We start from the raw sequence: 72,089 nt of genomic DNA, 5'->3' as shown, positions 1-72,089 counted from the left end.
GGTCCCCCACTGACCGCAATACTGAGAGTGGCGTCACGACAAGAAGAAGATCTCCTACCTGTGACAGATCCAGCCGAGTGGAGTCCCTGAAGGTAATGCACCGACACTACACCTGTGGGGCTTCACAGAAAGAAAAAGAATGACTCCAATCAGAGAAGATGTCACATATAAGGAACCTGGGGTAAATGTTTATTTGTGAGTCTTCCTGCGCCTCATCAGTACTGTGGTTCCTGTATGGTCTGTAGTCTGATGATGACTACGAAGAACTCCCAAAATCTTCTCAGCATTATTAAAGAGGTTGACTACAACTTTTACATTGATGGTCTATCCTTAAGCCTGAGTCGTGACATTTATCCTAGAGAAGGTCCGGCGTGAGGCAAACCACACAACACACAGGGGTTTTACCAAGACAAACAAGGGTTACGCCGGGGACACATTAACAACGGTGGTCCCTGATGCTAGTGAGAGGGAACATCGATACCTCCAGCACTTACCTACCACTGTACCATGCTCTCCTAGCCAGTCCCTATACAGGTTCCTCACCTGTCGTCTAGCAGGAACCTGAAGCCCTGAAAGACCCTGCAGTAAGCCCTGGCTAGTGAATGGGAAGGTAATGATCACTAGTCTCACCGCTGCAATAATACACACACCAAGGGACGGTAAGACAGAAGGGGAAAAATAACAAGAGAGTAACGCCAACAACTCGGCTGCAGTCAGGCACCAGTAGTGCAGCCTACACCGCAACCAACAGCAAGGACTCCAGCAGCTCCTTCCACCTCCAGGCCCAGAATCCAAATAAATGAAAGAACAACCGGCACCCTCTGCTAAAACATAGGATATATAAAGGGACTGGGAGTGGTTTTACCTGGAAACACCTGACCAGGATTCAGAAGCTGCTGGCAAGGAAAACTGATATTAACCCTTGCCACATCCAAAGAAAGAAAAACGTAATATATAGAGTCTCAGATAACAAAGAGAGCCTATAGCCCTGATCCTTTCACTAGTCTCAAAATACAATGAGATGGCCATGACAATAGGTCATCAATGTCTGACCCGGCACCCCTGCCAATCAGCTGTTATCGGTGCTTGCAGCAGGCAGCCAGAAGGCTTAGTTCTAGAGTTGCCCAGTCTTTAGAGAGTGCTCTCAGCCGAGTGCTGCACATCTGCCTCCATCCTAATGATTTGAATGGGAAGCGGATGTGAGGACCCTACTGATATCAGAATACTGGGCATCTCCGGACTGAGTATTTCTGACTGGCGCCTCCGGCACCGAGAACAGCTGATCGGTGGGGGTGCCGGGCATCTGACCCCGGCCTACCAGACATTGATGTCATATCCTAATATTGTATATAGGGACGATGTAATATATGGGGGCACAAGATACGGCTGATTGTCCTCAATGAGAGCAACAAAATGATAATCTTGTAGTTCTGATACCTTTTAATGGCAACAAACATAAAATAAATAATGTTACAAAGCAACTTCCAGACTCCTCAGGTCTCTTCATCGGGAATGGTATAAGAAAGTATCTGAAGAAAGACATATATATATATACTAGAAGGTGGGCGGATTCTACGCATCGGGTATTCTAGAATGTACGTATTGTGTAGTTCATGTATGATTTTTGTTATATATATATATATATAGATGTTGTTGTGTGTAGTTACCAAGTGTTTGTGTAGGGCGCTGTACATGTTCTGGGTGTTGTCTGGGTGTGGCGGGGGGTGAGAGCGGTGTTGTGTGTGTGTTGCGTGTGTTGCGTTGTTTGGGGAGCGCTGTGTGTCTGTAGCATTGTGTGTGTGTGTGTGTTGCGCGGTTTGTGTGGGTGTGGTGTGTTTTTGGGGGAGGTATGTTTTGTGCAATGTGTGTTGTGCGGTATGTGCGTATATTTATGTATGCCGCGGTGTTTGTGTGTTGGGTGTTGTGTGTGTGCGGCGTTGTCTGTGTGTGTGGGTGTCTGTGTAGGGCGGTGTTTGTGGTTCCCAGTGTGTGTGTGGTGTGTTGTGTGTGTGTGTTGGGGGGAGGTGTGCACCTCCCATCGTGCTCAATCCCCCATGCTGCACACCACCCATCGTGCTCCATCCCCCATGCTGCGCACCCCCCATCGTGCCCCATCCCCCATGCTGCGCACCCCCCCATCGTGCTCCATCCCCCATGCTGCGCACCCCCCATCGTGCTCCATCCCCCATGCTGCGCACTCCCCATCGTGCTCCATCCCCCATGCTGCGCACCCCCCATCGTGCTCCATCCCCCATGCTGCGCACCCCCCATCGTGCTCCATCCCCCATGCTGCGCACCCCCCATCGTGCTCCATCCCCCATGCTGCACACTCCCCATCGTGCTCCATCCCCCATGCTGCGTACTCCTATCGTGCTCCATCCCCATGCTGCGCACTCCCCATCGTGCTCCATCCCCCATGCTGTGCACTCCCTATTGTGCTCCATCCTCCATGCTGCGCACTCCCCATCGTGCTCCATCCCCCATGCTGCGCACCCCCCATCATGCTCCATCCCCCATGCTGCGCACCCCCCATCGTGCTCCATCCCCCATGCTGCACACTCCCCATCGTGCTCCATCCCCCATGCTGCGCACTCCCCATCGTGCTACATCCCCCATGCTGCGCACCCCCCATCGTGCTCCATCCCCCATGCTGCGCACTCCCCATCGTGCTACATCCCCTATGCTGCGCACCCCATCGTGCTCCATCCCCCATGCTATAATAGTTCTCCTATTATACTCAGAGAGGAGTATAATAGGAGGACTATAATAGGAGGAGTAGTCCTGGGGGGAGAGGAGTATAATGCTGGCTCCCTGCACATGTGTACCGGGAGCCGGTGTACGCTGGTAACTATGATACACATCGGGTAACTAAGGGACCTTAGTTACCCGATGTGTATAATGGTTACCAGCGTACACCGGCTCCGTCACGATCCCAGCAGCGCAAGGTTATGTCTAGCGATGCGTGCGGAGGGCCGGGGCGAGCGGCCAATCCATGCGGAGGGCGGGGCCAGGCCGAGGCGAGCGACCAATCCGTGGGGGGGCGGAGCCGAGGCGAGCGGCCAATCCGTGCGGGGGGGCGGGGCCATGGCGAGCCCAGCAGCCAATCAGCTTTGTGTCACCGTAAGGACACAATTTTGGAGCAAGACAGACAGACAGACAGACAGAATAAGGCAATTATATATATAGATGGAGCAAGACAGACAGACAGACACACAGACAGAGTAAGGCAATTATATATATATAGATATACACAGAGCCGAGGTGGTATAATAAATGGACATTTAAAGAAACAAACACTGCGCTTAGAGAGAGAATCCTTCCTTAGCTTAAGGGTCCCGTCACACACAACGAGATCGCTAACGAGATTGTTGCTGCGTCAACGTTTCTGTGACGTAGTAAAGATCTCGCCAGCGATCTCGTTATGTGTGACACCTACCAGCGATCAGGCCCCTGCTGTGAGATCGCTAGTCGTTGCCGAAAAGTCCGGAACATTTTCTTCAAAGGTGATGTCCTGCTGGGCAGGACGCATCGCTGTGTTTGACACCTAACAATGACCTCCTATACAGGTCGCTCATCGTTACTGCATCGTTGGTAAGATCTGACTGTGCGACATCTCACCAGCGACCTCCCGGCGACTTACCAGCGATCCTTATCAGCTCGCATCGTTTTCGGGATCGCTGGTAAGTCGTTAAATGTGACAGGGGGGGGCTTTAGATTAGTGGTGTGACAGTTTTATTGTCTTAATATCCATCTGAGATCAGTGGCCTGGTGTCCTCGCCGTCTCTGGAGCAGACTCCTCAGATTCTGTACCCATGTATGATCAGAGGCCTGGTGCCCTCACCGTCTCTGGAGCAGACTGCTCAGATTCTGTATCCATGTAAGATCAGAGGCCTGGTGCCCTCACTGTGTCTGGAGCAGACTCCTCAGATTCTGTACCCATGTAAGATCAGAGGTCTGGTGCCCTCACCGTCTCTGGAGCAGACTCCTCAGATTCTGTATCCATGTAAGATCAGAGGTCTGGTGCCCTCTCCGTCTCTGGAGCAGACTACTCAGATTCTGTACCCATGTAAGATCAGAGGTCTGGTGCCCTCACCGTCTCTGGAGCAGACTACTCAGATTCTGTATCTATGTAAGATCAGAGGCCTGGTGCCCTCACCGTCTCTGGAGCAGACTGCTCAGATTCTGTATTCATGTAAGATCAAAGGCCTGGTACCCTCACTGTCTCTGGAGCAGACTACTCAGATTCTGTATCTATGTAAGATCAGAGGCCTGGTGCCCTCACTGTGTCTGGAGCAGACTCCTCAGATTCTGTACCCATGTAAGATCAGAGGTCTGGTGCCCTCACCGTCTCTGGAGCAGACTCCTCAGATTCTGTATCTATGTAACATCAGAGGCCTGGTGCCCTCACCGTCTCTGGAGCAGACTCCTCAGATTCTGTATCCATGTAAGATCAGAGGTCTGGTGCCCTCACCGTGTCTGGAGCAGACTCCTTAGATTCTGTTTCCATGTAAGATCAGAGGTCTGGTGCCCTCACCGTCTCAGGAGCAGACTCCTCAGATTCTGTACCCATGTAAGATCAGAGGCCTGGTGCCCTCACCGTCTTTGGAGCAGACTCCTCAGATTCTGTATGCATGTAAGATCAGAGGCCTGGTGCCCTCACCATCTCTGGAGCAGACTCCTCAGATTCTGTATCTATGTAACATCAAAGGCCTGGTGCCCTCACCGTCTCTGGAACAGACTCCTCAGATTCTGTACCCATGTAAGATCAGAGGCCTGGTGCCCTCACCTTCTCTGGAGCAGACTGCTCAGATTCTGTATCCATGTAAGATCAGAGGCCTGGTGCCCTCACCATCTCTGGAGCAGACTCCTCAGATTCTGTATCTATGTAAGATCAGAGGCCTGGTGCCCTCACCGTCTCTGGAGCAGACTCCTCAGATTCTGTATCCATGTAAGATCAGAGGCCTGGTGCCCTCACCGTCTCTGGAGCAGACTCCTCAGATTCTGTATCCATGTAAGATCAGAGGTCTGGTGCCCTCACCGTGTCTGGAGCAGACTCCTTAGATTCTGTATCCATGTAAGATCAGAGGTCTGGTGCCCTCACCGTCTCTGGAGCAGACTCCTCAGATTCTGTACCCATGTAAGATCAGAGGCCTGGTGCCCTCACCGTCTTTGGAGCAGACTCCTCAGATTCTGTATGCATGTAAGATCAGAGGCCTGGTGCCCTCACCATCTCTGGAGCAGACTCCTCAGATTCTGTATCTATGTAACATCAGAGGTCTGGTGCCCTCACCGTCTCTGGAACAGACTCCTCAGATTCTGTACCCATGTAAGATCAGAGGCCTGGTGCCCTCACCTTCTCTGGAGCAGACTGCTCAGATTCTGTATCCATGTAAGATCAGAGGCCTGGTGCCCTCACCATCTCTGGAGCAGACTCCTCAGATTCTGTATCTATGTAAGATCAGAGGCCTGGTGCCCTCACCGTCTCTGGAGCAGACTCCTCAGATTCTGTATCCATGTAAGATCAGAGGCCTGGTGCCCTCACCGTCTCTGGAGCAGACTCCTCAGATTCTGTATCTATGTGAGATCAGAGGCCTGGTGCCCTCACTGTCTCTGGAGCAGACTCCTCAGATTCTGTATCTATGTAAGATCAGAGGCCTGGTGCCCTCACCGTCTCTGGAGCAGACTCCTCAGATTCTGTACCCATGTAAGATCAGAGGCCTGGTGCCCTCACCGTCTCTGGAGCAGACTCCTCAAATTCTGTATGCATGTAAGATCAGAGGCCTGGTGCCCTCACCGTCTCTGGAGCAGACTCCTCAGATTCTGTATATATGTAAGATTAGAGACCTGGTGCCCTCACTATCTCTGGAGCAGACTCTTCAGATTCTGTATCCATGTGAGATCAGAGGCCTGGTGCCCTCACCTTCTCTGGAGCAGACTCCTCAGATTCTGTATCCATGTAAGATCAGAGGCCTGGTGCCCTCACCGTCTCGGGAGCAGACTCTTCAGATTCTCTATCCATGTAAGATCAGAGGCCTGGTGCCCTCACCGTGTCTGGAGCAGACTCCTCAGAATCTGTATCCATGTAAGATCAGAGGCCTGGTGCCCTCACCGTCTCTGGAGCAGACTTCTCAGATTCTGTACCCATGTAAGATCAGAGGTCTGGTGCCCTCACCGTCTCTGGAGCAGACTCCTCAGATTCTGTACCCATGTAAGATCAGAGGTCTGGTGCCCTCACTGTCTCTGGAGCAGACTCCTCAGATTCTGTACCCATGTAAGATCAGAGGCCTGGTGCCCTCACTGTCTCTGGAGCAGACTCCTCAGATTCTGTACCCATGTAATATCAGAGGCCTGGTGCCCTCACCGTCTCTGGAGCAGACTTCTCAGATTCTGTACCCATGTAAGATCAGAGGTCTGGTGCCCTCACCGTCTCTGGAGCAGACTCCTCAGATTCTGTACCCATGTAAGATCAGAGGTCTGGTGCCCTCACCGTCTCTGGAGCAGACTCCTCAGATTCTGTATGCATGTAAGATCAGAGGCCTGGTGCCCTCACAGTCTCTGGAGCAGACTCCTCAGATTCTGTATATATGTAAGATTAGAGACCTGGTGCCCTCACTATCTCTGGAGCAGACTCCTCAGATTCTGTATCCATGTGAGATCAGAGGCCTGGTGCCCTCACCTTCTCTGGAGCAGACTCCTCAGATTCTGTATCTATGTAAGATCAGAGGCCTGGTGCCCTCACTGTCTCTGGAGCAGACTCCTCAGATTCTGTATCCATGTAAGATCAGAGGCCTGGTGCCCTCACCGTCTCTGGAGCAGACTCCTCAGATTCTGTATCTATGTAAGATCAGAGGCCTGGTGCCCTCACCGTCTCTGGAGCAGACTTCTCAGATTCTGTACCCATGTAAGATCAGAGGTCTGGTGCCCTCACCATCTCTGGAGCAGACTCCTCAGATTCTGTACCCATGTAATATCAGAGGCCTGGTGCCCTCACCGTCTCTGGAGCAGACTACTCAGATTCTGTATCCATGTAAGATCAGAGGTCTGGTGCCCTCACTATCAGACTCCTCAGATTCTGTTTCCATGTAAGATCAGAGGCCTGATGCCCTCACCATCTCTGGAGCAGACTCCTCAGATTCTGTATCCATGTAAGATCAGAGGCCTGGTGCCCTCACCATCTCTGGAGCAGACTCCTCAGATTCTGTATCCATGTAAGATCAGAGGTCTGGTGCCCTCACCATCTCTGGAGCAGACTCCTCAGATTCTCTATCCATGTAAGATCAGAGATCTGGTGCCCTCACCGTCTCTGGAGCAGACTCCTCAAATTCTGTACCCATGTAAGATCAGAGGTCTGGTGCCCTCACTGTCTCCGGAGCAGACTCCTCAGATTCTGTATCTATGTAAGATCAGAGGCCTGGTGCCTTCACCGTCTCTGGAGCAGACTCTTCAGATTCTCTATCCATGTAAGATCAGAGGCCTGGTGCCCTCACCGTGTCTGGAGCAGACTCCTCAGATTCTGTATCCATGTAAGATCAGAGGCCTGGTGCCCTCACCGTCTCTGGAGCAGACTTCTCAGATTCTGTACCCATGTAAGATCAGAGGTCTGGTGCCCTCACCGTCTCTGGAGCAGACTCCTCAGATTCTGTACCCATGTAAGATCAGAGGTCTGGTGCCCTCACCATCTCTGGAGCAGACTCCTCAGATTCTGTACCCATGTAATATCAGAGGCCTGGTGCCCTCACCGTCTCTGGAGCAGACTCCTCAGATTCTGTACCCATGTAAGATCAGAGGTCTGGTGCCCTCACCATCTCTGGAGCAGACTCCTCAGATTCTGTACCCATGTAATATCAGAGGCCTGGTGCCCTCACCGTCTCTGGAGCAGACTCCTCAGATTCTGTACCCATGTAAGATCAGAGGCCTGGTGCCCTCACCATCTCTGGAGCAGACTCCTCAGGTTCTGTATCCATGTAAGATCAGAGGCCTGATGCCCTCACCATCTCTGGAGCAGACTCCTCAGATTCTGTTTCCATGTAAGATCAGAGGCCTGATGCCCTCACCGTCTCTGGAGCAGACTCCTCAGATTCTGTATCCATGTAAGATCAGAGGCCTGATGCCCTCACCGTCTCTGGAGCAGACTCCTCAGATTCTGTTTCCATGTAAGATCAGAGGCCTGATGCCCTCACCGTCTCTGGAGCAGACTCCTCAGATTCTGTTTCCATGTAAGATCAGAGGCCTGGGGCCCTCACTATCTCTGGAGCAGACTCCTCAGATTTTGTATCCATGTAAGATCAGAGGCCTGGTGCCCTCACCATCTCTGGAGCAGACTCCTCAGATTCTGTATCCATGTAAGATCAGAGGCCTGATGCCCTCACCGTCTCTGGAGCAGACTCCTCAGATTCTGTATCTATGTAAGATCAGAGGCCTGGTGCCCTCACCGTCTCTGGAGCAGACTTCTCAGATTCTGTATCCATGTAAGATCAGACGCCTGGTGCCCTCACCGTCTCTGGAGCAGACTTCTCAGATTCTGTACCCATGTAAGATCAGAGGCCTGGTGCCCTCACTGTGTCTGGAGCAGACTCCTCAGATTCTGTACCCATGTAAGATCAGAGGCCTGGTGCCCTCACCGTCTCTGGAGCAGACTCCTCAGATTCTGTAGTCAATCATAAATCTTCCTGACAGATTTAGGCGGGCTTTGCACACTACGACATCGCAGGTGCGATGTCGGTGGGGTCAAATTGAAAATGACGTATTTCCGGCATCGCATGCGACATCGTAGTGTGTTAAAGTTCGATGATACGATTAACGAGCGCAAAAGCGTCGTAATCGTATCATCGGTGCAGCGTCGGCGTAATCCATAATTACGCTGACGCGACGGTCCGATGTTGTTCCTCGCTACTGCGGCAGCACACATCGCTGTGTGTGAAGTCGCAGGAGCGAGGAACATCTCCTACCGGCGTCACCGCGGCTTCCGTAGGATATGTGGAAGGAAGGAGGTGGGCGGGATGTTTACATCCCGCTCATCTCCGCCCCTCCGCTCCTATTGGCCGCCTGCCGTGTGACGTCGCTGTGACGCCGCACGACCCACCCCCTTAATACGGAGGCGGGTCGCCGGCCAGAGCGACGCTCGCAGGACAGGTGAGTACATGTGAAGCTGCCATAGCGATAATGTTCGCTATGGCAGCTATCACAAGATATCGCAGCTGCGACGGGGGCGGGGACTATCGCATTCAGCATCGGCTTGCGATGTCGCAGCGTGCAAAGTACCCTTTAGTCCTGTGGACAGAAACATTGTATTAAATTTATAGTTCTAGACCCTTCGATAATTTTGTGAAGTTGCATTTTAATATGAGAACTTTCATGTGGTTTATGTTGTGTTCTGGAGCACAGAAATATTTAGCCAAAGGTAAGGGTATTTTATTCGTCTGTAATTGTGTCGATGAGACCTCATCCTTGCTCTAAAGGGTGCTTTGCACGCTGCGACATCGCTAACGAAATATCGTCAGGGTCACAGTGTTTGTGACGACCATCCGGTGTCGTTAGCGACATCGCAGCGTGTGACAGGCTGGAGCGACCTAAAACGAACGCAAAAAAGACAAGAATCGTTTGTTTTGGAGAGGTCGTTTAATTACAAAAAATCGTTGTCAGGTAAGTAGCGATGTTGTTCCTCGTTCCTGCGGCAGCAGACATCGCTATGTGTGACACCGCAGGAGCGACGAACATCTCCTTACCGGCGTCCAATGGCAATGCGGAAGGAAGGAGATGGGTGGGATATTCCACCTGCTCATCTCCGCCCCTCCGCTTCTATTGGCCGGCCGCTTAGTGACGCCGCAGTGACATCGCTATGACGCCGGACGCACCTCCCCCTTGAGGGAGGGATTGTTCGGCGGTCACAGCGACGTCGCTAAGAAGGTATATGCGTGTGACGCTGCCGTAGCGATAATGTTCGCTACGGCAGCAATCAGCACATATCGCACGTATGACGGGGGCGGGTGCTATCGCGCACGACATCGCTAGCTATAGCTAGCGATGTCGTAGAGTGTCAAGTACCCCTTGGTCTCTGTTCTATTTCTCCTACATCAAGACCCCCCTTAAGACATATAATGCACACGATTAAGTACTTATAACCAAAACAAATTAAGACTAGGAGTGTCACTTCCGGTTTGGCCGCGCGGCTGTGGAAGTGACGCATCTTCCACACAGTTGCCACTTCCGGTGTTACGCCGCGATACAGGAAGCTAATTTGATATGGGAGCCGGCATTCATTTTTAAAAAGACACCATAGGGAAGGCTGTACTGCTTTACTGCCCGGTGCATCACGGTCACTATACCCGGAGCACGAGCGGGGAAAATTTGCCAGACGACTTGCCCACTATTCAAGGCCATTGATGTCGGTCTGCTATCATTAACAAAGCCAAATCTACTAAGGTATGAAAATGGACAATTTTGTTTATATTACTTATGATAGGGAATGTATGTTCATGTTGTGGACGTCACTTTATGTCCTAATTTGGGAAATTGATCTCCTTTTCTGTTTAGATAAAAAAAACTGATGAAACTGATGTGCTCGGATATGATGAAATCCTTGGTTCTTCCCCTGATGAACCCCTAAGACTAAAATATAGGGGGGAAACGCGTCGGGATTGGGATTTGCTATCAGTGATCCCAGCAGATAAGTTCCCTGCTGGGATTATATGTTATTGTTATACATCATCGGTATATTGGTATTTTATATCACCTGTTTAACTGTGCAGGAATATACACATGCACAGTTATTATTTGGCTATTACATGTATGAGGACCATACTTTGGGAACTGTGTATGGATTCCCAAATTTGATGCAAAATATATTATATAGCAGCATTGTCTTGCTCCCCTTTTTTTCATCTCAAAGGATAAGCTGCATCAGGGTTACCAATTTATTTAGGTAACCATATTATGATAATGACCTGTTGACTATTGTGCACTTTCCATTCTTGGTGGTGGTTTTTCCTGCGACTTGCAAGTTGAAGGGACAGTTTAGGGAAAGCCGACGAGGAGCGGGGGGTACCCAATACTTTATGGTGCACCTCCGCTGGTAGGTAGTTAAAAGGGAGGGATAGACATTCCCCTTATATATCCCTAAGGACAATAGGCTACTAGTATTTAAAATTATAAGACTTGAAGTCATGCTACCTAGGGCTCATTCTTGAGTGTTGATACTATCAGTGCTCCTTTCGCACTAGTTGGCTTTAACCTTTCTTGTCCTTCCACTCACCTCACGTGACCAGTTTACTACTTTTATAATATAAGAGTTATTATGCTCTGTATTTTTGAGCATTTTTAATACTTTATAATAATAAAATATTGCTTTTAGGAGTATGTTTTTTGGTCCTTTCCACACGATTAAGTACACCACATTTGAAGAGGAACACGTGAATGTCCCAGGAATCATACAATCCTGCTCTGAGTTGGGGACCTGTATCAATATATGGGGCACAATGTATGGAGATGCTACAATATACAGTTAGGTCCAGAAATATTTGGACAGTGACACAAGTTTTGTTATTTTAGCTGTTTACAAAAACATGCTCAGAAATACAATTATATATATAATATGGGCTGAAAGTGCACACTCCCAGCTGTAATATGAGAGTTTTCACATCCAAATTGGAGAAAGGGTTTAGGAATCATAGCTCTGTAATGCATAGCCTCCTCTTTTTCAAGGGACCAAAAGTAATTGGACAAGGGACTCTAAGGGCTGAAATTAACTCTGAAGGCGTCTCCCTCGTTAACCTGTAATCAATGAAGTAGTTAAAAGGTCTGGGGTTGATTACAGGTGTGTGGTTTTGCATTTGGAAGCTGTTGCTGTGACCAGACAACATGCGGTCTAAGGAACTCTCAATTGAGGTGAAGCAGAACATCCTGAGGCTGAAAAAAAGAAAAAATCCATCAGACAGATAGCAGACATGCTTGGAGTAGCAAAATCAACAGTCGGGTACATTCTGAGAAAAAAGGAATTCACTGGTGAGCTTGGGAACTCAAAAAGGCCTGGGCGTCCACGGATGACAACAGTGGTGGATGATCGCCGCATACTTTCTTTGGTGAAGAAGAACCCGTTCACAACATCAACTGAAGTCCAGAACACTCTCAGTGAAGTAGGTGTATCTGTCTCTAAGTCACCAGTAAAGAGAAGACTCCATGAAAGTAAATACAAAGGGTTCACATCTAGATGCAAACCATTCATCAATTCCAAAAATAGACAGGCCAGAGTTACATTTGCTGAAAAACACCTCATGAAGCCAGCTCAGTTCTGGAAAAGTATTCTATGGACAGATGAGACCAAGATCAACCTGTACCAGAATGATGGGAAGAAAAAAGTGTGGAGAAGAAAGGGAACGGCACATGATCCAAGGCACACCACATCCTCTGTAAAACATGGTGGAGGCAACGTGATGGCATGGGCATGCATGGCTTTCAATGGCACTGGGTCACTTGTGTTTATTGATGACATAACAGCAGACAAGAGTAGCCGGATGAATTCTGAAGTGTACCGGGATATACTTTCAGCCCAGATTCAGCCAAATGCTGCAAAGTTGATCGGACGGCGCTTCATAGTACAGATGGACAATGACCCCAAGCATACAGCCAAAGCTACCCAGGAGTTCATGAGTGCAAAAAAGTGGAACATTCTGCAATGGCCAAGTTAATCACCAGATCTTAACCCAATTGAGCATGCATTTCACTTGCTCAAATCCAGACTTAAGACGGAAAGACCCACAAACAAGCAAGACCTGAAGGCTGCGGCTGTAAAGGCCTGGCAAAGCATTAAGAAGGAGGAAACCCAGCGTTTGGTGATGTCCATGGGTTCCAGACTTAAGGCAGTGATTGCCTCCAAAGGATTCGCAACAAAATATTGAAAATAAAAATATTTTGTTTGGGTTTGGTTTATTTGTCCAATTACTTTTGACCTCCTAAAATGTGGAGTGTTTGTAAAGAAATGTGACAATTCCTACAATTTCTATCAGATATTTTTGTTCAAACCTTCAAATTAAACGTTACAATCTGCACTTGAATTCTGTTGTAGAGGTTTCATTTCAAATCCAATGTGGTGGCATGCAGAGCCCAACTCGCCAAAATTGTGTCACTGTCCAAAGATTTCTGGACCTAACTGTATGGGGGCACAATGTATGGGGGTGCTACAATATATGGATAGGGGCACAATGTATGATGATGGGGTTGTTTCACAGACAAAGGCGATGGATTCTTGACCAGGATCGATGGTGGTCTCACTGCTGAGCTACAGATGCATCTCAATAAAATTAGAATATATATATATATATATATATATATATATATATATATACTAGCTGTAGTACCCAGCGTTGCCTGGGATAGTAACTGTCTCTTTGTCTCTCTCCCAGTCTCTGTCTGTCTGTTTCTGTCTGTCTCTGTCTATCTCTTATTGTCTGTGTGTCTGTCTCTGTGTCTGTCTCTGTCTTTCTGTGTGTCTGTCTCTCTGTGTCTCTTTCCTTGCCTCTATCCATGTGTGTCTCTGTCTCTATCCATATCTGTCTGTCTGTGTCTCTTGCTCTCTGTCTGTGTGTGACGCCCTGACATCACAGGTAGTCACACAATAGGCCCCCGCATAACACCTTCCCTCACCTAGGTTACATACAGCCGACCTGAAACCCTAGCCACCCCCCTCAGGGCAAGACAGGCACACCAGTGGGCCGGACCAGGCGGTTTGGAAACGCCCACCTAGTGATCTAGACAGCCCGGGGCAGGAAAACAGGCAGTTTAAGTCGAGAGTTCAAGTTGAGAGGAGTTGAAGCTGGGGCTAGGTGTAGCTCCAGCAGAGGTGAAGCTCAAGTTGACAGGTGCCAGGGTCGGAGCCCTGGTACCTTAGCTAGGTGGCAGACAGTGGTCTCCGTCAGCAGGCGACGGGAAGACAGCTGCCAGAGATCCGAGGTCGACCGGGACAGGGTTGGAGCCCGCCGGTACCGACACCGGAGAACCGACCCGGAAACCGTGCACAGAGGGGGTACTTGGACCCTGAAGCCAGGACCGGAATCAACGGCCTAGCTAATTAACCAATTGAGGGCAGGATTTTAGGTCCTGTCCCAACCAAAGTCCCAAAAGCAGACAACCACCCACAGAGAGGAATAGGGCAACCGCATGGGCCCGATAGATCCCACGGGTCAGCGTCAGCGGGCACGGCTCCTAAGGTACACAACAAGACAGGAGTGGACTCCCGTGTTCCATACCGGGAAGTCCAACAGAAGCAAACACAGTGCAGAGGAAAAAGACGGCGACCACCAGCCCGGGTGGGGGACCAGAGTACAACCGGCCGTGGTGCCCGGCCACCAGCACCTTGGTATACCAAAAGACTCGTGTGAATTATTCAACTGTGAGTAAGGCTAAGTTCACACATCCTGTGTTTTCAATCCGTCAGGTCCGTCAGCAACGGATCAGTCATTTTCAAGATGTCAACTGATGCAACTGATGTGTTTTTCACAGGATTCCTTTCACAGGAATCCTGTGAAAAAACTGATCAGTTGCGTCCGTTACATCCGCTGTGCGTCCGTTTTTTGACGGATCAGTCATGATCCGTCTGTGTTTGGGACAGCCCAGTGGGCGTGCCAAACATGCTGGGCATGCTCAGTAGAGCATGACGGAATCCTGCGCAGGATTCCGTTGTAAGACGGATTACAACGGAATCCTGCACCATAGACATGCATTACAAGCTTGGCGGATCGCGACGGATTCCTGCGCGGTGCGTTGTTTTCAACGGCCCGAAAAACGTTACATTCTGCGTTGCTACCCGCTCGGCGGTCAGTCAAAAACGACGGACCGCGACGCAGCGGATGCAACGCAGGGTCATCAGTCGCAATCCGTCGCTAATATAAGTCTATGGGGAAATACAGGATTCCTGCAAAATATTTTGCAGGTTACCGTAATTCCCCAAGGCGACGGATTGTGACTGATGCAAAACACAGGATGTGTGAACTTAGCCTAAGGCTAAGTTCACACATCCTGTGTTTTCAATCCGTCAGGTCCGTCAGCAACGGATCAGTCATTTTCAAGATGTCAACTGATGCAACTGATGTGTTTTTCACAGGATTCCTTTCACAGGAATCCTGTGAAAAAACAGATCAGTTGCGTCCGTTACATCCGCTGTGCGTCCGTTTTTTGACGGATCAGTCATGATCCGTCTGTGTTTGGGACAGCCCAGTGGGCATGCCAAGCATGCTGGGCATGCTCAGTAGAGCATGACGGAATCCTGCGCTGGATTCCGTTGTAAGACGGATTACGACGGAATCCAGCACCATAGACATGCATTACAAGCTTGACGGATGGCGACGGATTCCTGCGCGGCGCGTTAATTTTGACGGCCCGAAAAACGTTACATTCTGCGTTGCTCCCCGCTCGGCGGTCAGTCAAAAACGACGGACCGCGACGCAGCGGATGCAACGCAGGGTCATCAGTCGCAATCCGTCACTAATAGAAGTCTATGGGGAAATACAGGATTCCTGCAAAATATTTTGCAGGATTCCGTAATTCCTCAAGGCTACGGATTGTGACTGATGCAAAACACAGGATGTGTGAACTTAGCCTAACCAAACATCCCCTGGTACGTCCGGGCGCGCAGACCCCCTGCCATTGCCATTCCCTGCACAGAGCAACTGGGCCCCGGGGCAACCATCCCTACCCACGGAGGGGTTAACATCCAGCTGCCATTACATCTCCCCCGGGTGTCCCACAACAGCAGCGGTGGTGTCCCACTTCACCACACACCGTGGGTGGCGTCACGAACTGAATATGGCCAAGCCCGTACAACTACGTCCCCCTTTTCATTTGGCGTGTAGCGTGACCCCCGGGTCCGGAGGATTTCTTGAGCCACGCAGCAGGTCCGGATCCAAGCAGCCCGGCTGCTACAGGCGTGGGGGCAGCACATGTGTCTATCTCTCTGTCTGTCTCTGTATCAGTCTGTCTGTCTGTCTCTCTATATCTCTGTGTCCGTCTGTTTCTTTCTATCTCTGTGTCTGTCTGTCTTTCTCTATCTCTGTGTCTGTCTGTCAGTCTATTTCCCTGTCTGTCTTTTTCCCCGTCTGTTTCATTCCAGGTCTGTCTCATTCCAGGTCTGTATCTTTCCCCGCCTGTCTCTTTCCCCATCTGTCTCTGTCTCTTTTCCCATCTATCTCTGTCTCTTTCCCTGTCTGTCTCTTTCCCTGTCTCTGTCTCTTTCCCTGTCTTTGTCTCTTTCCCTGTCTGTCTCCTTCCCTGTATGTCTTTGTCTCTTTCCCCGTCTGTGTCTTTCCCCATCTGTTTTTGTCTCTTTCTCTGTCTCTGTCTCTTTGCCCGTCTGTCTTACCCCATCTGTCTCTTTCCCCATCTGTCTCTGTCTCTTTCCTTGTTTCTGTCTCTTTCCCTATCTTTTTCCCTGTTTTTGTCTCTTTCCCTGTTTTTGTTTCTTTCCCTGTCTCTTTCCATGTCTGTCTCTGTCTGTCTGTCTCTCTCTGTCTCTCTGTCCATCTCTCCACTGACATCATATTACCTCACACATAAGCTTCTTATACTAACAATTTATTTTGTTCCAACCAATCACAGCTGCAATTAATAACCTGTAACTCACAGCTTCATTCACTTTAATGGAAGCAGGTTTTTAGGAGAGCAACTGTAAAACGCGGGGTTAAATTTTCCAGTGAAAACATAGTCTATGACGTTCCCCAAGTCCCATGGGGTGTCTGTGGAAAATTTCGTGATTGTAAAGGCGACAGTGCAGATTCCTTTAGCGGACACACACACACACACACACACACATACATTCAGCTATATATATATGAGATTATACACAGAGGGATCTATTTCATGTGTTAATTATATATTATATAGAGTCATTACACACAGGGATGTATTTCACGTGTTTATTATAGATTATATAAAGTCGTTACACACAGAGGGATCTATTTCACGTGTTTATTATATAATATATAGAGTAATTACACACAGAGGGATCTATTTCACGTATTATATATTATATAGAGCCATTACACACAGAGGGATCCATTTCACGTGTTTAAAAAAATCATCAATAATTTCATGTTCTGAGATAATGACTTTTGGGTGTTCATTGGCTGTAACCCATAATCATCAACATTAACAGAAATAAACACGTGAAATAGATCCCTCTGTGTGTATTGACTCTATATAAATATAAATTAAACAAGTGAAATAGATCCCTCTGTGTAATGACTCTATATAATGTATAATAAACACGTGAAATAGATCCCTCTGTGTGTAATGACTCTATATAAATATAAATTAAACACGTGAAATAGATCTCTCTGTGTGCAATTACTCTATATAATGTATAATAAACATGTGAAATAGATCCCTCTGTGTGTAATGACTCTATATAATATATAATAAACACGTGAAATAGATCCCTCTGTGTGTAATGACTCTATATAATATATAACAAACACATTAAATAAATCTCTCTGTATGTAATGACGCTATATAATACATGATATACAGGTGAAATAGATCCCTCTGTGTGTAATGACTCTATATAATACATAATAAACAGGTGAAATAGATCCCTCTGTGGGTCATGACTATATAATTTATAATAAATACGTAAAATAGATCCCTCTGTGTGTAATGACTCTACATAATATATAATAAACAGGTGAAATAGATTTCTCTGTGTGTAATGACTCTATATAATATATGTGTTTCCCTTTTTGTATTGAATTACTTTTTGATGATATTCTAATTTATTGAGATGCCATTGTATGTGTGTATCCTACAAGACCAGGTACTTCATGATCTCACGCTCAGAGCTGTAGTCAAAAGTTCTGAACATTGCTACCCTTTTGCTCATCAGTGAAAATATAGTACCAGCACCGGACACAGTACCTAAATACAGGACCAGACAAAGTACAAGAACCAGACACAGAACATAAACACAGCACCAGAAAAGACACAGTACATAGGTATAGTACTAGAACTAGATACAGTATACATGGTATATACTGTACATACAACCCCCATTATATACCTTACTCTTACATCCAGTACATTGTCTGCGCATACCACAGCATTTTATTGCCTCTTAAGTGGGAGGGTGATGGTGGACTTTGTACATTTCTATATTAATACGTTTTTTTGATGATAGTGGCCGCTCATCCTCTCATTAATTTTTATTGGGTTTGGTGTATTCTCTATAATCCCATTTCTATTATTCTGACATAATGGCTGCTTTGGGACCTTGAGTCTTTTGTAATTTATGGTGCAGTCAGTGGTAGTGTAGCTGGCGGTCACATACTTTATACATGTCCAGCTGCTGCTAGATTTGCTGCCACTTCTGTGATGGACGACGTTGCTAATTAACATGACATCCACTAAACCCCAGCTATCATTTACATGTTCTATGATCAAACATCTAAGCTGAAGGAGGTCAGGGTGGGGAGGCCGGGTGGTCCGAGCCAGGGAGGGTGGACTGTATGTCATGGAAAGATCTGGTGATAACAGTTGTATATGAGAAAGTCACTGCAGAAACAAGAAGACGATTGAGAGTGAGGCATCACAGAGCAGGAAAGAGACCCTAAAGCTGTAAGACATTTCCTCCTCACTAGGGTAGACAGAAGACATCATGAGAGACTGAGTCAGTACAGGGCAAGGTTACTACCTAGAGCAGCTCAAGATGAAGAGGAAAGTCCTGAGACAGGTTGGCATGAGTCTGGTGGGACACCATCCCTGGGATCCTTGCAGCTTCCTCTGGACAGGAACATCACGTATGTCCACAGCACAGGTGGTCCATGAAGCCTCCTCAGAAGTCTTCTCTGGTAGCTCAGTTCTGCCTTTCCACTCCATCCCCAGCACTGGACGCAATGCCTGGTTTAATCTTTTCCAGTCATGGAGAAGAAATAGTTTCTTACGCATGCACCAAGTCATGGAGGAGAACTTCAACCACATGGGGCCCATCTACAGGTAAGTGGTGGATCCCTACTTTACATCTGTGTTATGGTTACCATTTATAACGTTTGATGATGGAAGCTTGCTGTGCTCGGCTGATCATATTGACATATAATGAGCTCCATCACTTTGACCTGAAGAATATGGCCTTGTTCTTCCTGTCAAATCTACTGAAAAGAACAACGGAGGCTCGAATGTGATGATGTGAGCATGACCTGACATATTGTGCAGGAGAATGAGGATGAAAACGTAAATAAGAGTAAAAAGACAATTGGGGACTATAATTCAATTATTTTCCCTGTTACATTCCTTTTTTTCTCAGCCACTTTGTCATTAAGAAGTTTTGAGATGTGAGATGACTACTCGTGTGGTCACTGTAATTGCACCATTAGTGGACTCTTGACCAAATTTTCCTAGAAACAATGGAAGATTTCTAAAACCAAGTTTACAAACATCATGCCAACTTATCGGAGGAGAATAGCTTGGGATGAAAGACATCTGGAGGTAATATGAGGCAGGATGTCCTCCATCAGAGCCATAGAAAACATCACTCCAGGTCTACAATGTCAGTCCAGTCTGGTGGAGAAGAGCAGGATGGAGGACATCTTGGGATAACAGGAGGCAGGACGTCCTCCTCTGGAGCCATAGAATACATCACACTGGGTCTACCATGTCAGTCCAATCTGTAAAAGAAGAGCAGGATGGAACACATCTGTGAATAACAGGAGGCAGAATGTCCTCCACCAGAAAACATCACACTGGGTCCAAAATGTCAGTCCATTCTGGTGGAGGAGAAGAACAGGATGGAGGACGTTCTCCACTGGAACCATAGAAAACATCACACTGTGTCTACAATCTCAATCCAGTGTGGTGGAGGAGAAGAGCAGGATGGAGGAAATCTGGGGATATCAGGAAGCATGACATCCTCCACCAGAGCCAAAGAAAACATCACTCCAGGTCTACAATGTCAGTCCATTGTGGTGGAGGAGAAGAGCAGGACGGAGGACATCTGGGGATAACAGGAGGCAAGATGTCCTCCACCAGAGCCATAGAAAACATCACACTGGGTCTACCATGTCAGTCCAGTGTGATGGAGGAGAAGAGTAGAATGGAGAACATCTGGGGATAACAGGAAGCAGAATGTCCTCCCTCGGTGCCATAAAATACATCACTCCAGGTGTACAATGTCAGTCCTTTGTAGTGGAGGAGAAGAGCAGGATGGAGGACATCTGGGGATAGCAGGAAGTTCTCCACCGGAGCCATAGAAAACATCACACTTGGTCTACCATGTCAATCTGTGGTTTCAAACATCTGGATATAAGAGGAAGTAGGGTACCCACCACCAGGGAATGGATGGCCCCTCGCTGCTCCACAAATGTAAGCACATACTAGTAGTGCAGTAGAGGTGAGGGTGGAGAGGATGAAGCTGTCATGAGGAACCACCTCCCCAGAGCTGAATATCACTGAAAGTGTTTTGGGTGGTTGAAATTCAGAAGACATCCTGAGCTTGAAAATGTTGCCACAAAAACAAAAAAGTCAGTCTGTGTGTGTGAGTGAGTGTGTGTGTGTGTATACTGTGTGCATGTACTGTGTCTGTGTATTATGTGTGCTGTGTGTGTGTGTGTGTGTACTGTGTGCATGTACTATGTCTGTGTATTATGTGTGCTGTGTGTGTGTACTGTGTGCATGTACTGTGTCTGTGTATTATGTGTGCTGTGTGTGTACTGTGTATGTGAGTACTGTAAAAATACATACAGCTGCACTCTAGAATGCTAAAATATGCTACATTGAATGAGGAACCTCTGGTTACTGCTATAGGAATATTTTAAAAAATTGTGGTGGTGGCCGGGCTCACATGCATCGGTCAATACATAAGCTAAATATATTTTTTTCAAACATTCCAAAAGCAGTAACCAGAGGTCCCTCATTCAATGTAGTGTATTTTAGCATTGTAGAGTGCAGCTGTTTGTATTTTTGTAGTTATATTATGTTTCTGGCACCTGTTCACACTTGTTGGATGCGTGGGTCAGGCTTTTTGAAATATGAGTGTAGTGTGTTTGTACACTATGTGTGTACTGTGCATGTATACTGTTTATTGTGTGTGCACTATGTACTGTGTGTACATGTGTATTGTGTGTATGTGTACTGTGTGAGGCTGCACTGAATATACTGGGGGTCACTCGCTTGGCTGCTAGATTAAGGCATACAGGAACGGTTTTCTACTTAAACAGTCCAGATGGTTTATTCACACACATAAACCAGCACTGCAGCAAAATAACACAGGCCTTCTTGCTGCTTCAAAGTAACAGAAACATGGTATATGACAGTCTGTTTCCCCCGTGGATACGCGCGCACGGCTTTGGATACAACCTCGCAGCAGTGGAGGTATCACACTGTCCACTCACTGACCTCGGTTTACAATGCCCTGTTGTGAGGTTACCTTTTCTGGAGCCGAAGCAAGGCTCCAGTCACTGACTGCTGTCAGCACTGATGTTTAGGACTCTGCCTCACTGGAATCACTGACCAGGATCTGTGTCTTGCTCCGCACACTGACTCCTGGCAGTCCAGATCCCGAGAAGGCCGGCCGCTCCTAATCACAGAGCGACCACAGGCTCCACACACCTGGCCTCCTAGCCAGTGTGTCTCCAGGGAAGTCTGCAGCCGGCTCTCATGGTCTGCACACAGGGGGCCTCCAGAAAGTGAACTGCTTCCAAGGACATAGTGACCATGTGGCCTGTGGCCAAACAACCAGTCTCATCACCCCTGACACACCCATGGGTGGAGGTATGTGAATAGTCACAGCTGCCAAGCACTCTGACAATTCATACTCCTGGCCCATCATACATTAAAGGGAACCAACCAGCAGGATTTTCCTATATAAAGTAAAGTCGGTGCTATTGTGGCGCCCCTGACCTGGTCAGGCACCACTGAGTACTGCACCCATGCTGGGGACAGTACAATACAGGTAATCCAGAAGGCTGACCGAGGTGTGACTACACAGGCGCATAGTGATCAGGTCTCACACATGTACCTTTGGGAGGACCCCTGGGGATCCCAGGAGGGGGTAAAAGCCTTCACCTCCACTTGAGGAGTGGAGGGGGCGAAGCCTCCATCTCCACTCAAGGGGTGTGGTAGAGAGCCTGGTTGCTAGGTGGCGTAGGCAGGCACAAGGGGAAAAGAGAAGGAGGAGAAAAGAGTCTGAAGCAGAGGGTGGAGGAGTGAGGAGCATGGAAGTGGAGCTCAGACAGGAGCAGCAGTGCAGGTCCCACGAGTGAGCCAGTTTAGTGTGCAGCTCAGGAAGAGCAGAAGCAGACCCTGGAGCTGTTGCAGTCTAACAGCGTCCGCGCAGTGACTACCGACGGGGGAGAACGGTCACCTGGGAGTGCTGCCCGAACACCACACACAGCTGGAGAGAGAGCAGTGTAGTGGAAAGTAAGGAGACTGTCAGGGAGTACCAGGCCCAAACGGGCGGCAGATCCCGGTGCGGGGATAGATCCACCTTTCCTTGCTAAACCTGCCGGTGTGGGGCCCTTAAAGCCCACGCCACAACACCACAAAAGCCGCAGCCACGTAGCCACAGTTAGGGCCCATAGTTCACAGGAGGCAAGCAGCTGGAGTGATCTGGTCCAGGCGACAAGCAAACGGCAAACAAACGAGGGGAGCAGTTACTTCCCTGGGTGACCCCCATAGGGACTAAAAGTCGGGGTTACCACAAACCACAGAAGGGCTAAGGAAGGCGAGTCGGTAGCCACCCTCATCAGTCAGCCTGAAGGATACCTGGTTCCAGCCTGGTTCATCCCAGCTACGCCCGGGTTACTCACTCTGCCACCTTCTGTGAGTAAAACCCCTGAAAGACATTCTGCTTGTGTGGAGTTATTCTGCGCCTTGTGGTTCTACACACCTACACAGGGCCCTGGGGCTTGCCTCACTCTCAGGAGGCTATTACAACTGGCTGCACCCACCATCAGCCCCAGGCATCCCTTAACCTGCAGTGGCGGTCCCCACTGACCGCAATTCTGAGAGTGGCGTCACGACAATCCTAAAAGAAGATCTCCTACCTGTGACAAGATCCAGCTGCGTGGAGTCCCTGAAGGTAATGCACCGACACAACACTGGAGGGGCTTCACATCTGGCGTCACGAACAGGATAAGGACTAGACCTGTTCAGACAGGTGACCATGTGCCTGGGCGGTCCGCTTGAAAAATTGGAAGCGCCGCCATATTGCCACCATGAAAAGCGCGCTGAAAAACAACAGCAGCCCGCGCTGGGAGAAGTTACCGCCCACGAAGAGGTGTGGCTACCCAGAGATCCCCTGCAGAGTTCTGACCTCGCTTGTGAAGAGAGCGGAGGCGTTCAGAGACGTCGGGACAGAAAGGGAGCCAGAAGCCTGCTGCTGGAAGAGGCAGAGCAGAAACTGAAGAGCCTGCTACTGGAGGCAGCGACGAGTCCGCTGCTGGGAAATCGTGCAGAAGAAGGCGCAGAGGAAATGGCGTCTGAACGCAAAGACCCAGAGCCAGGCTCCGCTGCCTGGTGGTATCGGGAGCTTGCCCAGTTCTGCGACCGACTGGAGACCCGGGTCGTGGAGCAGATCAGAGAGGAACGCATGGAGCTTCTGGAGATGGCTGCCGCGGTGCAGGCCTATGAGGAAAAAGCTGCGCGACGAGTGCCAGACCGGACGGCGACGACTCAGACCCCGATGGTGCCACCGATGGGTGAGTCCAGTGTTGCCCCTGCCAGCGCGAGTGCCCCGACCCCTGCTGCCACGCCCGCGGTCCCTGAAGAGGCGCCCGGCGCGGCGACGCTGGACCAGGCCGCAGCAGCGATGCCCTGCCCGGCCCGCAAAGATCCGGCTGCCACCGCGACCCTCATCCACACCGCAGGCGAGGTGCTGAACCAGGCCGCAGCCACGCCAGGTGCGGCCCGCCAAGCTCCGATCGCTGCAGCGACGCCCAGCCCAGCCTGCACAGTTCCCATCGCAGCTGCGACGCCAATTCAGGCCGCCGCAGCGATGCCCTGCCCGGCCCGCCAAGACCAGGCCGCCGCCATGTCGGGCGCGGCCCGCCAAGACCAGGCCGCCGCCATGTCGGGCGCGGCCCGCCAAGACCAGGCCGCCGCCATGTCAGGCGCGGCCCGCCAAGACAAGAATGTACCTCTGTTTACCCCGGCCTGCAAGGCCAGAGCAGACACCGCTCCCCAGTCTAAGGAAGTCCCTGCTAGGAGGTCCCTGATAGGAGAGGACCCCGAATACTGGAAGCTGAAGGCTGACCTAGAGGCCCAGTTCCCACAGGAGATGGTGGATCGGTACCTGCTCCCTCCGCACACCCCCAAGGCGACTTCTGCAGTAACCACGCCAAAGAGTCCTCCGCCAGGGCCTGCTGATGACCACCCATCCCCGGCGCTGCCACAACAGGAGTGCTCAGAAGAACTAAGGGGGAGGGGAGGCCAGGAAGCTGAGGAGCTGACCCCGGAGCCATCAGCAGTGGATCCATGCCCAGAGCCAGAGATGCTGCCGTATTCCCGCTGGGATGAAGAGGAAGAGTTGCCTAGAAACCTCACCTGGGGGCCTGCAGGCAGTGAAGTAACAACCCAGCAGAATCCATCCCGTAGGACACGGCGCCGTAGCAGAACCAAGCTTTCCCCTGCACCGCAGTCTCCAGAGCAGAAAGACGAAGTCATGGCCAGAGACTTGGAAGAGAAACGGTTCCTGAGAAGGGCCAAATCCCAGGTTAGAGGTCCACTTTGTCGTGGTGTAGTAGAGGACTTCAGCTTGAAATCAGGATATGGCTTCATAGTAGCTCCTGGTATGAAGGAAGGCATCTTTGTTAATAGAAGAGACGTAAGAGCCCATTTGCCCAGAGGACATCCAGGAAGGAACCTACGGATGGGAGATACAGTAGAATTCACCATGCACCAAGGAGAAAGAGGATGGTATGCATTGGATGTTACACCATGTCCCAGAAATCCCTACAGTGAACCTGCTGTCTCAACAGAAAAAGAAACAGATACAGAACAAGAAACAGATACAGAAGAAGAAGGAAAAGACAAGGATGGAGAAAACAACAGGTGCCGCAGCCCTACAGGCCCAAGCCCTGGTAAGGAGGAATCTATGTAAAGTAAAGAAAGAAGTACAGAAGTTACCAGTTTGACAAGTTTTGAAAAGTTTGCAACGTTAATGTTTAAGAAATGCGCCCACATGAACTAATGTGAGAAACCCATGAACCTTAAGGCTATGAACTGGCTATAGCCACAAACTCTCGCAGTGTAAATAGTTACCCCAGAGGTACCACCACCAGAGCCAGCCTGTTTAGGGGCTTGGCTCACCTGCAACCAGGGAGCACGTCCGTTTATGGGGCCTTGGCTCGCCTGCAACCAGGGAGCATGCCTGTTTATGGGGCCTGGCTCTCCACCACAAAGAGGGTACCTGGTCAGCACCAACTGTGGAGGCCGCCTCTACATCCTGCCAGAAGAGGCTGAAGGCGCGGCTCCACCAGGCCAGGTATACCCTGAAACCACCAGCCCATGAAAGCCGCCTCTACATCCTGCCAGAAGTGGCCGAAGGCGCGGCCAACGTGAGAGGGTTTTGGGTGGGTTAACGGACTTGTGGGTGGAGGGTGGTGATGTATGGTACCTGGTGGTTTTAAAATGTTTTACCATGTTTTAATGTTTTATGCATTTTAAAATGTTGTCTTGCAGCCCGAGGACGTGCTGGTGATAACTAAGGGGGAATGTGGCGCCCCTGACCTGGTCAGGCACCACTGAGTACTGCACCCATGCTGGGGACAGTACAATACAGGTAATCCAGAAGGCTGACTGAGGTGTGACTACACAGGCGCATAGTGATCAGGTCTCACACATGTACCTTTGGGAGGACCCCTGGGGATCCCAGGAGGGGGTAAAAGCCTTCACCTCCACTTGAGGAGTGGAGGGGGCGAAGCCTCCATCTCCACTCAAGGGGTGTGGTAGAGAGCCTGGTTGCTAGGTGGCGTAGGCAGGCACAAGGGGAAAAGAGAAGGAGGAGAAAAGAGTCTGAAGCAGAGTGTGGAGGAGTGAGGAGCATGGAAGTGGAGCTCAGACAGGAGCAGCAGTGCAGGTCCCACGAGTGAGCCAGTTTAGTGTGCAGCTCAGGAAGAGCAGAAGCAGACCCTGGAGCTGTTGCAGTCTAACAGCGTCCGCGCAGTGACTACCGACGGGGGAGAACGGTCACCTGGGAGTGCTGCCCGAACACCACACACAGCTGGAGAGAGAGCAGTGTAGTGGAAAGTAAGGAGACTGTCAGGGAGTACCAGGCCCAAACGGGCGGCAGATCCCGGTGCGGGGATAGATCCACCTTTCCTTGCTAAACCTGCCGGTGTGGGGCCCTTAAAGCCCACGCCACAACACCACAAAAGCCGCAGCCACGTAGCCACAGTTAGGGCCCATAGTTCACAGGAGGCAAGCAGCTGGAGTGATCTGGTCCAGGCGACAAGCAAACGGCAAACAAACGAGGGGAGCAGTTACTTCCCTGGGTGACCCCCATAGGGACTAAAAGTCGGGGTTACCACAAACCACAGAAGGGCTAAGGAAGGCGAGTCGGTAGCCACCCTCATCAGTCAGCCTGAAGGATACCTGGTTCCAGCCTGGTTCATCCCAGCTACGCCCGGGTTACTCACTCTGCCACCTTCTGTGAGTAAAACCCCTGAAAGACATTCTGCTTGTGTGGAGTTATTCTGCGCCTTGTGGTTCTACACACCTACACAGGGCCCTGGGGCTTGCCTCACTCTCAGGAGGCTATTACAACTGGCTGCACCCACCATCAGCCCCAGGCATCCCTTAACCTGCAGTGGCGGTCCCCACTGACCGCAATTCTGAGAGTGGCGTCACGACAATCCTAAAAGAAGATCTCCTACCTGTGACAAGATCCAGCTGCGTGGAGTCCCTGAAGGTAATGCACCGACACAACACTGGAGGGGCTTCACACTATCCTGGTTCTCGTATGCTGGATGTAAGCATAGCTTGTATTCTGAGATTGGAGGTTTTATTTCAGAAATACCTGCAAGTAAAATTCCAGCAATGCACTGCTTTTTGATTGACAGGTGCAACAGGGGTGGGAATAGGTGGGTGGGGTTTTGCTATCTATTCCCGCCCGTCTGCTGCCCGGCCTCTGTAGATGTTAGACTGTATGGGCTGCATTTCTAGCACACCCCTATCACATGACAGAAAAGACTCATACAGTCCAGCATCTACCAAGGCAAAGCAGCAAACAGGGGCGGAAATACACAGCAAAACCCCACCCACATATTCCCTTCCTGTTTCACCTGTCAATCAAATAGCAGTCTATTGCTGCAACTTTACTTGCACATATTTCTGATATAAAACATCCAATCTCAGAACACAAGCTCTGCTGACATTCAGCATCTAAGCGCCATTAGAGCACTGGCTTTCTGTGCGACTGCGATACATAGCGGCCATTTACAATATAGGTGGTCGCTACCTCACAACTGTGTATATATGTGTGTACATATGTGTCTACTATGTACTGTGTGTGTACTATGTACTGTGTATTTGTGTGTACTGTGTGTGTAGTATGTACTGTGTGTGTAGTATGTACTGTGTGTGAAGTGTGTATACTATGTACTGTGTGTGTTCTGTGTACTGTGTATATGTGTGTATGCTGTGTATATTATGTAATGTGTGTGTACTATGTACTGTGTGTGTCAAGTGTGTGTGAACTATGTACTGTGTGCGTACTGTGTGTAGTATGTACTGTGTGTGTAGTGTGTGTATACTATGTACTGTGTGTGTTCTGTGTACTGTGTGTATGCTGTGTATATTATGTAATGTGTGTGAACTATGTACTGTGTGTGTACTGTGTGTAGTATGTACTGTGTGTGAAGTGTGTGTATACTATGTACTGTGTGTGTTCTATGTACTGTGTATATGTGTGTATGCTGTGTGTATTATGTAATGTGTGTGTACTATGTGTGTCAAGTGTGTGTGTACTATGTACTGTGTGTGTACTATGTACTGTGTGTGTTGTGTGTATATGTGTGTATGCTGTGTATATTATGTAATGTGTGTGAACTATGTACTGTGTGCATACTGTGTGTAGTATGTACTGTCAAGGGAGGAATTTTGGGTGAAGACTGCTAATGGAGTCTTCGTTTAGGATCCAGAGACGGTGCCCCATTAATGCTGTATACCAGTGTCGATATATATCAATGTATATAAGACAAAGAACACACAGACAACATTGCTCTCTCCTTGAGTCAGCAATACCCACTGAGCTCATTATTATATTGAAAGAAACTTAATTATTACAGAAGGCACCTTCGGCCTTGAAAATGATACAGAGTTTATGGGAGTGTCACTCCCCTATTTCTCCCAGCAGATGTTCATTAAAACATTCTTTCTGTGTGGACACTACTGATAAGAGTTTGTAGCTTCACATTTTGGCTTCATTATCTTTGGTTAACCCCTTCATGACTATACAACTTTAAATTATACTATAGGTCTGTGCAATGGCTACATAGACAGACAGATAATTTTGCATCTACATCTAGATTTTGATTTAGTTACATACACAGATATTCTTATTACGTTTAAACAAACATACTACAGCTCAGGTGACCTCCACAGTACTGTGTGTGAAGTGTGTGTATACTATGTACTGTGTGTGTTCTGTGTACTGTGTGTATGCTGTGTATATTATGTAATGTGTGTGAACTATGTACTGTGTGTGTACTGTGTGTAGTATGTACTGTGTGTGAAGTGTGTGTATACTATGTACTGTGTGTGTTCTATGTACTGTGTATATGTCTGTATGCTGTGTGTATTATGTACTGTGTGTATACTATGTACTGTGTGTGCTCTATGTACTGTGTATATGTCTGTATGCTGTGTGTATTATGTACTGTGTGTGTCAAGTGTGTGTGTACTATGTACTGTGTGTGCACTATGTACTGTGTATATGTGTGTACTAAGTGTGGTGGTTGGCACGGTGCAGGCAGAGTATAGTAGTGTCTGGGGTACCACAGGTCACAGCACACCTTGTAGTTAACCCCTCATCTCCCCGTCACCAGACAACTGACAGGACAGACTCCGTTTCAGTCTCATGCGGCTCACATTCACAGGGAATAAAGTCCAGCAACAGTCTCTTTTTTTAAACAAACAAATTAACTTTATTCTCTTCTATTTTCAGCAGTACCTCGGTCCGCAGGTTGTCGGTACCGGAATTCTTCACATAGGGTTCTTCACAACTTCATTTTCACATCTCCCTAGCACCTGGGCTCTCTCTATAACCACTAGGCCTCTCCTTCCAGCACTGCACATCACACTGGCACGATACCGGGCCATGAAGTCCGTTGGGCCCATCTACCCCAACCACAGGGGACACCGAAGCACAAGAAGGACAGCAACCGACAGGGCTCTCCATCCGTGCCCAGGTCATCCAGTCATACCCTGCAACCTGAGGGTGCACTGACCTTTTAGTGAGTGGGAACTCTTTGAGTTTTAACAGCCAGGTGAAACAAACGCCAGATCCCCAACCGCAAGACTATACTCCTCTCCTAGGGGGCGCAGTTCGTCAATCCGAATCAGGATCCCACATATCCCGGTCACAGGGGTGGCCCATTGAGCCAGATTCCTCATTATGGGGCCTGTTACATGTACACCTTCCTGGGGACTCTCCTACTACTACTTCCTGTCTTTCTCTTATATATCTCTGTTCTCATCCACTTCCTTTCTCTGTCCACGCAGGTGCCAGGACAGCCACGCTGCTACACCACTGCCACCTTGTGGCGGGTGCACACAATTACACACACATAATACATTTTACAGATTACAGTCACATAGCACACTATACACCGACCGCCTGTGTGCTGGCTACTTCTGCAGGGGGTGGGCTTAACCCTGAACCCCCTACATACTGTATGTATTGTGTATATGTGTGTACTGTGTGTTTACTATGTAGTGTGTATATGTGTGTATATGTGTGTACTGTGTGTGTACTATGTACTGTGTATATGTGTGTACTGTGTGTGTACTATGTACTGTGTATATGTGTGTATTGTGTATGTACTATGTATTGTGTGTACTGTGTATATGTGTGTACTGTGTGTGTACTATGTACTGTGTATATTGTGTATGTACTATGTATTGTGTGTACTGTGTATATGTGTGTACTGTGTGTGTACTATGTACTGTGTATATGTGTGTTGTGTGTGTGCGAGGCTCTTGACCTTCCTGGTGCGGCTGATGCTGATCTCCTGGTGGAGCGGGGTGGTTTGGAGCTCGGAGCTCTGCGCCGGCCCCTGAGGGTGGAGGTGACGCCATATTTGGACTCTTCATGTATGTCTCTGATGTTTGTGATATATTATTTTTGACATTTTTGTTACCAGGCATGAATCCTCTGCTTTTAATCATGATGAGTCCATGAAGGGGTCAGAGGTGAATTCCTGGCCACCAGCGATCCTGGGCTTCTGTGGTCTCTCGAGATGTTGGGGCTCAGATCGGGTCTTATGGGGTCACCGGGTCATCGTCAGTCACTAACACATGTATAGGGGGGGGGAAATGGAGCAGCAGAGCAGGCGGATACACTACTGAAGAATATGCTTCCCATGTAGACACAGGACTGCTTTTACTGAGTGGCATATTTGGAACATTGCAGTGAACTTTTCCCACCCCTGGAGCAGCCTGAATTTACTACTGATCTCCACATTATCAAGGACCATAAGGAAATATAAAATTCCATCCCTACCTTGGACCACCAGGGCATATAAAGTGCCCACCATACCCCAGACCACCAGGGCATATAAAGTGCCCACCATACCCCAGACCACCAGGGAATATAAAATTCCATCCCTACCTTGGACCACCAGGGAATATAAAGTTCCCACCACACCCCAGACCACCAGGGCATATAAAGTGCCCACCATACCCCAGACCACCAGGGAATATAAAATTCCATCCCTACCTTGGACCACCAGGGAATATAAAGTTCCCACCATACCCCAGACCACCAGGGAATATAAAGTTATCACCACACCCCAGACCACCAGGGAATATAGAGTTCCCACCACACCCCAGACCACCAGGGCATATAAAATTCCAAGCATACCCCAGACCACCAGGGAATATAAAGTTCCCACAACACCCCAGACCACCAAGGAATATAAAATTCCCCTCACACCTCAGACAACCAGGGAATATAAAATTCCCACCATACCCCAGACCACCAAGAAATATAAAATTCCCCCCACACCCCAGACCACCAGGGAGTATAAAATGACCACCATACCCCAGACCAACACGGAATATAAAGTTCCCAGCATACCCCAGACCACCAGGGAATATAAAATTCCCACCACACCCCAGACCACCAGGGAATATAAAGTTCCCACAACACCCCAGACCACCACGGAATATAAAATTCCCACCACACCCCAGACCACCAGGGAATATAAAATTCCCACCATACCCCAGACCACCAGGGAATATAAAATTCCCACCATACCCCAGACCACCAGGGAGTATAAAGTTCCCACAACACCCCAGACCACCACGGAATATAAAATTCCCACCAGAACCCAGACCAAAAGGGAATATAAAATTCCCACCATACCCCAGACCACCAGGGAGTATAAAATTCCCACCACACCCCAGACCACCAGGGAATATAAAGTTCCCACCATACCCCAGACCACCAGGGAATATAAAGTTCCCAGCATTCCCCAGACCACCACGGAATATAAAATTCCCACCACACCCCAGACCACCAGGGAATATAAAATTCCCACCACACCCCAGACCACCACGGAATATAAAATTCCCACCACACCCCAGACCAAAAGGGAATATAAAATTCCCACCATACCCCAGACCACCAGGGAGTATAAAATTCCCACCATACCCCAGACCACCAGGGAATATAAAGTTCCCACAACACCCCAGACCACCAGGGAATATAAAATTCCCACCATACCCCAGACCACCAAGGGATATAAAGTTCCCAGCATACCCCAGACCACCACGGAATATAAAATTCCCACCACACCCCAGACCACCAGGGAATATAAATTTCCCACCACACCCCAGACCACCAAGGAATATAAAATTCCCCCCACACCTCAGACCACCAAGGAATATAAAATTCCCACCACACCCCAGACCAAAAGGGAATATAAAATTCCCACCATACCCCAGACCACCAAGGAATATAAAATTCCATCGTTACCCCAGACCACCAGGGAATATAAAGTTCCCACCACACCCCAGACCACCAGGGAATATAAAGTTCCCACCATACCCCAGACCACCAGGGAATATAAAGTTCCCACAACACCCCAGACCACCACGGAATATAAAGTTCCCACCATACCCCAGACCACCAGGGAATATAAAATTCCCACAACACCACAGACCACCAGGGAATATAAAATTCCCACCATACCCCAGACCACCAAGGAATATAAAATTCCCCCCACACCTCAGACCAGCAAGGAATATAAAATTCCCACCACACCCCAGACAACCAAGGAATATAAAATTCCATCGTTACCCCAGACCACCAGGGAGTATAAAATTCCCACCATACCCCAGACCACCAGGGAATATAAAGTTCCCACCACACCCCAGACCACCAGGGAATATAAAATTCCCACCACACCCCAGACCACCAGGGAATATAAAGTTCCCACAACACCCCAGACCACCAGGGAATATAAAATTCCCACCACACCCCAGACCACCAGGGAATATAAAGTTCCCACAACACCCCAGACCACCAGGGAGTATAAAATTCCCACCACACCCCAGACCACCAGGGAATATAAAATTCCCACCATACCCCAGACCACCAAGGAATATAAAGTTCCCAGCATTCCCCAGACCACCACGGAATATAAAATTCCCACCACACCCCAGACCACCACGGAATATAAAATTCCCACCACACCCCAGATCACCAGGGAATATAAAATTCCCACTACACCCGAGACCACCAGGGAGTATAACATTCCCACCACACCCCAGACCACCAAGGAATATAAAATTCCATCATTACCCCAGACCACCAGGGAGTATAAAATTCCCACCATACCCCAGACCACCAGGGAATATAAAGTTCCCACCATACCCCAGACCACCAAGGAATATAAAATTCCCACCACACCCTAGACCACCAGGGAATATAAAGTTCCCACCACACCCCAGACCACCAAGGAATATAAAATTCCCAGACCACCAGGGAATATAAAATTCCCACCACACCCCAGACCACCAGGGAATATAAAGTTCCCACCATACCCCCAGACCACCAGGGAGTATAAAGTTCCCTCCATACCCCAGACCACCACGGAATATAAAATTACCACCATACCCCAGACCACCAAGGAATATAAAGTTCCCACAACACCCCAGACCACCAGGGAATATAAAATTCCTACCACACCCCAGACCACCAGGGAATATAAAATTCCCACCACACCCCAGACCACCAGGGAATATAAAATTCCCACCACACCCCAGACCACCACGGAATATAAAGTTCCCACAACACCCCAGACCACCACGGAATATAAAATTCCCACCACACCCCAGACCACCAGGGAGTATAAAATTCCCATCATACCCCAGACCACCAGGGAATATAAAGTTCCCACAATACCCCAGACCACCAGGGAATATAAAATTTCCATCATACCCCAGACCACCAGGGAATATAAAGTTCCCACAACACCCCAGACCACCAAGGAATATAAAATTCCCCTCACACCTCAGACCACCAGGGAATATAAAATTCCCACCATACCCCAGACCACCAAGGAATATAAAATTCCCCCCACACCTCAGACCACCAGGGAGTATAAAATTCCCACCACACCCCAGACCACCAGGGAGTATAAAATTACCACCATACCCCAGACCAACACGGAATATAAAGTTCCCAGCATACCCCAGACCACCAGGGAATATAAAATTCCCACCACACCCCAGAACACCAGGGAATATAAAGTTCCCACAACACCCCAGACCACCACGGAATATAAAATTCCCACCACACCCCAGACCACCAGGGAATATAAAATTCCCACCATACCCCAGACCACCAGGGAATATAAAATTCCCACCATACCCCAGACCACCAGGGAGTATAAAGTTCCCACAACACCCCAGACCACCAGGGAATATAAAATTCCCACCACACCCCAGACCACCAGGGAATATAAAATTCCCACCATACCCCAGACCACCAGGGAATATAAAGTTCCCTCCATACCCCAGACCACCACGGAATATAAAATTACCACCACACCCCAGACCACCAGGGAATATAAAATTACCACCACACCCCAGACCACCAGGGAGTATAAAATTCCCACCATACCCCAGACCACCAGGGAATATAAAATTCCCACCACACCCCAGACCACCAGGGAATATAAAATTACCACCACACCCCAGACCACCAGGGAATATAAAATTCCCACCATACCGCAGACCACCAGGGAGTATAAAATTCCCACCACACCCCAGACCACCAGGGAATATAAAATTACCACCACACCCCAGACCACCAGGGAATATAAAGTTCCCACAACACCCCAGACCACCAGGGAATATAAAATTCCCACCACACCCCAGACCACCAGGGAGTATAAAATTCCCACCATACCCCAGACCACCAGGGAATATAAAATTCCCACCACACCCCAGACCACCAGGGAATATAAAATTACCACCCCACCCCAGACCACCAGGGAATATAAAGTTCCCACAACACCCCAGACCACCAGGGAATATAAAATTCCCACCACACCCCAGACCACCAGGGAATATAAAATTCTCACCACACCCCAGACCACCAGAGAATATAAAATTCCCACCACACCCCAGACCACCAAGGAATATAAAATTCTCACCACACCCCAGACCACCAGGGAATATAAAATTCTCACCACACCCCAGACCACCAGGGAATATAAAATTCCCACCACACCCCAGACCACCAAGGAATATAAAATTCCCACCACACCCCAGACCACCAGGGAATATAAAGTTCCCAGCATACCCCAGACCACCAGGGAATATAAAGTTCCCAGCATACCCCAGACCACCAGGGAGTATAAAGTTCCCACCATACCCCAGACCACCAGGTCCTTTGTATAAAGACCTCTCCTCACAGATGCCTTCTCTCTGCTTCTTGCAGTCGGGGGTTGTGCGGCTTCACCCGTCCTTCTGGTTATGCTCGGATCCCTGCTGTTTGCTTCGGTATCTTGTGCAGTCAGGAATAGAGATGAGTTACGGCTCTTACTGTAAAGAATCCTTTCCTCTAGTAATGTCTTCCTTCATCCGCACACCTCCTTCTTCTCTATACTCTTATTTGGTGACTACCCCTAGTGGCCAGAGACTGCACAGCTTCAGTGCTCTCCCTGTAGAGAGCCCTCCCCCTGTGAGTGGCGGTGTACGGTGATGGTGTGGGGCGCGGAGCATGCACTACGTCCTGGGATGTGCCTCATCTGATGTTTCCTCCACTGCAGGGAGACCCTGGGCACGCACAGCTCGGTGAACATTCTGCTTCCTCAGGACGTGGCGCGGCTATTCCAGTCTGAGGGCGTCTTTCCTCGTCGGATGAGCATTGAGCCGTGGGCGATCCACAGGGACATGAGAAACCACAAGTCAGGCGTATTTCTGCTGTAAGTAGGTGATCTCCACAGGGGTGGGCTGAGGGTCAGGGGTTGTCAGTAGTCATATCAGTGGCAGGTTGTCAGCGGTCAGATCAGATCCGTACACTGGGGTAAGTGGTCAGATCAGACCCATGCCTTGGTGTCAGTGGTTAGATCAGATCCGTGGCCGGGGGTCAGTGGTCAGATCAGATCCGTGGCTGTGGGGTCAGTGGTCAGATCTTATCCGTGGCTGGGGGGGGTCCGTGGTCAGATCAGATCCGTGACTGGGGGTCAGTGGTCAGATCAGATCCGTGACTGGGGGTCAGTGGTCAGATCAGATCCGTGACTGGGGGTCAGTGGTCAGAGCAGATCCATGGCCGGGGGTCCGTGGTCAGAGCAGATCCGTGGCTTGGGTCAGTGGTCAGAGCAGATCCATGGCCGGTGGTCAGATCAGATCCGTGGCCGGGAGTAAGTGGTTAGATCCGTGGCCGGGAGTAAGTGGTCAGATCCGTGGCCGGGAGTAAGTGGTCAGATCCGTGGATGGGGTCATCGGTCAGATCAGATCCGTGGCCTAGTGTAAGTGTCAGTAATTATGTCTGTACAGGAACGGAGAAGCCTGGAGGTCGGACCGGATTATAATGAACAAGGAGGTGCTGAACCTGAAGGGGGTGAAGAAGTTCATACCGTTCCTGGACGAGGTGGCCGGAGACTTCGTGGCACTCATGCAGCGGAGAATAAACAAGAACACGAGAGGCGCCCTGACCGTGGACCTGTACGCCGACCTCTTCAGATTCACCCTGGAGGGTGAGTACAGCAGAGGTCACACTGCTACAACCCGGGCATCTCCAGTATATAAACATGTACAGCCGCTACAACCCGGGCATCTCCAGTATATAAACATGTACAGCCGCTACAACCCGGGCATCTCCAGTATATAAACATGTACAGCCGCTATAACCCGAGCATCTCCAGTATATAAACATGTACAGCCGCTATAACCCGGGCATCTCCAGTATATAAACATGTACAGCCGCTATAACCCGGGCATCTCCAGTATATAAACATGTACAGCCGCTACAACCCGGGCATCTCCAGTATATAAACATGTACAGCCGCTACAACCCGGGCATCTCCAGTATATAAACATGTACAGCCGGTATAACCCGGGCATCTCCAGTATATAAACATGTACAGCCGCTACAACCCGGGCATCTCCAGTATATAAACATGTACAGCCGCTATAACCCGGGCATCTCCAGTATATAAACATGTACAGCCGCTATAACCCGGGCATCTCCAGTATATAAACATGTACAGCCGCTATAACCCGGGCATCTCCAGTATATAAACATGTACAGCCGCTATAACCCGGGCATCTCCAGTATATAAACATGTACAGCCGGTATAACCCGGGCATCTCCAGTATATAAACATGTACAGCCGCTACAACCCGGGCATCTCCAGTATATAAACATGTACAGCCGCTACAACCCGGGCATCTCCAGTATATAAACATGTACAGCCGCTATAACCCGGGCATCTCCAGTATATAAACATGTACAGCCGCTATAACCCGGGCATCTCCAGTATATAAACATGTACAGCCGCTATAACCCGGGCATCTCCAGTATATAAACATGTACAGCCGCTACAACCCGGGCATCTCCAGTATATAAACATGTACAGCCGCTATAACCCGGGCATCTCCAGTATATAAACATGTACAGCCGCTACAACCCGGGCATCTCCAGTATATAAACATGTACAGCCGCTATAACCCGGGCATCTCCAGTATATAAACATGTACAGCCGCTACAACCCGGGCATCTCCAGTATATAAACATGTACAGCCGCTACAACCCGGGCATCTCCAGTATATAAACATGTACAGCCGCTATAACCCAGGCATCTCCAGTATATAAACATGTACAGCCGCTACAACCCGGGCATCTCCAGTATATAAACATGTACAGCCGCTATAACCCAGGCATCTCCAGTATATAAACATGTACAGCCGCTACAACCCGGGCATCTCCAGTATATAAACATGTACAGCCGCTATAACCCGGGCATCTCCAGTATATAAACATGTACAGCCGCTACAACCCGGGCATCTCCAGTATATAAACATGTACAGCCGCTATAACCCGGGCATCTCCAGTATACAAACATCTACAGCCGCTATAACCCGGGCATCTCCAGTATATAAACATGTACAGCCGCTATAACCCGGGCATCTCCAGTATATAAACATGTACAGCCGCTATAACCCGGGCATCTCCAGTATATAAACATGTACAGCCGCTACAACCCGGGCATCTCCAGTATATAAACATGTACAGCCGCTACAACCCGGGCATCTCCAGTATATAAACATGTACAGCCGCTACAACCCGGGCATCTCCAGTATATAAACATGTACAGCCGCTACAACCCGGGCATCTCCAGTATATAAACATGTACAGCCGCTACAACCCGGGCATCTCCAGTATATAAACATGTACAGCCGCTACGACCCGGGCATCTCCAGTATATAAACATGTACAGCCGCTATAACCCGGGCATCTCCAGTATATAAACATGTACAGCCGCTACAACCCGGGCATCTCCAGTATATAAACATGTACAGCCGCTATAACCTGGGCATCTCCAGTATATAAACATGTACAGCCGCTATAACCTCGGCATCTCCAGTATATAAACATGTACAGCCGCTATAACCCGGGCATCTCCAGTATATAAACATGTACAGCCGCTACAACCCGGGCATCTCCAGTATATAAACATGTACAGCCGCTATAACCCGGGCATCTCCAGTATATAAACATGTACAGCCGCTATAACCCGGGCATCTCCAGTATATAAACATGTACAGCCGCTATAACCCGGGCATCTCCAGTATATAAACATGTACAGCCGCTATAACCCGGGCATCTCCAGTATACAAACATCTACAGCCGCTATAACCCGGGCATCTCCAGTATATAAACATGTACAGCCGCTATAACCCGGGCATCTCCAGTATATAAACATGTACAGCCGCTATAACCCGGGCATCTCCAGTATATAAACATGTACAGCCGCTATAACCCGGGCATCTCCAGTATATAAACATGTACAGCCGCTATAACCCGAGCATCTCCAGTATATAAACATGTACAGCCGCTATAACCTGGGCATCTCCAGTATATAAACATGTACAGCCGCTATAACCTGGGCATCTCCAGTATATAAACATGTACAGCCGCTATAACCTGGGCATCTCCAGTATATAAACATGTACAGCCGCTATAACCTGGGCATCTCCAGTATATAAACATGTACAGCCGCTACAACCCGGGCATCTCCAGTATATAAACATGTACAGCCGCTATAACCCGGGCATCTCCAGTATATAAACATGTACAGCCGCTATAACCCGGGCATCTCCAGTATATAAACATGTACAGCCGCTATACCCCGAGCATCTCCAGTATATAAACATGTACAGCCGCTATAACCCGAGCATCTCCAGTATATAAACATGTACAGCCGCTATAACCCGGGCATCTCCAGTATATAAACATGTACAGCCGCTATAACCCGGGTATCTCCAGTATATAAACATGTACAGCCGCTATAACCTCGGCATCTCCAGTATATAAACATGTACAGCCGATACAACCCGGGCATCTCCAGTATATAAACATGTACAGCCGCTATAACCCGGGCATCTCCAGTATATAAACATGTACAGCCGCTATAACCCGGGCATCTCCAGTATATAAACATGTACAGCCGCTATAACCCGGGCATCTCCAGTATATAAACATGTACAGCCGCTATAACCCGGGCATCTCCAGTATATAAACATGTACAGCCGCTATAACCTGGGCATCTCCAGTATATAAACATGTACAGCCGCTATAACCTGGGCATCTCCAGTATATAAACATGTACAGCCGCTATAACCTGGGCATCTCCAGTATATAAACATGTACAGCCGCTATAACCTGGGCATCTCCAGTATATAAACATGTACAGCCGCTATAACCTGGGCATCTCCAGTATATAAACATGTACAGCCGCTACAACCCGGGCATCTCCAGTATATAAACATGTACAGCCGCTATAACCTGGGCATCTCCAGTATATAAACATGTACAGCCGCTATAACCCGGGCATCTCCAGTATATAAACATGTACAGCCGCTACAACCCGGGCATCTCCAGTATATAAACATGTACAGACGCTATAACCCGGGCATCTCCAGTATATAAACATGTACAGCCGCTATAACCTGGGCATCTCCAGTATATAAACATGTACAGCCGCTACAACCCGGGCATCTCCAGTATATAAACATGTACAGCCGCTACAACCCGGGCATCTCCAGTATATAAACATGTACAGCCGCTATAACCCGGGCATCTCCAGTATATAAACATGTACAGCCGCTATAACCCGGGCATCTCCAGTATATAAACATGTACAGCCGCTACAACCCGGGCATCTCCAGTATATAAACATGTACAGCCGCTATAACCCGGGCATCTCCAGTATATAAACATGTACAGCCGCTATAACCCGGGCATCTCCAGTATATAAACATGTACAGCCGCTATAACCCGGGCATCTCCAGTATATAAACATGTACAGCCGCTATAACCTCGGCATCTCCAGTATATAAACATGTACAGCCGCTATAACCCGGGCATCTCCAGTATATAAACATGTACAGCCGCTATAACCCGGGCATCTCCAGTATATAAACATGTACAGCCGCTATAACCCGGACATCTCCAGTATATAAACATGTACAGCCGCTATAACCCGGGCATCTCCAGTATATAAACATGTACAGCCGCTACAACCCGGGTATCTCCAGTATATAAACATGTACAGCCGCTATAACCCGGGCATCTCCAGTATATAAACATGTACAGCCGCTATAACCTGGGCATCTCCAGTATATAAACATGTACAGCCGCTACAACCCGGGCATCTCCAGTATATAAACATGTACAGCCGCTACAACCCGGGCATCTCCAGTATATAAACATGTACAGCCGCTATAACCCGGGCATCTCCAGTATATAAACATGTACAGCCGCTATAACCCGGGCATCTCCAGTATATAAACATGTACAGCCGCTACAACCTGGGCATCTCCAGTATATAAACATGTACAGCCGCTATAACCCGGGCATCTCCAGTATATAAACATGTACAGCCGCTATAACCCGGGCATCTCCAGTATATAAACATGTACAGCCGCTATAACCCGGGCATCTCCAGTATATAAACATGTACAGCCGCTATAACCTCGGCATCTCCAGTATATAAACATGTACAGCCGCTATAACCCGGGCATCTCCAGTATATAAACATGTACAGCCGCTATAACCCGGGCATCTCCAGTATATAAACATGTACAGCCGCTATAACCCGGGCATCTCCAGTATATAAACATGTACAGCCGCTATAACCCGGGCATCTCCAGTATATAAACATATACAGCCGCTACAACCCGGGCATCTCCAGTATATAAACATGTACAGCCGCTACAACCCGGGCATCTCCAGTATATAAACATGTACAGCCGCTACAACCCGGGCATCTCCAGTATATAAACATGTACAGCCGCTATAACCCGGGCATCTCCAGTATATAAACATGTACAGCCGCTATAACCCGGGCATCTCCAGTATATAAACATGTACAGCCGCTACAACCTGGGCATCTCCAGTATATAAACATGTACAGCCGCTATAACCCGGGCATCTCCAGTATATAAACATGTACAGCTGCTATAACCCGGGCATCTCCAGTATATAAACATGTACAGCCGCTATAACCCGGGCATCTCCAGTATATAAACATGTACAGCCGCTATAACCTCGGCATCTCCAGTATATAAACATGTACAGCCGCTATAACCCGGGCATCTCCAGTATATAAACATGTACAGGCGCTATAACCCGGGCATCTCCAGTATATAAACATGTACAGCCGCTATAACCCGGGCATCTCCAGTATATAAACATGTACAGGCGCTATAACCCGGGCATCTCCAGTATATAAACATGTACAGCCGCTATAACCCGGGCATCTCCAGTATATAAACATGTACAGCCGCTATAACCCGGGCATCTCCAGTATATAAACATATACAGCCGCTACAACCCGGGCATCTCCAGTATATACAGTTAGGTCCAGAAATCTTTGGCCAGTGACACAATTTTGGCGAGTTGGGCTCTGCATGCCACCACATTGGATTTGAAATGAAACCTCTACAACAGAATTCAAGTGCAGATTGTAACGTTTAATTTGAAGGTTTGAACAAAAATATCCGATAGAAATTGTAGGAATTGTCACATTTCTTTACAAACACTCCACATTTTAGGAGGTCAAAAGTAATTGGACAAATAAACCAAACCCAAACAAAATATTTTTATTTTCAATATTTTGTTGCGAATCCTTTGGGGGCAATCACTGCCTTAAGTCTGGAACCCATGGACATCACCAAACGCTGGGTTTCCTCCTTCTTAATGCTTTGCCAGGCCTTTACAGCCGCAGCCTTCAGGTCTTGCTTGTTTGTGGGTCTTTCCGTCTTAAGTCTGGATTTGAGCAAGTGAAATGCATGCTCAATTGGGTTAAGATCTGGTGATTGACTTGGCCATTGCAGAATGTTCCACTTTTTTGCACTCATGAACTCCTGGGTAGCTTTGGCTGTATGCTTGGGGTCATTGTCCATCTGTACTATGAAGCGCCGTCCGATCAACTTTGCGGCATTGTGCTGAATCTGGGCTGAAAGTATATCCCGGTACACTTCAGAATTCATCCGGCTACTCTTGTCTGCTGTTATGTCAACAATAAACACAAGTGACCCAGTGCCATTGAAAGCCATGCATGCCCATGCCATCACGTTGCCTCCACCATGTTTTACAGAGGATGTGGTGTGCCTTGGATCATGTGCCGTTCCCATTCTTCTCCAAACTTTTTTCTTCCCATCATTCTGGTACAGGTTGATCTTTGTCTCATCTGTCCATAGAATACTTTTCCAGAACTGAGCTGGCTTCATGAGGCGTTTTTCAGCAAATGTAACTCTGGCCTGTCTATTTTTGGAATTGATGAATGGTTTGCATCTAGATGTAAACCCTTTGTATTTACTTTCATGGAGTCTTCTCTTTACTGGTGACTTAGAGACAGATACACCTACTTCACTGAGAGTGTTCTGGACTTCAGTTGATGTTGTGAACGGGTTCTTCTTCACCAGAGAAAGTATGCGGCGATCATCCACCACTGTTGTCATCCGTGGACGCCCAGGCCTTTTTGAGTTCCCAAGCTCACCAGTCAATTCCTTTTTTCTCAGAATGTACCCGACTGTTGATTTTGCTACTCCAAGCATGTCTGCTATCTCTCTGATGGATTTTTTCTTTTTTTTCAGCCTCAGGATGTTCTGCTTCACCTCAATTGAGAGTTCCTTAGACCGCATGTTGTCTGGTCACAGCAACAGCTTCCAAATGCAAAACCACACACCTGTAATCAACCCCAAACCTTTTAACTACTTCATTGATTACAGGTTAACGAGGGAGACGCCTTCAGAGTTAATTGCAGCCCTTAGAGTCCCTTGTCCAATTACTTTTGGTCCCTTGAAAAAGAGGAGGCTATGCATTACAGAGCTATGATTCCTAAACCCTTTCTCCGATTTGGATGTGAAAACTCTCATATTACAGCTGGGAGTTTGCACTTTCAGCCCATATTATATATAGAATTGTATTTCTGAACATGTTTTTGTAAACAGCTAAAATAACAAAACTTGTGTCACTGTCCAAATATTTCTGGACCTAACTGTATATGTACAGCCGGTATAACCCGGGCATCTCCTGTATATAATTATATATGTACAGCTGGTATAACCTGGGCATCTCCTGTATATAATTATATATGTACAGCCGGTATAACCCGGGCATCTCCTGTATATAATTATATATGTACAGCTGGTATAACCTGGGTATCTCCTGTATATAATTATATATGTACAGCCGGTATAACCCGGGCATCTCCTGTATATAATTATATATGTACAGCTGGTATAACCTGGGCATCTCCTGTATATAATTATATATGTACAGCCGGTATAACCCGGGCATCTCCTGTATATAATTATATATGTACAGCTGGTATAACCTGGGTATCTCCTGTATATAATTATATATGTACAGCCGGTATAACCTGGGCATCTCCTGTATATAATTATATATGTACAGCTGGTATAACCTGGACATCTCCTGTATATAATTATATATGTACAGCCGGTATAACCTGGACATCTCCTGTATATAATTATATATGTACAGCCGGTATAACCTGGGCATCTCCTGTATATAATTATATATGTACAGCTGGTATAACCTGGACATCTCCTGTATATAATTATATATGTACAGCCGGTATAACCTGGGCTTCTCCTGTAAATAATTTTATATATACAGCCGGTATAACCTGGGCATCTCCTGTATATAATTATATATGTACAGCCGGTATAACCTGGGCATCTCCTGTATATAATTATATATGTACAGCTGGTATGACCTGGGCATCTCCTGTATATAATTATATATGTATAGCCGGTATAGCCCGGGCATCTCCTGTATATAATTATATATGTACAGCCGGTATAACCTGGGTATCTCCTGTATATAATTATATATGTACAGCCGGTATAACCTGGGCATCTCCTGTATATAATTATATATGTACAGCCGGTATAACCCGGGCATCTCCTGTATATAATTATATATGTACAGCTAGTATAACCTGGGCATCTCCTGTATATAATTATATATGTACAGCCGGTATAACCTGGGCATCTCCTGTATATAATTATATATGTACAGCTGGTATAACCTGGGCATCTCCTGTATATAATTATATATGTACAGCCGGTATAACCTGGCCATCTCCTGTATATAATTATATATGTACAGCCGGTATAACCTGGGCATCTCCTGTATATAATTATATATGTACAGCCGGTATAACCTGGCCATCTCCTGTACAATTCTTCATTTTCACAAAAACTTTCAAACAAACACACTTAAAACACACCTGTTTTCTTTCCCCTCCCCCTTTTAAAGAACGGTTTCCCTGTACCTAAGTGGGGGCCTACCTAGGTTGGGACGGGTGTCAGTGGGGCTAGGCAGTGGGGCAGAGAGAACAATCGGTTCCTCCTCCCGGCTATCGTGTGGGGCAGGCGGAGGTGCAGGGGAGCTGGGCACAGGTTCATCCCTGGGCACTGGCACTGGTTCTGGCTCACGGTTGACCGCTTCCACCACTTCTTCATCCACAGGTTGTGGGAACAGTATCACTGGAAGAATCACCGCGCCGTTCTGTGTAGGCCAGTCTGCTGGGAAGTCACCCATCACAGTGTGGATCACCTCTTTTTCCTTCTCTGCTGGTGGAGGAACTGGTACTTCAGCCATCGCCCTTAATGCTGGTGGGCACCTTTTCAGATGGTCCCAGGAAACCGTGGCCAAGGTGCCCCCTTGGTCACGACTAATCTGGTAGGCCTTTCCATCTTCCCATCCTGTGGGTTGGATGACGTACGGGATTTGTTCCCATTGATCATCCAGCTTGTGGGTTTTCCTCTTCCGCTTTAACACCACATCTCCAGGCTGGAAAGGGCCCGCAGACGCTTTCTGATTGAAGCGCTGCTCCTGTTGTTCTCGACTCCGACTTAGGTTCTTCTCCACATACTCCTGAATCTGTCGGTACTGCACCCTCCGCCGGGTGTCCCATTCAGCCGTTGAGGGGAGTGTCTCTGGGGCTTCCAGTCCCATTTCCAGGTCCTTCCAGGTCCACCGGCAGTCGGCCAGGCCGAGCCCTCATCAGATACGCTGGGGTGCACTTCGTTGAGCTAGACGGGATATTGTTGTACATATCGACCAAGTCAGGCAGCTTCTCCAGCCACAGGTTCCGCTCCTCCAACGGCAACATTTAGAGGAGGCCAAGGACCAGATGGTTCATCTTCTCACACATACCGTTGGTCTGGGCATGGTAAGGGGTGGTCCGGATCTTCTTGCAGCCGTACAGCTGACAGAACTCATGGAACACCTCCGCCTCAAAGGCTGGACCTTGGTCGGTAAGCACCTTCTCAGGGTATCCATGGGGTCGACAGAAGTAAGCTTGGAACGCTCTAGCGGCGGTACGGCCGGTTAAGTCCTTGACCGGGACAACCACCATGAACCGGGAGTAATGATCTACTATGGTCAGAGCGTAAGTGTACCCACTTCGGCTGGGGGTGAGCTTTACATGGTCCAAGGCGACCAGCTCCAGCGGTTGGTGTGTAATGATCGGGCGTAGGGGAGCCTTCTGGCTGGCTTCATCCTTCCTCCTCAACGTACAAGGACCGCACTCTCGACACCAGGCCTCCACAGACTCCCGCATCCCACTCCAATAGAACCGCTCCCTCAACAGCATCTCCAGCTTCTTCCACCCGAAGTGGCCGGCACCATCATGGTACGCCTGCAGAACAGTGGGTACATCAGCTTGGGGAATAACCAACTGGCGGATTTTCTCATGGGTCTTCGGGTTGATCAGCTCACGGTACAACCTCCCCTGATGTAGACACAGGGTCCATCCCAGCAGCGCCTCGCTCCACCAGGGTCTTGACTAGGCGGACAGCGGGCGCCTGATTTTGAGCTTCCTGCCACCCCTGACTGGGCAGTGGATCCAGGTTCACCCGTTGTTGGTGGACATGTACCTTCTCAGTTGGCGGCCGGTGGAATGCAGGCAACTCGATCTCCTCGAGGTCATCATCCTCGCACCCACCTTCTGACAAGTGGGGCATCCGAGAGAGGGCATCAGCATTAATGTTGACACGACCGGCCCTGTATTTGATGGTGAAGTCATAGTTGGCTAGTCTGACCACCCACCGCTGCTCCAACGCGCCCAGCTTGGCCGTGTCCAGGTGAGTCAACGGATTGTTATCCGTGAAAGCGGTGAATTTTGCTGCGGCCAAGTAGTGGTGGAACCGCTCGGTGATAGCCCACACCAGTGCCAGGAGATCGAGCTTGAAGTAGCTGTAGTTCTCAGGGTTCCTTTCAGTCGGCCGGAGTTTTCGACTAGCATAGGCAATCACCTTCTCCTTTCCTTCCTGGACCTGGGACAGGACTGCCCCCAAACCCACATTGCTGGCATCTGTGTAGAGGATGAATGGGCAGCCGTAGTCAGGGTACGCTAGGACCTCTTCTCCAGTCAAGGCCGCTTTCAGCTGACGGAAGGATTCCTCATGCCTGTCCTCCCACACCAGTGGGGCTCCGATGGGTCTACCACCTTTGGTCTGTCCCACGAGGAGGCCTTGCATGGGAGCAGCCATCTTCGTGTACCCCTTGATGAAGCGCCGGTAGTACCCCACCAGACCCAAAAACTGCCTTACTTCCCTCACGGTGGTTGGTCTTGGCCAGTCCTGGATGGCAGTGATCCTCTCAGGGTCGGGGGCAACACCTTCCGCACTCACCACATGCCCCAGGTACTGCATTCTGGGTTTCAGCAGGTGGCACTTGGAGGGCTTCAACTTCATCCCGTATTTGGCAAGGGATGCGAACACCTCGGCTAGGTGCTCCAGATGGGCTTCATACGTCTGAGAGTACACAATCACATCATCCAGGTATAACAGGACGGTCTCGAAGTTTAGATGTCCCAGACAGCACTCCATCAGCCGTTGGAAGGTTCCAGGGGCATTGCACAGCCCAAACGGCATACTATTGAATTCACAGAGCCCCATTGGGGTGGTGAAGGCGGTTTTCTCCCGGTCTTCCGGGGCCACGGCCACTTGCCAGTACCCACTGGTGAGGTCAAGGGTCGAGAAGTAATTTGCGGTTCTCAGTGCGACCAAAGACTCTTCAATACGGGGCAGTGGGTAGGCATCTTTAATGGTTATCTGATTAATCTTCCGGTAGTCCACACACATCCGCATGGTACCATCCTTCTTCTTGACCAGTACCAACGGAGCGGCCCAGGGACTACAGCTGTCCCGAATAACCCCTGCCTCCTTCATATTCCTCAACATATCTTTGGCACACTGGTAATGTGCAGGGGGAATAGGCCTGTACCTCTCTTTGATAGGGGGGTGTTCACCGGTGGGGATGTGGTGTTGGACCCCTTTGATCTGCCCAAAGTCTAGTGGATGTTTGCTGTAAACCTGTTCATAATCCCGCACCACCCTGTACACCCCTGCTTTGTGATGTGCAGGGGTATCGTCAGTGCCCACGTGTAGCTGTTGGTGCCACTCATTTACCTCCCCTTGAGGCGGGGAAGTGCTGGTAGTAGGTGGGGAGACTGAGGGAATGGCTTCGTGGATGGTGTGGGGATCCAGGGTGAGCAGCTTGGCAATGGTGGCATACCGGGGAAGCCTGACTTCTTCCTCCCCACAGTTCAGTACCCTCACGGGCACTCTCCCCTTCTTTACGTCTACCACCCCTCGGGCGGCCATTACAGTGGGCCAGTGCTTGGAGGGTATAGGCTCCATCATCGCAGGGTAGTCACGCCCCTGAGGCCCTACTGCTGCCCTACACCAAATCATCATCTCACTCCTAGGGGGCACAAGCAACGGAGCAACATCCATCACTCTCACTCCACCAATCTCTCCTCCTGTTGAGTTTACATGCTGGCGGTACATCAAGGCTCGGATCTCACGCTGCACAGCTTTCTGTCGGCTCCCCGCCGCCGTGGCGGCCAGCTGTTGCAGTAGGGCCAACACATCACCCATACAGTGCTCCATCACATTGGTTCCTAGCACTATCTTCGGGTTATGATCACTGGGTTCATTCATGATCACAATCATACCCTGGTGTTGCAGTTCAGCTTGCCCTACTGTCATAGCCACCTGTTTATACCCCACTTGGGTCAATGGGAGTCCATTAGCAGGAATCAGTGTTATACTAGTATCTGGGGGAGCCAGCTCGTCTATCCCCCAATACCGCTGGTACAATGTGTATGATATGGTGGTTACCTGTGATCCAGTGTCCAAGAGAGCCATCACCGGTATGCCGTCCACAGCCACGGGGATGATGGGCCGGGCCCCGATATACCGGTCCCGCCAGTCTGGGGGGCCACGGGGTTCTACTCCTGAGGATTGGCCCGGGGCCCCAGGGGTTGCTCGTTTAACGGGCATTGTCGGAAGTAATGCCCAGGCTTACGGCACTTGTAGCAGGTTGGAGGTCTGCTCCGCGGGTTATTAGCACTTCGCTGCATCCAGGGAACATCCTCGGGGCTGTCGGCAAGCTGTATCTGTGCTGGAAGCTGAGATCTGGTCAAAGGTTGGAGTGCAGCAAGAATCTTGGCGAGGTCTCCGTCCATGCGACGGACCTGGGCTGCCAGTTCCTCCATCGTGCTGCTTGGAGCTGTAGGTATTGGAGAGGCTGGTAGGGCAGGGGCCACCACAACGGGGGCCGTCTCAATGGGCCACGGGGCTGGCTCCAAGATTTCTGTAGCTGGGGGCTGTAGTGCTTTAATGGCCCGTTCCTTTAACACAGCAAAGTCCACATCAGGGTGTTCTAGGGCCCACAGCCGGAGTTGTTTGCGATCCTCAGGGGATCTCATCCCCTGCGCAAATTGCTCTACTAACATCTTGTTGCTGTCCGCCTCATTGATAGGATTCACCCGCTTCAGTGTGCGGAGGGCAGTTTGCAGACGTAAAGCATAGTCCCGAATGCTACCCACAGACCGTTGCCGGCACTGGTAAAACTGCATCCTAAGCTCAGCTTCGGTACGGGTCTCAAAGGCAGTCTGTAGCTTCTCGAAGATGGTGGCTACAGAGAGCCGGTCCCCCTCGGCCCAGGTCTCCGCCTCCTGCTCAGCCGCACCGGTTAACTGGCCCAGCACTACTGCTGCACGTTGCTTATCGGTCAGGGGGTACAGTTCTAGCAACGGGTTAAGCTTTTTCCGGAAGACCTGCAAAGCGTCAGGTTTCCCGTCATACTGCGGTAGCCAGGTAGCTCCGGGCGCATAGGGCAAGGAGAACGGCATCACCTGAGCGAGCGCGGGGGCCGCGGCACCTCCCGCCAGCGCGGTCGGGACCTGGGCAGGCCCATTCCCATCCACGGGTGCCACTGCGGCTGCGACCACCGCTCCTCCAGCGGCTCCGTCGGGCGCAGACATCTTGTTTCCGTCCCCCTTAGCCTCTTTTTGGCCCCTCCTCTATCGGGGCGGGGTTTTGGCCTTCGCGCCTCCACTACTCGAGAAGACACTCGAGCGGGAACTTTTCGCGCCAAAGATGGCGACTTCTGAAATTTTCTGGCCGGATACCTCCGGCGGTCACAAGGCGCACCTCTACCCAACGGCAGAGCGGTAAGATCCTGTTCGTGACACCAAGTTGTCGCGGGCGGAGGAGGGGACGCCGCGCTCTCCCACTGCTCGGGTCCGGCTGCCGCTGCGTCTGCTGCGGCCTGCTGCTGCCGCTGCTCAGTGGCTCGAGCGATGGGCCGGATCCCGGGGACTCGAGCGGCGGTCCTCGCCCGTGAGTGAAAGGGGATTGGGTTTTGGGATAGTTTATTGTCCGTGACGCCACCCACGGTTGTGGTGATTAAGTGAACACCACCGCTGCTCTGTCTGGGGAGCCCGGGAGTGATGGTATGGAGCAGCCAGTTGTTGATTTGCCCCTCCGTGGGTAGGGGTTTTGGTGCTCCCAGGGCCCAGTGATGGGGCTGGTATGGTGGACAGGCGGGTATGGGGCCTGTGGAGGTGCAGGGGCGCAGGGGCAGCGCTGTGCCGCACGGCACGGAGGTACTCACTCAGCCAGTAAACACGACACAGTTCTCGGTAAACAAACGGCTGGTTGGACGGGTCCCTCGGACGGTTCACGGTGCTGCGGTTCCCTGCAGTTAGCGGTGGCGGTCTCTTCCCTGCACCTATGTAAAGTCTCTTGGTAGCGATGGGTTCCCACCGGTTACCCACTCCTCGGCTTCAATCTGGGCCGAAGGAGCCCTACTTTGCCCGCAGGCGCTGGCCCTGGGAAACTGGTGCCCTGGCGGTGGCGGTGTCTCCCCTTCACGGTCGGGCTGTTGCCTTCAATCCGGACTTGGTTGTTAGGAGACAGAGGTCCCCTTCACTGACGGATTTGGCAAATTATGGCGACTCCTAGCCTTGCCGGGATCCGAAAGGCCCCTGCCCTGGTGCTGACTGTTCTTCGTATACTGCTCCAGTACCGCCGGGTCACCACCCGTCCGCGGTCCTTCCAGCAACCTCCAAACAGTCCCCTTGCAGACTATCACCGCCGTCTGCTGACCTTGCTGTCCCAGTCCGGGGCACACACCCGGACCAACTTCAGGCTTTCTTAACTGTTTCTTTTCTGTCGCCACTCTTACTGTCCTCCTTTACCACTTCACTGTTTACTCCTTCATTTCCCTAGCTGGACTCTGTTCTGGCTGGTTCTCCCGCCTCCAGGGCTGTGAACTAACCCACCCCCTGGTGTGGACATCAGCCCCTGGAGGAAGGCAACAAGGATTTTAGGTTAGCTTAGATGTACCTGCAGGGAATATGGGGTGCATGTGATGTTGTGACCTGTGACCCCTGGCTTGCCCAGGGCGTCACAATTATACATGTACAGCTGGTATAACCTGGGCATCTCCTGTATATAATTATATATGTACAGCTGGTATAACCTGGGTATCTCCTGTATATAATTATATATGTACAGCCGGTATAACCTGGACATCTCCTGTATATAATTATATATGTACAGCTGGTATAACCTGGGCATCTCCTGTATATAATTATATATGTACAGCCGGTATAACCCAAGCATCTCCTGTATATAATTATATATGTACAGCTGGTATAACCTGGGCATCTCCTGTATATAATTATATATGTACAGCTGGTATAACCTGGGCATATCCTGTATATAATTATATATGTACAGCTGGTATAACCTGAGCATCTCCTGTATATATTTATATATGTACAGCCGGTATAACCCGAGCATCTCCTGTATATAATTATATATGTACAGCTGGTATAACCTGGGTATATCCTGTATATAATTATATATGTACAGCTGGTATAACCTGGGCATCTCCTGTATATAATTATATATGTACAGCCGGTATAACCTGGGCATCTCCTGTATATAATTATATATGTACAGCCGGTATAACCTGGACATCTCCTGTATATAATTATATATGTACAGCCGGTATAACCCGAGCATCTCCTGTATATAATTATATATGTACAGCTGGTATAACCTGGGCATCTCCTGTATATAATTATATATGTACAGCTGGTATAACCTGGGTATATCCTGTATATAATTATATATGTACAGCTGGTATAACCTGGGCATCTCCTGTATATAATTATATATGTACAGCCGGTATAACCTGGGCATCTCCTGTATATAATTATATAAGTACAGCTGGTATAACCTGGGCATCTCCTGTATATAATTATATATGTACAGCCGGTATAACCCGAGCATCTCCTGTATATAATTATTTATGTACAGCTGGTATAACCTGGGCATCTCCTGTATATAATTATATAAGTACAGCTGGTATAACCTGGGCATCTCCTGTATATAATTATATATGTACAGCTGGTATAACCTGGGCATCTCCTGTATATAATTATATATGTACAGCTGGTATATCCTGGACATCTCCTGTATATAATTATATATGTACAGCTGCTATAACCTGGGCATCTCCTGTATATAGTTATATATGTACAGCCGGTATAACCTGGTCATCTCCTGTATATAATTATATATGTACAGCCGGTATATCCTGGACATCTCCTGTATATAATTATATATATACAGCTGCTATAACCTGGGCATCTCCTGTATATAGTTATATATGTACAGCCGGTATAACCTGGTCATCTCCTGTATATAATTATATATGTACAGCTGATATAACCTGGGCATCTCCTGTATATAATTATATATGTACAGCCGGTATAACCTGGGCATCTCCTGTATATAATTATATATGTACAGCCGGTGTAACCTGGGCATCTCCTGTATATAATTATATATGTACAGCTGATATAACCTGGGCATCTCCTGTATATAATTATATATGTACAGCTGGTATAACCTGGGCATCTCCTGTATATAATTATATATGTACAGCCGGTGTAACCTGGGCATCTCCTGTATATAATTATATATGTACAGCCGGTATAACCTGGACATCTCCTGTATATAATTATATATGTACAGCTGGTATAACCTGGGCATCTCCTGTATATAATTATATATGTACAGCCGGTGTAACCTGGGCATCTCCTGTATATAATTATATATGTACAGCCGGTATAACCTGGGCATCTCCTGTATATAATTATATCTGTACAGCCGGTATAACCTGGGCATCTCCTGTATATAATTATATATGTACAGCCGGTATAACCTGGACATCTCCTGTATATAATTATATATGTACAGCCGGTATAACCTGGGCATCTCCTGTATATAATTATATATGTACAGCTGGTGTAACCTGGGCATCTCCTGTATATAATTATATATGTACAGCCGGTATAACCTGGGCATCTCCTGTATATAATTATATATGTACAGCTGGTATAAACTGGGCATCTCCTGTATATAATTATGTACCCACAGATGGTATAACCTGGGTATCTCTTGGTGTATAAAATATAGGTAGCGCTGGTCTAACCTGGGCTTAGTGTATGCTCTTCACTGTACATTGCATATTGCAGCCAGTAGTTACGTCTTGTATGGACAACGTCTTGGACTTCTGGAGGAACATCCAAACCAGGAGTCCCTGCGGTTCATTAGCGCGGTGGAGACCATGATACAGACCACCCTCCCGCTCATCTACTACCCCCACCAGCTGATGAGACTGTCAGACAGCCGCATATGGAGGGAACATATGAAGTCCTGGGACATTATATTCGAGCAGGGTGAGTCCTCCTATGTCCTGGAGATCATCCTCTGCCTGCCGAGCACCTCATCTCCTCTCCACTCCTCATCTCTCCTCTCTACTCTTTACCGCTCCTCACCTCTTCTCCTCCTTTCATCTCCCCTGTTCTCTTCACCTCTCCCCTCCTCTCCTCTCCAGTCTAAACTCTTCACCTCTCCCCTTCCCTCCTCTCCAGTCTAAACTCTTCACCTCTCCCCTTCCCTCCTCTCTAGTCTCCACTCTTCACCTCTCCCCTTCCCTCCTCTCCTCTCCAGTCTCCACTCTTCACCTGTCTTCAACTCTAGTTCCCTCAGCCACCATCCCCTCTCCTCTCCACATCTTTTCCTCTCCTTGCCTTCTTACCTTCCCCTAGTCTCTACTCCGCTCCTCTCTATTCACCACTCTTCTTCTCTCCTCTTCCCACCCCTCCTCTCATCTCCTCTCCTGTCTCCACTCCTCACCTTCTTCACCTGTCTTCACTCAGCCACCATCCCCTCTCCTCTCCACATTTTTTCGTCTCCTCGTCTCACTTACCTTCCCCTAGTCTCCCCTCACCTCCTTTCATCTCCATTCTTCACATTTCACCTGTCTTCCCCTCTCCTCCCCTCCACTCTCCTCTCCTCACCTCTTCAATTCTCATCTTTCCTTATCTCTCTTCGCCTCTTGTCACCTCGCCATCTTCACCTCTCCTGCACTCAACTTTCATCTCCTCTCCTCCTTTCACCTCTCCTTCCCTCACCTCCGCCCCTCTCTCCTCCAATCACCTCTCCTTCCCTCATCACCTTTCCTTCCCTCACCTCTTCCCCCCCTTTTCACCTTTACCCTACACTTTCCCCTCACCTCTCTTCTCCTGAGCCATCATGCACCTTACCTCACCTCCCCCCTCTCCTCCCTTCACCTAACCTTCCATCGCCTCACCTTTCTCCCCTCCTCCTTACCTTTCCCTTCCCATCTCCTACCCTCACCTCTCCTCTCTTCCAATCTCCCCTCATCTCTCTTCTCCTCTGCCCCCATACACCTCAGCTCCTCTCTACCCGTCCCCTCTCATCCTTCCTCTACTCTCCTCACCTCTCATCCTTCCTCTACTTCCCTCACCTCTCCCCCTCCCCTCACCTTTCCCTTCCCATCTCCTACCCTCACCACCCCTCTCCTCACCTCACCACCCTCTCATCACCTCTCCCCGATCTCTCTGCAGCCGATCGGTGCATACAGAACATTTACCAGGAGTTCTGTCTGGGTCAGGAGCGCGGATATTCCGGGATAATGGCGGAGCTGCTGCTACAAGGAGAACTTCCACTGGACTCTATAAAAGCCAATATCACCGAGTTGATGGCTGGAGGAGTGGACACGGTGAGGGGCTCCGGGGTCTGGTTGTGTATGACGGTGGATCATCTGCTAGCATTGTACAGTGCTGGTGGTCTGCAGCTCTTCATGGTGGTGGAGGGGTGCACATTCTGCAGATTCTCATGTGTATAGTGATGTCTCCACCGATGGCAGTTGTGGGGGTGAAGAAATAGGCATGTTATCTTCAGACATGCCCGCTCATCTTTTCCCGCTCAGGGAGTGGACCCTGTTTATTCCCAATGAGATGGGGATAAGCATGGAAACTTTGCGCTTCAGTTTATAGGACATAGCAGAGCACCTTGAATGGACCTATAAAAGAAGGACCTAGCTTGTAGGATGGCATGTTGAGGCGGACTTATCTAGAAGACAGCCATACCTTGTCTCCAGGCCGGAATGAATGAAGGTCCAGTCGTCTCTTGTCCACATGCCTCTTCATTCATATGGAGGATTGCTCCAGAGAGAACCTGGTCTCCTCCTAGATCTTGGAAAAGCTATTAAGAAGATCATCGGCCACAGGAGGTTGCTGGAGGTGATAGCCACAGGAAACGGGATTTTGGGCTGCTGTGCATACACTGTACGGAGTGGAAAGTTAGCAGAGGACACTCACGTGATTATTATATGAGAATTCCGCCCATGGAAGTGTGCCGCCCCCGCGACAGCCGACGGGCTGCTCGGATCCGGATACGCAGTGGCTCGAGGGGTCTCCGGACCCGAGGCGGGGTCGCACAGCCGCTCGAAAATGAAAACGGGGAATGGAAGGGTGGATTGGATAGTGTTCGTGACGCCACTCACAGGTCGTGGTAAAATGGGATACCACCGCTGTTGCGTGTAGGAGAGAGGGAGAGCGCCCGGGAGCGATGGGATGGCAGCTGGAGATGTTAACCCCTTCGTGGGCAGGGGAAGGTGTCCCGGGGCTCGGTGCTGGGCAGGGGCACAACGTACTCACACAGTCCAGAGATGCTGACACGGACACCGGGTAAACCAAAGTCCTGAATGTCCTGCGGCCTTAGGCCGAACACGCTGGGTCCGTGCCCTTTTGGCGTTGCTGGTGTACCGCCCCACGGCCTCGGCTGCGGCCGCCGAGCCACTCTGATTCGTGCTCGCGTTCTACGGGTGGTGGCTTGAGCCTCTTACGGATTCGGGGCTCACGTCTCTCTGCAAGGGGGTTGGCGTTGCATGCGGGGGAATGCGGGTATTTGGTTTTGGGATGATTGTTCGTGACGCCACCCACGGGGGTTGTGGTGATGGTGGACACCACTGCTGCAGTGAAGGTACAAGTACTCTCGGGAGCGGTGTAGTGACGCAGCTAGGTGTTGACCCCTCCGTGGGTAGGGGGATGTTGGTCCCGGGGCCCGGTGGTGCGAGTGCCAGGGTGCAGGGCGCAGGGTTGCGGTGCAGCGCGGTGCGGTGCCTGAGGGCACTGGTGTACTCACGATTAAACCACACAGAGTCTTTGGTAAACCAAACGAAGGTATGAACGGGGCCCGCAGCCGGCTGCAGCTTCCTAGTCAGGTTGGCAATGTCCACCTTTCTCCTGCACCTATGTAGTAGTTTGACCACTGTGCCTGAGCACTGGTAGTCCACTCCCCGGCTTGTATATGTCGGAGGAGCTCCTTTGCCCGCAGGCACTGGCCCTTGGATCTCTGGCCTTTGGCGGTAGCTACTATCCGGACGGGTTGGGCTGTTGCCTTCTAACGGGACTTTGGTGGGAATGAACCCCTGAGGTCCAGACCGCAATCAGTTAATTCGACTATGGTGGTGGCATATAGCCTAGTTCGGGGTCTGAGTACCCTGCCTGGTGCTCCGGTATCCTGTTAGCTCCCTGGTTCGGTTCCGGCGGGCCACTACCCTGTCCCGGTCCCTTACAGTTCTGCTGGTCGTGTTCCCGGTCTCCTGTAGGCGGTCACTGCCGTCTGCCTGCCTGACTGTTTCACTCCACTCCACTCAACTGAACTCCTTGACCTCTCTGTCTGGACCGAACTGACTTCCTGCCTCAGGCCAGCAGACTCCTCAGGGGCGTGTCTTTCCCCTGACTCCGCCCACCTGGTGTGCCTGTCTAACACTGAGGGAGGCAATCAGGTCTTTGTGGTTGACTGATGGTACCTTTCTAGTGTGGGGGTGTATGTGGTGATGTTGTAACCTGTGACCCCTGGGGTCCAGGGCGTCACACTGTTTGGCCTGAAGCCTTGTCCCTTGGCACTGTGTTTATACTTGGTGGATGCCTTTCGCCTAAAACTACTCGGGTCCCGCTCACCTGCGTGGCTAGCAAGGTGAGCCTGCTCTCAGGGTTCACACTTGGGATTTTCTGGACAATTTTGGGAAGTCCTATCCCCCTCGTTGCGCTAGTACCACGATTTTGGAGCGGGTGGAGAGCGGTTCATGAAGATCCCATCCTCATCAGGTGAATTACTGGGCAGCATAAAGCTACTTCCCAGCCTAGGGTCCGCGTACCCCGTCTTGCCCTGGCCCCTGCCCGGTTGTAGCACAAGGCCGTCGGCCTGCCCTCCGTGGCAGTACCGTGCCCGCTGCCACTATCCCCTGCGACCGGGGTTCCAGCTCCTTCCAGGCCAGGCCAATGTCTGGCACCTAGGACCGGTACAGAAGCCCAGCTCCTCAGCGTGACCTCTTCCTGTCACTGCTCACTGACACTCTCTGGCTACACTGACACTTCTGGCCCTCCTTCTACCATCCCTCCATCTGGGCGGCCCTATTCCCCTCAGACTGTCCAATGGGTGTTTGGTGGGTGTGGTGCAGAGTGTTCCTCAGGATTTGTGTATACCTGTTCTTAGCAACACCAAAGGGACAGGACCCGTAACCAAGGAGGAGCGGTACCATGCAGAAGGGCAGGTTGCACTGCACCCTTGTGACGACCTGATATGCCAGGGCATCACAGAAGAAGCTTGACTCAGTCACTGTGGTGCTCATTGATGAAGTGTGGCAGGAAATTCGTCAGGATCTGGTTAACTCGTTTTACTTGGCCTTTGGACTGCGGATGGTAGTCCAAGGGGACATCCAGCAGTTAACAGGTAGCCCTCCAGAACTGAGTTGCGAACAGGATGCCTCTGTTAGGCATAATGTGGAGTGGTAGGACTGTGCAGGAGGAAGATATGCTGCAAGCATTGGAGCAGAAGGTAGACCGGACAGCAGAGTGAAATTAGTCATCTTAGAGAACCTGTCCACTACTACCGAGATGATGGAGCAACCAGTAGACCTCGGCAGGTCGGTGATGAAGTCCATCGATATGTACAGCCAGGAAGTGGACGACACGGGTAAGGGAAGTAGTTACCCAGCAGGAAGATTCTTAGGGTTTTGTTGCGTGCACATGGGTGACAGGGCGGAAAAAATCCATGATGTCTTGATGCAACGTTGGCCATCAATAGTGCTGGGAGAAGAGTTGAGTAGTCTTCTGTCTACCATGATGGGCCAACTTGGAGGAATGGTCTCACAGAAGAATATGCCTCGTCAGTTTCAAGGGCGAACAGCTTTCCAGGAGGCACCCAAGACACGTCAACCGGAGCTACTGTGAGCATTTTGGAGGGCTTAATAATGTGTTGCGATTCCTCCTCCTGGTTGGCTGACATAAAGGATTTGGAGATTGCATCCGCCTTGACATTCTTTTCTGCCAACTGGAAATGGAGAATAAAGTCAAAGCAGATGAAGAATAGCGACCACTGGGCTTCTCGCAGATTTAGTCTCTCAGCCGACTGTACATAGGCCAAGTTTTTGTGATCAGTGCAGATGACTACAAAATGCTCTCTCCCGCCAAAACGTATCACCACTATTCTAGAGCCATCTTGAACACCAACAATTCTCGATCGCCAATCGAGTAATTGCGCTGAGAGACAGAAAAGGCCCTGAGAAAAAGCCCCACAGGTTGCCATCTTACCGGAAGCTGATTTCTGCGTGAGGATGGCTACAACCAAAGAGGAAGACGTATCCACCTCCAAAAAGAATTGTCTGTTTATCTGTGGTCTATGCAGCGCTGTAGCCGATGAGAAGGCCTGCTTGAGGGAGACAAACGCACTCTCGGCTTCAGGAGTCCACATCTTGGGATTTGCCCCATTGCGGGTCATGTGAACAAAAATGTCTCCATCTTAATCTTAATATATTGGGGTTATGTTTCATACTTTACTGTGTACAGTGTGTGATGAGGTCATTCCCATGCCCATACCACTTCATCCCCTTGTGTCTCTTTGTCCCCACAGATGGCGAAGTCCTTACTGGTCATCTCCTTCTGGGATCTTGTGCCTACTTGTCCCCACAGATGGCAATGTCCTTACTCATCATCCCCTTCTGGGATCTTGTGTCTACTTGTCCCCACAGATGATAATGTCCTTACTCATCATCCCCTTCTGGGATCTTGTGCCTACTTGTCCCCACAGATGGCAATGTCCTTACTCATCATCCTCTTCTGGGATCTTGTGTCTACTTGTCCCCACAGATGGCAATGTCCTTATTCATGATCCCCTTCTGGGGTCTTGTGCCTACTTGTCCCCACAGATGACAATGTCCTTACTCATGATCCCCTTCTGGGGTCTTGTGCCTACTTGTCCCCACAGATGACAATGTCTTTACTCATCATCCCCTTCTGGGATCTTGTGTCTACTTGTCCACACAGATGATAATGTCCTTACTCATCATCCCCTTCTGGGATCTTGTGTCTACTTGTCCACACAGATGATAATGTCCTTACTCATCATCCCCTTCTAGGATCTTGCATCTACTTGTCCCCACAGATGGCAATGTCCTTACTCATCATCCCCTTCTGGGATCTTGTGTCTACTTGTCCCCACAGATGGCAATGTCCTTACTCATCATCCCCTTCTGGGATCTTGTGTCTACTTGTCCACACAGATGGCAATGTCCTTACTCATCATCCCCTTCTGGGATCTTGTGTCTACTTGTCCACACAGATGGCAATGTCCTTACTCATCATCCCCTTCTGGGATCTTGTGTCTACTTGTCCCCACAGATGGCAATGTCCTTACTCATCATCCCCTTCTGGGATCTTGTGTCTACTTGTCCACACACATGGCAATGTCCTTACTCATCATCCCCTTCTGGGATCTTGTGTCTACTTGTCCCCACAGATGGCAATGTCCTTACTCATCATCCCCTTCTGGGATCTTGTGTCTACTTGTCCCCACAGATGGCAATGTCCTTACTTATCATCCCCTTCTGGGATCTTGTGTCTACTAGTCCCCACAGATGGCAATGTCCTTACTCATCATCCCCTTCTGGGATCTTGTGTCTACTTGTTTCCATAGATGCCAATGTCTTCACCCATCATCCCCTTCTGGTGTCCTGTTGTGTTTGACTTTTGCCATATTGCTCCCACAGACGGCTATGCCTTTACTCTTCACGCTCTTTGAGTTGGCCAGAAATCCATCTGTACAGAGAGAACTCAGAGAGGAGGTTCGCAAAGCAGAGGCCCAAAATCCTGAAGACCTGAATCAGCTACTGAACCTCATGCCTCTACTGAAGGGAGCCATCAAGGAGACGCTGCGGTAAGTGCTGGTTCCTCGTAGGTCCTCATCCTGCAGAATAGTCCTGATTGAAGGTCTGTCTTGCAGTGCTGGATGCTGGAGGGTTTGGTGCCATTACACAGGCTGGTAATGACACTTTACTAACACTAGTGGGAGCTGCTGGCAGGAGACACCGGCCAGAAAAGCTCATCCTCTACCCCACAATGAGCGGCAGTTTAGTTTCCTGATAATGTGGCCACTAGATTGCGCCTGACACTGAGATGTTTGATCTATTGCTCTCTGTTGTCTTCAGGTTGTATCCTGTGGGGATCACAGTCCAGAGATATCTGACCAAGGACATCACGCTGCACAACTACCACATTCCCTCTGGGGTGAGACTTTGAATACGTTTCCTTATTAGAGACACTCCAAATATTCAGAGTTCCCCCATAAATACAGACTAATCCCACCTGACCACTACAAGATATGTCACTAAAGATACTGCAACTCTACAATTGTCATACTGTACCCGCATATTGATCCTTCTACCCCATGCATGTTTTGTTCTGAACCCCATTTTGACCCTTCTACACCGTGCATGTCTTGCTCTGTACCCCATATTCTGTACCTTCTCCCCCCACGAAGTTTCGCTCTGTACCTGATATTCTGTAACCTGTACACCACGCATGTCTGTACCCTATATTGACACTTCCACCCCCTTCAAGTCTTGCTATGTGTCCCATATTGCATCCCCTCTGCCCTATGCATGTCTTCCTTTATACCCCCATATTAACTCTTCTACCCCCTATAGGTCTCACGCTGTACCCCATATTCTGTACCCTCTGCCCCATACATGTCTTGTGCTACACTTCCATATTGACCCATCTACCCCACCGCGTGTCTCGCTCTGTACCATCTACCTCCAACATGTCTCGCTCTGTACCCCCACATTGACCCTTCTATCCCGTGCATGTCTCGCTCTGCACTCCATATTCTGCACTTTCTACCCCGCGCATGTCTCGCTCTCTACACCCATATTCTGTCCCCTCTGCCCCACGCATGTTTCACTTTGCACACCATATTGTGTCCTCTTTGCCCCCCACATTTTTTATCATACCCCATATTCTGTCCCTCGTATCTTTCCCTGTCCTTCATATTCTGTCCTCTTTGCAGACTCTGGTGCAGGTCGGCTTGTATCCTATGGGCCGCAGCCCCCACGTTTTTCAGGACCCGCTACGTTATGATCCTGGTCGCTGGATGCGCCGAGATGACACAAACTTTAAGGCTCTGGCATTTGGCTTTGGGTCGCGGCAGTGCATTGGTAGAAGGATCGCTGAGACTGAGATGATGCTTTTCCTGATTCATGTAAGTCCAGAGGGCCAATAATTAGTATAGATGGGGGGCACTTCTGTAATCGCACTCACAGGATATAAAAAAAAAAGTCTTCACGCCCCTGGTACAATCTCAGGTTTATGCCATGTGAATATACCCAGGAAAAAAAACATTTCAGGACTTTTTCCCCTTCAATATCGCTGATAATCTGCACGAATCACTGAGAAATAAACTGAAATCATTCTGAGGTAAAAATGAAAAAAAAAAAAGTACAATACTGTAGTTGCATAAGTGTTCACACCCTCCTATAATGGAGCGGTTGCTGTGCTCAGAATCAGCGATCACATCCCCCATGTTACACAGCATCAGCGCTCGGCCGCTGTCATTCACATCCGATTAACCCTAGAGAAAGTGTCGCTGTTCCCGGAGGATTTTCTTGACATTTTCTGTAAACAGCTGACAACACAGCAAAGGGTCTCCCTGTGAAAGTGATCAGGAGACGGGAAGGTACAAAAACATTTCCCAGGGATTGAAGACGTCATCAAGAATGGGCTGAAATCTGGCACAAAGGTGACATCACCAAGAAATGGACGTTCCCCAGACATTGATGAAAAGAGGAGAATAATGGTCCACAGGTAGCAGAGAGGCAACAGCAACATTAAAGGAGCTGCAGGAATTCTGTCCAGTTCTGGCTGTGTCCTCATGTGACAACAATCTCCCGTATTCTTCATATGTCCGGCCGGTGGGGGAGGGGCAAGACAAAAACATCAATGTCTCCACCGCGCATCCCCAGAAGATCCCCCTCCCCACAGTGAGGTCTGCTGGAGGCAGCATTGTGGCCAGTAGATGGAACTGGAGCTTTAGCCAATGGGGAGTGACTTATGGACAGAACAAATACAAGATGCTGCAGATGAGGAGGAATGTCACCTTTCAACACAACGATCAGGAGAGACTGGACCTGAGTCCAACGGGAAATCTGTGGTGACCTGAAGAGGGCGCTGTAGATAGGAGACCCCCGAAATCTGCCAGAGGGAGAGGAGGAGCAAAGATCAGCGATTCTAGAGGTGGTAGTGTCAAGGGAGGAATTTGGTTGATGACTGCTAATGGAGTCCTCGTTTGGGATATCCAGAGACGGTGCCGTATTAGCTGTATATCAGTGCCAATATATCAATGTATATAAGACAATGAACACACAGACATGCTCTCTCTCAGCCAGCGTCATGAACTGAGCTCAGGCGACCTCCACAGTAGATACTGACCCAAAAAGACTGAATGTTTCAGAAATTCACAGGAAACGCCCCGCAATCTGACAAATAAGGAGGAGGGGGCAAAGATTGGAGATTCTAGGGGTGACAGACCCCGACCCAAAAAGATTAAACACACCAGAAATTCACCATAGTATTAGTGTAAGGCTGCACAGATTAATGCAACCACATTATTTTATTACTTTATTTTTATTTATCCACCTGAAAAATGACATTTTTAGTGGATTGTTCAGATTATAGGTGACAATAAAAGGTGCAAAAATTCCTATAATGATTATTCTTTGTAGGATTTTTTTTATATGTCAAAAATCTGGGCATTTACCAGGGGTGTGTATACTTTCTATATCTACCGAACATAAAGTGGGGGAAATAAGTATTTGACCCCTTACTGATTTTGTAAGTTTCCCCACTGACAAAGACATGAACAATCTATAATTTTAAGGGTCGGTTAATTTTAACAGTGATAGAATATCCAAAATAAAATCCAGAAAATCACATTGTATAAATTATATAAATTTGTTTGCAATTTGCAGAGAGAAATAAGTATTTGACCCCTCTGGCAAACAAGACTTAATACTTGGAGGCCGTCCCCTTGTTGGCCGCACAGCAGTCAGACTTTTTTTGTAGTTGATGATGAGGTTTGATGTCAGGAGGAATTTTGCTCCGCTCCTCTTTGCAAATCATATCTAAATCATTAAGATTTTGAGGCTTGGCAACTCGGAGCTTCAGCTCCTCCATATGTTTTCTATGGGATTAAGGTCTGGAGACTGGCTAGGCCACTCCATGACCTTAATGTGCTTCTTTTTGAGCCAATCCTTTGTTGCCTTGGCTGTATGTTTTGGGTTATTGTCATACTGGAAGACCCAGCCACGACCTATTTTTAATGTCCTGGCAGTGGGAAGGAGGTTGTAACTCAGGATTTTATGGTACATGGCTTCATCCATTGTTCCCTTGATGCGGTGAAGTAGTCCTGTGCCCTTAGTACAAAAAAAATCCCCAAAACATGTTTCCACCTCCATGCCTGACAGTCGGGATGGTGTTCTTTGCGTCATAGGCAGCATTTCTGTTCCTCCAAACATAGCGAGTTACGTTAAGGCCAAAGAGCTCAGTTTTTGTCTCATCTGACCCAAGCACCTTCTCCCAATCACTCTCAGAATCATCCAGGTGCTCATTGGAAACTTCAGACAGGCCAGCTGCACATGTGCCTTCTTCAGATGATCCAGCTGCACATGGGTGTTCTTGAAATGGGCCAGCTGCACATGGGCCTTCTTGAAACGAGCTGGCTGCACATGGGCTTTCTTCAGATATGCCGGCTGCACATGGGCCTTCTGCAGACACGCAGGCTGCACTTGGGCCTTCTTCAGACGGGACGGCTGCACATGGGCCTTCTTCAGACGGGCTGGCTGCACATGGGCCTTCTTCAGACAGGCTGACTGCACATAAGCCGCCTTCAGATGGACAGGTTGCACATGGGCCTTCTTGAGCAGTGAGACTTCGCGGGCACTGCAGGATTTTAAGCCATTATGACATAATGTGTTACCAATGGTTTTCTTGGTGACAGTGGTCCCAGCTGCCTTCAGATCAGTAACAAGTCCTCTCCGTGTAGTTTTAGGCTGATCTCTCACCTTCCTCATGATCCTGGAGACCCCATGAGGTGAGATTTTACCTGGAGCCCCAGATCGATGTGGATTGACATTCATTTTGTATGTCTTCCATTTTCTTACCATTGCACCAGCAGTTTCTCCTTCTCACCCAGCGTCTTACTTATGGTTTTGTAGCCCATTCCAGCCTTGTGCAGGTCTATGGTCTTCTCCATTCCAGCCTTGTGCAGGTCTATGGTCTTCTCCATTCCAGCCTTGTGCAGGTCTATGGTCTTCTCCATTCCAGCCTTGTGCAGGTCTATGGTCTTCTCCATTCCAGCCTTGTGCAGGTCTATGGTCTTCTCCATTCCAGCCTTGTGCAGGTCTATGGTCTTCTCCATTCCAGACCCAAGACCCACCTCTTCCACCAAGCCTACAACCTACAATAGCCCTCAGTCCAGTAGACCACTGCGCAACCAGCTCTGTCCTCACCTATTGTACCATCACCCATTCCCTGTAGACTGTGAGCCCTCGCGGGCAGGGTCCTCTCTCCTCCTATACCAGTCTGTTTTGTACTGTTAATGATTGTTGTACGTATACCCTCTTTCACTTGTAAAGCGTCATGGAATAAATAGCGCTATAATAATAATAAATAAAAATAATAATAATTCCAGCCTTGTGCAGGTCTATGATCTTCTCCATTCCAGCCTTGTGCAGGGCTATGGTCTTCTCCATTCCAGCCTTGTGCAGGGCTATGGTCTTCTCCATTCCAGCCTTGTGCAGGGCTATGGTCTTCTCCATTCCAGCCTTGTGCAGGGCTATGGTCTTCTCCATTCCAGCCTTTTGCAGGTCTATGATCTTCTCCATTCCAGCCTTGTGCAGGGCTATGGTCTTCTCCATTCCAGCCTTGTGCAGGTCTATGATCTTCTCCATTCCAGCCTTGTGCAGGTCTATGGTCTTCTCCATTCCAGCCTTGTGCAGGGCTATGGTCTTCTCCATTCCAGCCTTGTGCAGGGCTATGGTCTTCTCCATTCCACCCTTGTGCAGGGCTATGGTCTTCTCCATTCCAGCCTTGTGCAGGTCTATGGTCTTCTCCATTCCAGCCTTTTGCAGGTCTATGATCTTCTCCATTCCAGCCTTGTGCAGGGCTATGGTCTTCTCCATTCCAGCTTTGTGCAGGTCTATGATCTTCTCCATTCCAGCCTTGTGCAGGTCTATGATCTTCTCCATTCCAGCCTTGTGCAGGGCTATGGTCTTCTCCATTCCAGCTTTGTGCAGGTCTATGATCTTCTCCATTCCAGCCTTGTGCAGGTCTATGATCTTCTCCATTCCAGCCTTGTGCAGGGCTATGGTCTTCTCCATTCCAGCTTTGTGCAGGTCTATGATCTTCTCCATTCCAGCCTTGTGCAGGTCTATGGTCGTCTCCATTCCAGCCTTGTGCAGGGCTATGGTCTTCTCCATTCCAGCCTTGTGCAGGTCTATGGTCTTCTCCATTCCAGCCTTGTGCAGGGCTATGGTCTTCTCCATTCCAGCCTTGTGCAGGGCTATGATCTTCTCCATTCCAGCCTTGTGCAGGGCTATGGTCTTCTCCATTCCAGCCTTGTGCAGGGCTATGGTCTTCTCCATTCCAGCATTGTGCAGGTCTATGGTCTTGTCCCTGACATCCTTAGAAAGCTCTTTGGTCGCCCATGCTGTAGAGGTCAGAGTCTGACTCACTAATGGAGTCTGTGGACAGGAGTCTTTATACAGGGGACAATGTAAGAGCCGTCTGTAATGCAGGGAACGAGGGGATTAGGAGCGGCTAAGTAGCTGTAGGAGCCAGAATTCCTAATGGTTGGTAGGGGATCAAATTATTATTTCTCAGTAATTAACAACCTCATGTCCTAATAGTTGACTACTGGCACTCCAAATGACATAATTTATACACATTTATTGGTCATCACTAGATGACCAAATTAGAGGAGTGACGCCATTTTCCAATAAAAACAATCTTTGCATTGGAGAATTTTTGTATTATTGATAATAACGCAGTTGGGATCACTAAGTCTATATTTGGTCCATTTAATATATGATATTTGGCTGTAACAATACAGATACTCACCTGGTTTGATGTGAATATCCCAGTTACCATTATAGGGATTTAATTATTTCTCCTGCCTGTGTCTCTCTTTTATACGGTACCTTTATGCTAAAACATTTTAAAATATATGTCTAAATAAAGATTGTTTTTATTGGAAAATGGCGTCACTCCTCTAATTTGGTCATCTAGTGAGGACCAATAAATGTGTATATATTATTTCTCAGTGCAAACTGCAAATAAATTTATATAATGTATACAATGTGATTTTCTGGATTTTAGTTTGGATATTTTCTCTCTGTTAAAATTAACCGACCCTTAAAATTATAGACTGTTCATGTCTTTGTCAGTGGGCGAACTTTCAAAATCAGCAAGGGATCCAATACTTATTTCCCCCACTATAGTATATGAATACAGTGCAGCACAGCGGCAGGAAGTTGTAGGGCATCAGGTGATGGCAAGGCTGTGATGAGGGTAGGTGGGTTGTAAGGGTACAGCTGGCATCACAGCTGAGGACAGGAGAGTGGCAGCGGTTCTGATGAGCATAGGCGGGTGATTGGTGTACTGGTGATGAAAGGAGGGTGATGGGTGTACCGGTGATGAAAGGAGGGTGATGGCTGTGTGCAGGTGATGACAGTTGGGTGATGGTTGTCCGGGTGATGATAGGTGGGTGAAGGGTGTGTGGGTTATTACAGGCGGGTGATAACTGTATGCGGATGATGTCAGGCGCGTGATGGGTTCCTAGTGGTGATGAGTGAACCCGTGGATATTCAGGTTTGCTGAACCAGCACGGACTAAAAAAAAAGCCAAACTTGACCAAGAACGCAGAACCCCATATAAGTCTCAGTAACCTGAACTTATGTGCTATAAAATGGTGTTAGTAAGGGCTAGGTTGCGGCAAAAAAAAAAGGATAAAGCCGGAGAATTATACTTACTAACCTTCCCCGCGGCTGTAACACTGCGTCCGAGTCTGATCATTAGCTCTCATGTATATTCACTACTTCCCCCGCCCACCATCAGTCCTGGCATCTGTGATTGGTTGCTGTCAGACCACGCCTCCAACCTTGGTGACAGTGTCTGTGATTGGTTGGAATCAGACACGCTGTCTGCGTCCCTATAGTGGTGTAAAAAAAATAAACTTAACAAATGGCGTAGAATCCCCCCATATTGTGATATCCAGCACAGATAAAGCATTCGGCTTCAGGCTGCAGCCCCCAGCCGTGTTGTTATTTTGGCTGTGTATCAAAATAAGAAGGACCCCATGCAGCTTTTTTTATTGTTATTTAAATAAATAATTTAATAAAACAATGTGCAGTCTCCTCCACAAATTTGATACCTAGCCAAGATAAAGCTGACAGCTGGGGGCTGGTATTCTCAGGTTCGGGAGGCCCATGGTTATTGGGCCTTCTCCAGCCTAAAAATAGCATCCCTCAGCTTCCTTGGAATTATCCAATGGTTTACCTGGCTCCTCAGATTGCCCTGGTGCGGTGGCAATCGGGGCTATAAAAGGGGTTAATGACAGCTGTGATTTGTCAAAAATTACAGCTGTCATGAAGCCCTGAACTAGTAATGTGTAGGAGTCTATGATACCACCCATTACTAATCCTGTACGTAAAAAGCTTATCACAAGTGTGCCAGTGATGACAGGCAGGAGATGACAGGTAGGTAATGGGTGCCCGGGTGATGACAGGCGGGTGATTGGTGTGTGGGTGATGATGGCATGATGTGTGTCTGGGTGATGACAGCTGAGTGGCAGATTTGTGGCAGTAACTTGCAGGGTGAAAGGTTTGTGGGGGTTGAGGGTCCCCCACTTTCCATTTACACCAGCCTTCTCGCCCAATAGATGCTAAAGAACTTCCAGATTGACACGGTTTGTAAACACGACATAAACACAGTTTTCAGATTCATCCTGATGCCAGAGAAACCGCCGCTGCTGACCTTCCGCCCAATCTGACCTCGCTGCCCTCACTGCACAGCCATGAGATGGAGGTGGATTGTAAGCTCCCGTGTCCAGCATGTGAAAGTGTGTTCTCTTAAATAAAGAGTAAGACGTGTGTCCTGACTGATTAATCCACACAGAGTGATGGGTGGGATGAGACTGGACCACCCTACATCTACACGTGTACACAGCAAAAGTAACCAGTCCATAATACCCATAAGTGCTTAGGGAGCGGGGATGTCCATGGAACGGGTCTGGAGGGCTCCCATAGTGGTTGGGGATGCCCCCAGAGCATTAAGGAATGGCTCTTCGAAGAGCAGTGGATAATTCTCCACAGGGGGTGTGGATGGCCACCAGAGTTTAAGGCTCCCAGAGCTTGTGGGGGTAGCTCTCAGAGGGGCAATGGAAGGCTCTCAGAAGGGATGTAGATGGCCACCAGAGAGAGTGTGGATGGCTCCTGGAGAGTGAGGGGTTGTCTCCTAGAGGGAATGCGGTGGAAGTCTGACGACTTGCACCAAGAGCTCCCGCCTCACAAGTCTCTGAGACTTATGGCCGCCCATAAATTGCGGTTTGGCCATTATGTTCATGAATCCATATCTCAGTGATCATCCTCTATATCTAGCGAGGCTCATCCAAGTGAATCCTGGGGAATAATCGGGGTCGGAGAGGAGAGGGCAGCGGTGACCTATTGGGAATTCTGGATAAAATGGAGCTCGTATTATGGGTGGTCTTTAGGGACTGTGAAATATAATATGGAGATGACCAATTAGAAAAGGAGCTGTGATCTACAAGGAACTCCTGGGAAAGAGGAGCAGTGATCTATAGAGGATTCTCAGGAAAGAGGAGCAGTGATCTATAGAGGACTCAGGAAAGAGGAGCTGTGATCTATAGAGGGCTCCCAGGAATGAAGAGCTGTAAGCTATAGAGGGCCCCAAGGAAAGAGGAGCTGTGATCTATAGGGATCGCCGAGGAAAGAGGAATTGTGATCTATAGGGGGCTTCCGGGAAAGAGAAGCTGTGATCTATTGGGGACTACTGGGAAAGTGGAGCTGTGATCTATAGAGGGCTCCCAGGAAAGAGGAATTGTGATCTATAGGGGCTCCCGAGAAAGAGGAGCAGTTATCTATAGAGTGCTCCCGCTAAAGAAGAGACGTGATCTATAGGGGCCTTACGGGAAAGAGAAGCTGTGATCTATACTGGGCTCCTGGGAAAGTGGAGCTGTGATCTATAGGGGCTCCTGAGAAAGAGGAGCTGTGATCTATAGGGGCTCCCGAGAAAGAGGAGCTGTGATCTATAGGGGCTCCCGGGAAAGCGGAGCAGTTATCTATAGAGTGCTCCTGCTAAAGAAGAGCCGTGATCTATAGGGGCCTTACGGGAAAGAGAAGCTGTGATCTATACTGGGCTCCTGGGAAAGTGGAGCTGTGATCTATAGGTGGCTCCCGGGACACAGGAGCTGTCCGGGGACCATCTTGCCATGACTGTTCATGGTGTCCAGGCGGTCAGGTGACTGATTGCTGCTCGGACTGTCAGCGCCGCCAGTGTCTATTACAGCTCATTAGTGGCTGACATCTGTTCTCCCTTTAACGACACTCATTAGATTTAGCAATTAAACAGAAGCATCTGCGAAATAACTGCACCTCCCCCGACTCCCAGGTCCCCAAGATCCAAAACCCCCGGGCAAGAAGTGAGGACGCCGCTGTCCGCCGAGCGCCGCCACCATGGTTTAACCCCTCAGACTGGATACATTTTACAGTAATGATCAGATACAGCAGAATCGATCAACACAGTTAAAGTGTGAAAAGGTTAAATAAATAAAAGCAATAAATCGCAAACAAAAGCGCCGCTATACCACACCACCACAGCACATCGATACAAGAGCGCCGCTATACCACACCACACCGCTACAAGAGTGCCGCTCCACCACAGCACATCAATACAAGAGTGTCGCTCCACCACAGCGCATCAATACAAGAGCGCCACTATACCACACCACACCGCTACAAGAGTGACGCTCCACCACAGTGCATCGATACAAGAGCGCCGCTATACCACACCACACCGCTACAACCACACCACCACAGCGCATCGATACAAGAGCGCCGCTATACCACACCACACCGCTACAAGAGTGCCGCTCCACCACAGCACATCAATACAAGAGTGTCGCTCCACCACAGCGCATCAATACAAGAGCGCCACTATACCACACCACACCGCTACAAGAGTGACGCTCCACCACAGTGCATCGATACAAGAGCGCCGCTATACCACACCACACCGCTACAACCACACCACCACAGCGCATCGATACAAGAGCGCCGCTATACCACACCACACCGCTACAAGAGTGCCGCTCCACCACAGCACATCAATACAAGAGTGTCGCTCCACCACAGCGCATCAATACAAGAGCGCCACTATACCACACCACACCGCTACAAGAGTGACGCTCCACCACAGTGCATCGATACAAGAGCGCCGCTATACCACACCACACCGCTACAACCACACCACCACAGCGCATCGATACAAGAGCGCCGCTATACCACACCACACCGCTACAAGAGTGCCGCTCCACCACAGCGCATCGATACAAGAGCACCGCTATACCCCACCACACCGCTACAAGCACACCACCACAGCGCATCGATACAAGAGCGCCACTATACCCCACCACACCGCTACAAGAGTGCCGCTCCACCACAGCGCATCGATACAAGAGCACCGCTATACCCCACCACACCGATACAACCACACCACCACAGCGCATCGATACAAGAGCGCCGCTATACCACACCACACCGCTACAAGAGTGCTGCTCCACCACAGCGCATCGATACAAGAGTGCCGCTATACCACACCACACCGCTACAAGAGTGCCGCTCCACCACAGCGCATCGATACAAGAATGCCCCTCCACCACAGCTCATCGATACAAGAGCGCCCCTCCACCACAGCGCATCGATACAAGAGCGCCGCTCCACCACAGCGCATCGATACAAGAATGCCCCTCCACCACAGCGCATCGATACAAGAGCGCCGCTATACCACACCACTACAACCGCCCCATCACAGAGCATTGATACAAGAGCGCCGCTATACCACACCACACCGCTACAACCACACCACCACAGCGCATCGATACAAGAGCACTGCTATACCACACCACACCGCTACAAGAGTACTGCTCCACCACAGCACATCGATACAAGAGTGCCGCTATACCACACCACACCGCTACAAGAGTACTGCTCCACCACAGCGCATCGATACAAGAGTGCCGCTATACCACACCACACCGCTACAAGAGTGCCGCTCCACCACAGCGCATCGATACAAGAGCACCGCTCCACAGCACAGCTCCACCACACTGCAGCGCTATAAGAGCATTGCTCAACCACATCGCTAGAAGAGCACCGCCCACCATACTGCACCAGTACAAGAGTGCAGCTCCACCACAGCGCATCGATACAAGAGTACCGCTCCACAGCACAGCTGCACCACTACAAGAGCGCCGCTCCACAACTCCTCATGGCTACAAGAGCGCCACGCTACCATATTGCACAGTTACAA

At 49.3% G+C, this 72,089-nt stretch overlaps 1 protein-coding gene across 1 annotated transcript; it reads left to right on the top strand.

The window, feature by feature from the left end:
- Positions 1 to 18,526: 18,526 nt before the first annotated feature.
- On the top strand, positions 18,527 to 68,626 carry LOC142316961 (cytochrome P450 11B, mitochondrial-like). The gene is made up of 9 exons (XM_075352791.1): positions 18,527 to 18,972; positions 35,472 to 35,627; positions 36,202 to 36,401; positions 53,313 to 53,516; positions 54,711 to 54,865; positions 60,200 to 60,366; positions 60,638 to 60,716; positions 61,498 to 61,689; positions 68,422 to 68,626. Exons 1-9 carry the CDS (start codon positions 18,686 to 18,688, stop codon positions 68,530 to 68,532), a joined length of 1,551 nt encoding a protein of 516 aa, XP_075208906.1. The 5' UTR covers positions 18,527 to 18,685; the 3' UTR covers positions 68,533 to 68,626.
- Positions 68,627 to 72,089: the final 3,463 nt, after the last annotated feature.

Source organism: Anomaloglossus baeobatrachus, chromosome 6 (assembly GCF_048569485.1).
Source record: "Anomaloglossus baeobatrachus isolate aAnoBae1 chromosome 6, aAnoBae1.hap1, whole genome shotgun sequence".
NCBI lineage: Eukaryota > Metazoa > Chordata > Amphibia > Anura > Aromobatidae > Anomaloglossus > Anomaloglossus baeobatrachus.
This window is presented reverse-complemented; position numbering and strand designations above follow the sequence as displayed.

Excerpts from the sequence above, each read along its gene's own strand:
- LOC142316961 (XM_075352791.1), top strand. The coding sequence starts at position 18,686 with ATGAAGAGGAAAGTCCTGAGACAGGTTGGCATGAGTCTGGTGGGACAC. Across the intron at positions 35,628-36,201 it reads AAGTCAGGCGTATTTCTGCT|GAACGGAGAAGCCTGGAGGT; the intron begins GTAAGTAGGTGA and ends ATGTCTGTACAG. Across the intron at positions 36,402-53,312 it reads CTTCAGATTCACCCTGGAGG|CCAGTAGTTACGTCTTGTAT; the intron begins GTGAGTACAGCA and ends TGCATATTGCAG.